Raw genomic sequence first — 68258 nt, 5'->3', positions numbered from 1 at the left:
AGATGCAGGCACAAGAGGCAGACAGATCACAGACGAGGACGAGTAGGAGACGGTGAGTGAGGGGAAGCAGAGTCAGGGGCTCCAGGCGGAGAGAACAGAATGAAGAGAGGCCACCGTTCAGAAATGGGAAGAGCTTCCAGATCACAGAGGCCAGACCAGGAGTGAGAGTAGAAACAGCTGGATAACTCACGGTTCAGGACTTGGCATTTATTCCATGAATAAGGACAACTCATAAAAGGTCTGCAAGTTCATTGATGTGATCACATCTATATTTAGTTCATCGATGTGATCGTGTCTATATTTTAAATGATTGAATGTTTACCATGTTCCCGGCCATTGCCTTTGGATATGTCTGTCTGGTGTCTGTCAGAGAAACTGAAGTTCAGGGACATTCAAAGAGCTGGTGGAGAGACATTTAAACCAGCTTTGCTTAATTCAAAAACTATGCTGTTTGGACTCTTCTGGAATTACCATTCTCAAAAAAATTCCGAAATATTTCTGACTCCCATGTGAAGTAACAGTGGAAAGAAACAACAATGGACACAGAGTTAGGCTCAAGAGGCTCCAGTTACCTGGGGCCATGATGGTCACCTGGGCTGCTGTGGGTGCTCCTACAGAAGAATGAGAGAAGGGGTCACCACAGCTCCCCCACCACCAGAGCACCCCTGGCCTCAAAATTATATTTTTATAGAACTGTCTTTCTTACCAGTTTATTATATCACTGAAGACAGGCATGTACCTTTTTTTTTTTTTAATTTCTTCATTTAGAAATATCTGTGCAGGAACATTTCCTTGAAATGATATTGGATGAGGACATTTTAGTCATGCACGGAGTGGATGTAGGAGCAAGCTGAGATACATTATCAGAGAAAATTCCATTTCAACCTCAGCCAAAGAGAAAGGAAAAGCCTCAGACATCTGGTAGGAAAGATTAGGGCACAAGAAAACCTAAAAAACAAATATATTAAGAACTAAGTTCTGGTGACTCGAGGCACTCTCTTAAAGCACTGCTCCTCATTATTTTCAGTCTAGGAAGGATATTACTTTGCTTTCTCTTAATAAAAGATTTTTTTTGAGAGCTTGTATAATTCCAAATAAGAAACATAAACCTTTTTTTTTTTTTCTGTATAGGTTTCCTGTATGGTTAAGAACTGAAAGTTCTATAATAACAGATACGTGGCAAGAAAATTATTATTTTTAAGAAATCAATCTTTTAACATTATATATGCTAATATATAAAATAAATGCTAGAAACTCCCACGGGCCATCTTCTCAATGACAATAACCCACTGCTTCCTGCCAACATGGAAACAAGGCTCTTCTCTGTCATTATCAGCTCGCTTGATTCTGTTCAAGTTACCCCTCTGCAGCCATTTTACTGATTAAGTCAATTAGTTTCTCAATCTAAACTCTTGGAGAATGCCTTTCAGGCCAATTAAAACACTCAGGTTGAAAAAATACACTTTTAAAAGACAACAAAGAATTGTTTCCTTTTTTTCCGTAAGATGAATTCTGATGACCTACAATTTCAGGGAAATCCGGTCTCACTTCCTTTGAACATTGATTTCCACAGGAAGTAATGATCACCAAGTCATTACTCAAACACTTCCATTTTATTAAGAGTCAGAAAAAACATGTTTTTGGTACATTGGGTTTTATCTTGTGATGTTAGAGAAGGGAAAAATAAATGCTACAAGAAGTTAAATAAAATCTCTGAGCTTTTCTTCAAGTCCAACTTCAGCAACAGGACACAATGTTCTCATGGGTTATTTCCTTGGAATTCTGAGCCCAGCATGATCAGCTCTGCCAAGCTTGCTGGCCGCATCTTCTCTAATTGAAACAAAGCTTTTCTTTGGCAGTCGTTCATTATAATTTGTTTTAGTAAACTAATGACTTAAAACTATATTGCGATGTATAAGACATATTTATTGGTCATTCAGAAATGCAAAATATGTTTCTAGCATGTGCTTGGTCCTCATCCACAGTTTCTGCCTTACAGCTCCCCAAAGCCTTGGAACTCCCAAGTGCTGGGGCAGATAAAGGCATCTCTTGCGATGTGAATATGGTGACTTTTGGAAGCACCTGAGGATGGGGGCTGGTTGCCAGGATCACCACGGGATTACAGGGCCAGGACTTCTTTCAAGTCAACTGCCAACGGTCAATGATTCGGTCAATGATGCCTGTGAAATGAACCCTCCATCATCACCCAAAAGAGGTGAGTGAAGGAGGTGAGCTATGGGGGTGCCTGAAGAGTGGTCTCCTGGAGTGGAATGGCAGCTTTCCCCAGGCATGCCCTCTGCATCTCCCAACTAGCTGCTTCTGAACAGTGCTCTTTGTAATAAGTTGATGAGCTTGTGAGTAAACGGGTTTCCTGAGTCCTGTCAGCAAATGCCAGCAAATTAAGAGAACCTGAGGAGGGTGTCCTGGGAACCATTCACCTGCAGCTGGTTGGTGAGAAGTGCAGTAACAACCTAGGCCAGCTTCTGAAGCAGGGAGGGAGGCAGTCTTGGAGACTGAGTCCTTAACGCGTGGAATCCGGTGCTATCTCTGGGCAGATGGTGTCAGAATTGAGCTGAATTCTCAGACACTCCACTGGTTTTCAGGAATTATTTGTTGGTGTGGGAGAGACTTTACAGACATTCGCCCTGGAATTGGGTCCAGAAACACTTGTCCCCATGTGCAAACTCATTTTCCTTAGGAAAGGGAGGCCGTGGATTCTTCCCCCAAATATGCCAGTGCAAATAGGAAACGGGCTGGGGCTTCTGGAATCTGGGGTCAGTTATTGAGGGGCTGTTGTGAGCAGGGAACGGAACAAGTGGCTTTGCAAAATATCTCCTTTAATCCTCATCCTCTACAGGGAAGGTATTAGCCCCAAATTGCTGAGGTTCAGAAAAAGTAGGAGGCAGAGCTACGATCACACAGCAAAGAGTGGAATTTGGAACTTGAGAAATGGCTCTTTGAGGACCCCCCTCCCCTCTCTTTATCCATTAGATTCTCTGCCTCTATCTTCATAAACCTCCTCCCACCCCCTTAGGAATCTACCTGCCCTGATAACTGGGCTCTGGTGAGGGAGGACTGGTGTTTGTTAATAGAATGAGACAAAGGAAGTGAAAGTGGTTTGTAAATCAGCAGGTGTTCTGTAAACACAAGAGGAGTGCAATTTATTTTCCTCACGAGCCCAAGAACTCTACCGATGAATGGTGAGGTTGGATCTTTTAGGCACACAACACAGACACTCGGCATTTGTCCACAATGGAAAGTGATAAGTCGAGTTAACACGATAAGTCGAGTTAACAGCCACACCATGCACAATTACAACGTTTGTTTTTTTTTTTTTTTATGGCAAGAACTTTAGGGTCTATTGTCTATACAGACATTTTGATGGATCAGTGGTTCAACTGGAGCTTCAGCTCTGCCCTTTCTTGAGAACCTCCCAGAAGACAGTGAGAAGGGCGTTCACAACACATTTTCTTGCCCATGGACGCCCTCTTGTGTCTCCACTAAATACATGACTTCACTATCAAAGAAATGAAGCGACTATTCTGCCCCTCCCAGATCATAAACCGCGTGATGACAGCGGCCACCATTCTTCAGGAATTAGTTGGCGTCTGCTACATATTGGGACTGAAAATGTATCAACTAATTAATACCTACAAATAGCATATAGTTTACGTTGGATAGGTCAGGGGAGCACAGGAAGCAAACCACCAGGAGTAACTCTTAAGATAGGAGACAACAGCGGTGTCCTGGAATCTCCAATCTGCATCTGGTGGGTCACAAACACAGGTGACAAACTGGGCTCAAACTGACCCCTGAAGTCAAGGTGGGGTGTGGAGGAGGGCCGTTGTGTAGGCCTGAACCCATAACCTGGGAACCTGGCGCTGCTCCCAGGTAGAGGGAATCAGAACTGAGCAGAATTGTGGACACCCAGGTGGAGTCCAGGGCACCCAGCTGCAGTCCAAGGCACTGCTTGGTGGTGGTGTGAGCAGTGCCCTCTCCCACACGCTGAAGAATTGGGTCCACGAACCCTATATAGCTGGGTACAGGAGATCCTCCCAGGCCCTATTTTCCTTGAACCACACCACACATAGAATGTGCCCTTCTGGTACTGTTCCTGCTAGAGCAAACAACAGCAAAAGCAAACGGCAGGAATAAAAATAAATGGCAGAAAATGTGCATCTTCATTTCTTGTGTCTTAGATGATGCTCCCCGTTCCATCTGCATTCTGAAAGTATCACGCACACGTACCCAAGAGCACCGCGAGTGTGCAGGTAGATGAACTTGTGTAGTTCTTATAATCGCCCAGGAGATGGCAGCAGAGTCCTGAGTCAGGGCCTCTGACTCTAGCCCTGCCTAGACCTTGTAAAGCCTGCACTCTGAGCTGTCTATGTGGAGATAACGCTCATCAGGCAGGAGAGTCTGGGTGCTCAGTGCACCTGAGGTCCTGAGACCAGATAACAAGGTGTCATGGCAAGGGAGGGGCTGTTGGAGGAATCCGCCCGAGATATAGGTCAATTTTTATCAATAGATTAGAATTTAGACCAACAAAATATTTTCCTTCCCCAGAGTACTTTGACATCAATATTATTTACAATTGCTTACACATGGGTGATAAAAGGCAGCTAGGGTTTGTTATTGTTATAGAGGAGTCTGCAGACAATACCACCCTTATTTCCTGCACCTGGAGGGGCCCCAACCACCACCCCATTTTTTTTTCTTTCCTAAGGTTTTAATTAAAATAATTTAGAGAAATACAGCACACAGAAATGTTACAAAAATACAAAAGGATTATAGGCAAACAATGAATAATGAGAATTCTTTTTAAGAGATACGTGATAGGGAAGAAAATGAAAGTTTTTATACACTATTTATACGTTGATTCTAAACCATAGCAGTAAAAGCTTTCCGAACATTGGCAAGAAAAGCTGAAAAATTGTTGGTCTTTCTTACATTCTCTTGAAATTCTGCTAAGCATTCAAGATGTCACCACCCCATTTTTGATTTGCCCCAGACAAGGCAGTCGCTCCCAGTTTACAAAATGAAACCCCATTCACCCAAGAAGGAATTACAAAAGAGATCACCAAAAGTGGCTTTCTCAGCCAGCCTGTAGAAGAACACTTCTGTGCTCTTCCCTCTCCTATTTGGATCCCTCTCCCTCCCCCTACCCCGCAGAATGTCTCTGATTTATAGTTGCTTAATTTTGTTTTTTAATTTATTATAATTATTTTTTTCTCATCCCTTGTTTGACCCGCCCCCCAACATTCCTTCTATAAGTGAAACCATCTGGTATTTTTCTTTTTCTTTCTGGCTTATTTCACTGAGCATGATCCCTTCCAGCGCCATCCATGTTGCTGCAAATGGCATGAGTTTATCTTTTTTGGTTGCTGAGTAATATTCCATGGTGTATATGGATCACATCTTCTTGATGCAGTCATCTGTTTGGGGGCATTTGGGTTGTTTCCATAGCTTACCTATGGTGCACGGGAGAATTGGTGGGAATTTTACAGGGACTGTACCTCAGAGGAGAAAGCATACTTTATAGAGAAAGGAAGAATGATGTAAAATATATGTAAAATTAAAAAAGAACACTTTTAAAGAAATTCAAACTCACAGATACAAACAGAACAAAGGTGTCCACCCTGCAACTGTGGGGGCAAACAGTGTTTTTGTTCTTCATAGCAGTCAAATTAGTGACCAGTGTCACGAGAGCAAAACCATTGTCATATTTGATAAAATCTAGTTTATAATTTAAAAAAATTAAAATGCAAGTTTCTAGGTGGCATTGTCATCTAGCAAAAGTTAAGGTTAATGTTAAGTATATAGAAGATGAGTTAAAGTTAGTATTTTACAAGATCACTGAGAATATGGAGAGGATGAAACTGGTAACCTACATGGCTAAGAGTTTTGCTGCATCTAATAAAGCAGATTGATGCAAATTGCATTGTTTTGGGGGGAAAATCCTTATTCTTATAGGTGTATAAATGAGAGCCAAGTGTGTCAAGAATGAATGTTTCGAAAGGAGGCATGTTATAAACAAGCCAACGGCATCAGAACATCCACCTTGGGACAGACATCCAGAATTGTTTCAAGATTCTCACAACTGGCCAAGGAACAAATTTTTAAGTAAACCCATCCAAGTGTGCTTAATCTTTTTCACCTCAAGAGATTCACTTCAAATCATATTCTTAAAACTGCTCTCTTAGCAGTGAGCTGAATGTAGTATATGCACAGGTGGATTCCCAGGACACCCCTCTGAAATTTGTTATAATACAATGTTACTACCATGAAAAAATTTTTTTTGAAAATAGTTAAATATTCTTTTTATGTATTTTTGTTAATGGTCATCAAGAAATTGTCAAAGCGTCATTGAGATAAATACCCCACGAACCTGGCACCACCCCAGCCACTAGCTCCCTGAGTGAACTTTGGGCTTTGGTGTCTTCCTTGTAAAATGTGAGGCTGGGAAAACGTTCTTTAGCTTTCAGTCTGCTGTCTTGAGGTGAGAGTCTAAGAAGCAGGGAAAGCCCCGCGAGGACTGTCAGTAACCACAGTCAAAGGTCACAGAGGACTGTGGAGAGCCTTGGGGGACCGCTCAGCCACACCCCCATCCCTTATTTCCTGGAGAAAAAACCATCTCAATCCTCTGTGTTCAAGGTCAGCAGCTGTCTGAGCTGTACTTCCACTTTTCTTTTTAAGATTTATTTATTTATACATACAAGAACTGGGGTACAGGTCAGAGATGGGGGTGGTGAGAGGATTCACCAGAGACAGAGTGGGGAACAGAACAGGCAGACTGGCTGAAATACACTGTTGAGGGGAGCAGCGGGGAAGACAGGAGAGGTCTGCTGTGCCATGTGGGTAGCTCCCTGGCCTGGGATCGAACTCGTGCTGCAGTGGCTGCAGATAGCCCCACACTGCTGCACGCAACCCCCTGCGCCACGGGGGAGGCCCTACTTCCACTTTCCTAACTCACGGTCAGCTGGGGATGGGGAAGGTGGGATTCGGGAAATTCCAGGACGGCACCCTTGAGCAGGCTGAGCGTCACGAGTCCTCGACAGTGAGGGCCTGGGACTCATGAGAGGCGCTGAGGATCTCCCGGTGAACGCAGGCGGGTGGCAGGTGGGGGAGAAGGCATTAAGGTAAACACAGAAAAATGACACAGACCACACATCAGTCTAGAGATAAAGGCAGATTCGTTCTCAGCAGGAGGTCGGCCGAGATGTTAGTAGCAGATTTTCCCTGAAAGTTAATGTACGCCAGATTCTGTGCTGGGTGGTTGTGTATGTGACTTCATCCTCACAAAAACTCTCCAGGCCTTTTCATTCTCATTTGGCTTGGGAGAAAACTGACTGGATATTTAATCGACGTTCCGGCAAACTCCTTCTCAGGCTCGGGTGTGAGAGAAACACAAATCATCAGATTCTTCTTCAACGATATATGTGTGCCAGAGAAGAGCTGGGCTGTGAGGGGCTTGTAAATGAGGACGATGCTGGTCTAAGGGTGAAGTTGTGAACAATGACCTATTGTCACATGTGTGGGGGGAGTGGGGGGGGGTGCAGAGCTACTTTGCTCCCAGCCCTGCCTCTTCCCCTAACCTGACATGGGACTTGGCCTTCTTCAACAATACCCTCTCTCGCTTTATGACCTTCCTGGCTGCCCCACCCCCACCCCCCAAGATTCACCACTCTCAGGGGACTGTCCGGCCTGCCTTTGGGACTTTGAGAAAGTCAGGAGCCATGTTTCCCGCCTGTGCTCCCCACAGCCCTCCTGCCCGCACCCCCGTCCTGAGCAAGCGCTCGTCTCTGAGGCGCCCAAAGGAATGTGAGAAGGGCAAAGACTTCTTCTCAGCCACCCCTGCTTCCCCAAGTGTGAGCTTGTTTGGACCCCCCAAGAGCCCTGCTTCCGACTCCAGTCCACTGACACCCCTCGGGCGGAGCCTGGACTTCCCCAAACATGACTTTGGGGATCCAGGAAGACAGAAAGAATGAACACACTCCAAAGTACTAGCCACTGGGCAGTGGGTCCCCACAGGTGACCGAGTTTGCCCAGATCCTTGGAAATGGGGAAAGAAATCAGCTCTCCCGAAGGCGACATGAACACCATCCCTGTGAACTGCCGTCAGGTGCCTACTTCTTGGAAACTCTTTCCAGCCTTCTTTTTAACTCTCCCAACAACCATGTGGTGGAATTAGGAGCGTCCACCCCATTCAGCAGGTGAGAAAACTCTGGTGAAAAGAAACCAGTCGACCTATTAGAGCAATGGGGGAAACTGCCCTAAGTAGCACAGCTGCTCAGTCTCCTCACGCTCTTTCCCTTCTGCGCCTTCTGTTGCATGCCATTTTCCAGAACTTGAAATTCAGAAAGAGGAAGCAGAAGTGTTTTCATGTATTAACTGTAAGAACAGTGAAACTTACATCCTTTGTAAGTTTCATAGATACTGGTCTGAGGAAGAAGCAGGAAGTCGCGCCAGACGGGAGAGCAGAGCCTCCTGGCAGGAAGAGCCAGTGGGAAGTGCTGGCCAGGTGCTCCCAGAAGGCGAGCTGGCCCCCCCCAGCGCCAGCACAGTGGACAGGCGGTGACAACAGGTAGGCGCCTGGGTTTGGACCATGACTTTGCGGGGTAGGTACTGGCTTGTGACCAGCCATCCAGGGAATCAGTGTCTTCCTGTCTCTCTTGCTCCCCTAAACAAACCTGTGGGTCAGTCCCCTCGCTGAGCTGCATTTTACTCACTTGCCAAATAAGTGAACTGGGTGAAATCATTCACGATCTTAGGCGATGTTTTCTACAACCCTCTGCATCTCCTGGGGTTGTCCCTGAGTCTTGCGCTCTCAACAGATACTAGACAACTAGGCTGAGTCCCGAGGAGACCCCGTTGTTCTGTGATGGTTCTGTGATGGAGGACACTGTCCCCCAAACTGCCATGGGTCTCCAAAGTGGGAGCGTTAGCACTGTCTTGAGAAGTTGTGGGTTACCCAACACTTTCTCCACTTGGTGAACGTGAAGACGTCCTCTCAGACTGTGGGGGCTGGAGGTGATGGCATTGATCTGGAGACACCCTGTGAAGCCATGATGAATCGTGGTGACACAGAATTCCTCCCACAAGGTAGCCATGTGTGTCAGAATTTGACTGTATGGCCTCGAACTCAATAAGTTCACTCCTAAATGTTACTCTGAGGAGATCACTGAATAGGTGAGGCAGCAGAAAGGTGCAAACTGGTCACTTTTGCGTTGTTTATAGGAAATAAACAGCATAGAAAGTAAACAGTGTAGTAAATAACAGCACAGAAAATAACAGCATAGAAAATGAAACAATTTAAATAATCGGGACTATGGGGATAGCTAAGTTCATGTTGAAACTCCGTTCATTTATTAATTTTCTAGTATTCCATCTTATGGATTCATTTTGAAAATCAATGGTCAGTGAAGTATAAAAATAATATTAAAAATGATTAGGTGGAAACAGTTGTTTATAATTCCAGAGGAGTAGGGTCAAATATTTGTATATACATACATGATCTACCTTCTTTCTTTATTGTGATAAAATATACATCACCTAGAATGTAGCATCTTACAAGTGGCCTTTAATGCATTTGCATTCCTGCGCAGCCAACTCCAGAAGGTTTCTTCTTCCCAAACTGCAGCCCCACAGGCCTCTCCCCTAATCCCCGCACCTCATCCTGGCTTTGGTCTCCTGACTGAGCTTCTAGCTGCATCCTAGTTGGAGAATCCCACAGGATTTGTTCTCCTGTGATCTCTTCCACTTCCCACGTCAGCTTCCAGGTTCGTCTATGTCATCGCCAGCATCAGAACTTACCATCTGGCTTTTAAATTTAGGGTTTGAGTTATCTGCACTCATTAGTCAATGAGGTCCATGGAATAATGTTGAACTGAAAAAGATTTTTAACTGGCAGGAGGGCAGTGGCTGTTTATGCAGAGTTATGAACATATGTAACCGTGGGTAAACAAAGAGGAGACAGACAAAAGGAGAGCAGTTTTATTCACCCTTGTAAAGAAAACAATTTAAAAATGATAAAAGAAAAGTAGCGAGAGGGTCGAAGATGGGCTTCTAAACCCTAGCTTCAGGCTTAGAATTAAGTAGATATTGGCGCTAATGGGTGTGAGCTCTAAAAATACAGGAAGAAATTCAGAACTAAGGAGACTTTTTTTTTTTTTTCAATCTTAAATTGAGGTCAATCATTTTTACTTTCTTCTCAAACTCAGCTTTTTAAATGTTTTCATTGTGCTAAGAATTCTTAATATAATATCTACCCGGCTAGCAGGACTTTAAGTGTCCAATCCAGCGTGGTTCTCTGTGATGGCTACAGGTCTCTGGAACTGATCTTGCAGAACTGGAATCTTATGCAGTGAACAGTCCTGTTTCCCCCGCCCCAGATTCTGGTGACCGGTCATCTAGTCTTTGCACCCAAGAGTTCTAGTAATTTCTATACCTTCTGTAGGTGCATCACACAGTTTTTGTCTTTCTGTGACTGCTTATTTCACTGTCACAAATCCTCAAGGTCAGTCTTTATAAAGAAGTTAAGTCCTGTAATATGGACCAATATGGATGGCCTTTAAGAGGCTGGCTAATAAGACCAGAAAGAAGGGGTCCAATTAGCATGCTGGAACTCAAACCCCAAGAAGCAAGATAGAAGCCAAGTTACCAGAATGTGGAGACAACTCTGGGGATAGAGACCATTGAACCCCATTTCCTGAGATCAGAAATGTCCCTGGGGGTGAATATGAAGCTGAGGAGGGGCAGCCGATGAACTTTGGCTGTAAGGGAGGAAGGATACAGGGGCTGAGGGTCACGTGCAGCTAAATAGCCTAAACCCACAGGGGTAAACACCACTGGCATTCGACTGCCTAGGTCTCATCTTGCCTCCATTACATGCTAGATACACCATCCCATGCAGAATTCTAAACCTCGTTTTTCTTCCCTGCACAATTCAAGTAAGCCAACACCAACCTCTGAGTATTGTGTAGATGAAATGAGACTCCACAAAAGCTCTTAACTGAGTCCCAGGCTTATAGTAGATGCTCAATAAATGTTAGCAGTCATTATCATTTTTCCAGAAACTGCTGCTTGATTTGGAGACCTGGAGTCCTTCCAAACCTGATGCATATCCTACTCTCCTGGCTTCCCATTTGGGCGAGAACACTGAGCACAGGGCCCTGGACTGTCACTGGCTTCCTTGCCCAGCTCTCCTGCGAGGACTGTGTCCACAGCGCTCCCCTCCCTGCTCCTCTAGCCTCACCCAGACTTCTACTTGCAAGAAATGGAAATTAGTTCCTTCGACATAGAGACCTTTATTTTCAATAACTCTTGATGCCCAGGGAGCACAGGGAACCTGAATGAAGGCATAGCTCTAGGAGTGAAAATAAGGTGGAAATATTTGCTCCCAAGCATTAGACTTTCAACGTGCCAAGTGCTGCGTGAGACAACTTCATTTAATGCAGTTCACTTGAATTTATTAGTTTTGAGTTTCAAAAGCATAAAATGGATTTAATAACATCTAAGTTGTAGAGCAGTTGTAAGGATTAGGTTAGTCTGGCCTAGTGCCTGGAAGGCAAAAGGAGCAAAATAAATGTTGATATTAGCAATTATTAGGTTAATTGACAAATGGAGTCCGTCTAGGTGGGACTAGCCCTGTCCAGGAACACGGGGAGAGGAACACGATCATTAGCATCTTAATGGAGAGAAAGTAAGAACTTGAGAGAACACAGACCAGCAGCAGGATGTTGTAAAAGCCCACTCCTGTAAGATGTGGTTTTGGGGGTACCCCAGGTGAAGCAGAGGTGCAGAGTAATGGAAGAAAGCTGGAAGTGGGGGTTATTAGAGGGAGGGGGCTACAAAGCAAGTTCTATATGAATTGTTCACCTCTCAATTGTGGGGCTCCTTGACAGAACTCCTTCCCTGCCCCCAGACTTACTCCTGCCCACAGCGGTGGGACGGTGCCAGCACGCCAGCTTCCCCTGCACCCACATTCAGTTATGCTCCTGAGGGGCAGGTCACCCCTGGCATAATGGAGGAAAGTCTCTTTTCAGCTCCTGCCAAGCCTGGTCCGCACCCTATCTTGAAGTCAAACGTGGGTCCTAACTGCAGCTGCTGGCCCTTCCAGCATCACCAGCGCCATGCCATCCCAGCCCGAGCCCCAGGGAGCGTTGGCGGCCTCCTCTTCAGAGGAGGTTATCATCCCCACAAGAGAGAAACCTGGACACATCTACCAAGAAGAAGACGACTTGAAGGAGAGTCTGCAAAAAGAAGCCACAGTTCTGGGGGTAAGTTTATCTCGTTATCAGGGAAACGCCAGGGAAAGCTGTGTGATCTGGGAGAATCATTCGTTTTTTTCCTGTCTGACTCCACGCTCATTAGGACATGAAAGGGAGCTTTTTGGGAAGACCCTGTCCTCCTCAGGCCTTTCTGTAAACTAACTAAAACTTCTAGGTCTTTCCCACCTGGATGCTCCACAATAAATCTCTTGTAATTTGCCTTTAAGATAGCAGCAACTGTGGGTTTTAACTCGTTTGCTATCTTAATAATCTTATCAGAAAAGAAAAGAGGTTAATGTTGCATGACTTCTTAGAGAATTTTGACTCCTTAGAACACTTTCTCTTTCTAATATGACAAATTATAACATATCTTGATAATCTTTATCATTTTCCCTACACATTCAAAATAATCGCTTTCGCCAGTTTAAAATGTATTCTAGAATTTTCCCTCTTATCTCTTGTAGGTTATCCAGATCCTGTGCTGCTTGACTATTTCAAGTTTGGGGGTCATTTTGGCTTCTGCCCCATACTCTTCCCACTTCAGCGCAGCGGTTTCCACCATTTTGATGTCTGCATACCCCTTTGTAGGACCTCTGAGCGTGAGTAGAATTGGGTCACAAAGAGGGAAATTCTTTATGAATGGTAACTGGGTGCTAAGCCGTGGACAGAGTGACTCAGTCCCAGGAAGTGACTGGTTGGGGTAGGAGGAAAGGTAACACTAGTAGGAAATTCTAGTATAGCATTTCTTATCTGACCTTATCTGACCTCTGGAAATGCGGAAGAGTTTTCACACCCTTCTTTAGGGTTTAAATGAGGCCATTGGAGTCCCTCCATTTTAAGGCTCGACCTCTTGACAGGCAGATAGTGAAAAGCTTATTTTTAAAATAAAATAATGGCCATTAGTGGGTTTCCAGAGAATTGAGCTAGCAATGTGAGATTCATAGAAGGCAGGGACACCCTTTCTATGTGCTTAGATGCAATCCTCAGCGCTTGAAAACTCTTTTGCAGCCTTCCATCTAAGAAGGACCCACTGGACCCTTTTCTATGGAGAATCACCAGTGTAGGTTTACACATCCCAGAAAGGGTCACCTTTTCCATGTAGTCATCTGTGCAGAGGAGGCAATGGTGCACATTCTAGGCAGATGGATTATGCCAAGTCACCACATCTGGATGATACATTCCTTGTGTGAACATGGAATGCATGGAGCCCCTGCTCCTGCCCCCAAAGCATGATTTGTTCCTGACTTCTCTATCTAACCAGAATTCTGACACCCCCGTTCTCATGAGAGCTGGGGTTATCTCATGCAGAACGCCTCTGTCTGTGATTACTCAATCCCTAAGCCACAAAACTTAACCGATGCTACACCTTCTCAGTACATCTTCCCTCCACCAGCTGGACACTCACCACTGACTCATGGGGCATTATGATAACAGATTCTTCACATCTGACCTACTACTTCCCAGTTTCCTCAGCTCCCAGTCTTACTCAGGCCACTTACCCCATCTCAAGCCCGTGTTTCTGCACATTGCACAGTCATAGCCTCGTTCCTACATGCTGTTCTTGGCTGCTGCCCCTCCTGGCCCTTCAAGCACTGGTCCCTGCCAGCTTGCTCCCTGTAAGTCTTGTAGTTTAGCAACACTCTCCTCCCTCCCTTTCTGCAGGTTTCCTTAGCTCCTAGTGATTTTTTTTTTAAGATTTATTTATTTATTTATTTATTTATTTATACAAGCACTGGGTACAGTCAGAAGCGCAGGAGGGTGAGAGAATTCACCAGAGCCAGAGCGGGGAGCAGAACAGGCAGACTGACGAAATACACTACTGAGGGAAGCAGCGGGCACGGCAGGAGAGGTCTGCGTGCCATGTGGGACCCTCGCCCGGTGGCCGGGGATTGAACTGGCTTTGCAGAGGCTGCAGGCAGCTTCGCAGCCCAGCACTCAACCACTGCGCCACCAGGGGAAGCCCAGCTCCTAGTGATTTTAACTAACTTCAGTCCAGCCCCTCTGTGCACCTGCTATTCTTCAAAGTCAACGTAGGCACCCTGAAGACAGAGATCAGGTCCATCAGTCCAGACCACATCCCCCCAGTGTCATCTCCCTAGAAGTTCTATATTTCTCGTTGATTGAGTGATGGACAGTACCATGGTAGTCCCAGTTGCATAGACAACTGACTGCTTCTCTCTTTTCTGAGCAGTTTGCCATTGCTGGAGCCTTCTCAATTATCTCTGGAAAAAAGTCAACTAAACCCTTTGTAAGTATGAGAACCAACACATCTCAGCCTGTTAGGGTAAAAAGAACCTCAGAATTAATTCTTCCAACTCAAAATTCTTCTGACACCTTAGGGAAATAGTCTTAGAGCAGGTGAGGGATCCAGTTTTTCCCCACTGGCCCATGGGCAGACCCATAAGAGCCTGAATTCCTTGCTTTCTGGACAAGTGCTCTTTTATCTACGAAGTGCTGTGCATGCCCTACACCAGGCTCGGGGGAGACTTGCTCAGCTGCTTAAACAGTGGAAATTGTGATCTATATCCTGAACCCTTTATAACTTGTTATATTGGACCTTAATGGGAGAGGTGACCATCCTAGCTAAAGCCTAGAGGTATCTTTTCTGGAAAAAAATTGCCTGACAATGAGTCAGTTTCCTTAAATGCAAGGGCAGAGGCCAAGGTGTGTGGTCTTAGCTCTGTGGCTATTTCCTGAACCCCCTCAGGAACAGGGAATTATTAGATTGTAACCACTTTGCTGACAAGGGTGGGGGCCAGGGAGGAGGCAGTGGAGGCTTTTGAGCCTGTCCTTAACAACCGCACCCTCTCTGCTCCCACACGCCCACATAGAAGACTTAGTGAAATGGCACATCCTGACCCGAGAAGATCCAGGCTCTGGTTAGTCTCAGATGAGGACACACAGGATCCATGAGGCTGATGCGTGACTCCAACACGTGCTCCTCATGCTGACAGCCAAAGCCGAGGCCAGAGCCTGTGCAGGCTTCTGAGGGCCTTGGATGGGGTCGGGGTTCTGAGCTGGGAGTCAGGAAGCTTGAACCCCAACCCAGCCCCGGCGCTGACATGTCTGAGTTCTCGAGAAGGTTGCTTCTTGCTCTGGGTTTCAGTTGTCTCATTTATAAAATGTGGGAGATAAACATGTGTATCTCAGAGGTGGCTCCCCAAGTGCCCAGAATGCCCAGAAAGGGAAAACAGCCCTTGGGGTGACCTGACATGATGGGGGGCCCACACATGGGACGCAGGCCAATGTGTGGACTCCACTGCCCAGGTGGCCGCGCAGTCTACTCTTCCTTTGGGACTCGGCCTCTGAGGCTGCAGCTGCAGGGCCAGGGAGAAAGGGCAGGTGGCTGCCCCGGCACCCGGGGCCGCCAGTGGCGCTCACACAGCAGGGAGCACAGACACACCAGTGTCTCTGCAAAGGACTCATGGCCTACGAGAGCCTTTTCCCAGAGCAGTGAGGTGAGTGTGGTGCTCGTGGGCCTGCTCCACTGTGAGTCGGGCTCCAGCCTCTCCAGTTGGCCTCTGCTCCTTCCCTGAAGCTGCTTCTCAATGGAAGGAGAAGCCATAAATGGGTTTTCCCAGAAAGGACCAAAATCCACATTCTAAAAGCAATAGAATGGTTCCAAAGCTGTCGAGGGAGTCAAAGGAGGTATCACAGTGGCCTGGGCAGTACCGCCTCTGTCCGCAGCACCGCAGAGAGTGGAAGAGCCAGACGGCCTCCCCTGGAGAAGGAATTACTCTTACGTTTACTCTTTCACTCATTGTATCAGGTGTAAAAGTGGGGATACAGAGATGAATAGACCACAGTCTGTGTCCCCGGGGGTACCCAGACTAGAGGGGCAGCCAGGCCCAGGGGAAGCCCCTTGCAGGGCCACGAGGGGAGGGGTGGCAGACCCTGTGCTGCTTCGAGGCTGCTTGCCAATGTAGAGCTTCTCCTCCAGGCGCTGAGCAGCGTGGCCTCCAACATGGTGAGCGCCACGGCTGCTGGGGCAGGACTCTGCCTCCTCGCACACAGCCTGGCGGCCCTGTGGACGCTCTCTCGACAGTGTGACTCAGAAAAGGACTCTCCACCCTCATTGCCTCATGCGGGCTACTATCCTTCAGTAGCTGAAATGAAGAACTGCCTCCTGGTGGGTGTCGGCCTCACAGTAAGTGCTTCGGATCGCACATCCTGTCATCTGCAGCCTCAGCAGTCTTGTTCTGTTGCTCTGGCTGTCTGGAAGCAGACAGGGAAGAGGGTGGTTACAAGCGACCTGTCAGGAGACTGCAGCGTATGAAGACGCATGTGGTGTCAACTCGAAAGGGGAAATCAAGCAGGGCAGTGGGTCACCTCGCCCCTCCGGAGTCTCTCTTAACTCATACGCCATCTGAACAGGTTTTACTCTCAAAGTGCCCCCTTTTGTTGAGTAGGAATTTCCCCCTTCAAACAGGCAGGTGTATCCCTTTCCATGTGAATTTTATTTAAATTTGGGATCAGTGTATTCTCTATTAAGTTTGGGCACAGAATTTGCACCTTTGGCCTAAGCACACAATTATTGTACTTTGGCCTAGCAGGGCTGCAGAGAATGAGGGGGTGGGAGATGACCCACCAGTGACTTGACTCTTAGCAGAAACGCCTGCATTTCTGGGCAGCATTTTCCTTGCTACCTTTCTCCCGCACTTGACAGTCACCACCTGTTGATGGTGATGGCCTCAGCTTAGGCCGTCCTCTCTCTACAGGCTCCAAGGGTTAGAGCCCTACACCTGGCCCTTTAAGAAGAAAGATTCCCTTCTTTGTGAGTCCTTGTGGCACAGGCAGGGTACGCAAAGACACTGTCTCTCATTCCTCTGGGCCCATCGGCGCCTTCCTTTGGGTCCGTGTGTCTCATGAATGTGTAAGAGTCAGGACTTGCAGCCTCCCCCGGGTCTGCCCACGTGACGAGGTATTGCCAAGAGATCCAGGAGCTTGAAAAGTAGAAGAGCAGAGAGCCCCGCCTGCTTAGAAATCAGCATCAGGAAACCCACGAGGTGGTAAGACCTGGTGTGGGGTGTTATTCAAGCAAAGCTAAGACTGTGGGACAGTTGTCCACCCCACTGGGAGACTGGGGCTTAAACTTGGTACATCCTCCAGACTCATAACTGTCTGCCACATGAGAGTCTGCAACTTGGGAGACTAAGTGAACCCCAAAGTTCCACTCTTTCTTTAACACAAAGATTACCTAGGTGAAAGTCACAAAAACATAAAAAGGTATCCAGGTCGGAACATGGCAGGAAGTGTGAGTGGAAGGAAGGAAGAAACCAACAAGAAAATCAATGCTGATTCCAGAAGTGACGGCTCCTAAAGTCAGGTATCCTACAAGCGCTGAGACCAGAACAGCAGGGAAGCCTGACTGGGAGAGAGGGTGCAAGAGGCTCAGATGGCTGAGCACCCAGTCCAGGATGGGACTTGAGCTGCTCAGGCCCACAGGGAGCCCAGGGTCAGTGCCCCACAGTGGGTGCCCCACAGCAAAGTTACGATTTGAGATTGCATGCTTACCTTATTTGTGAAAAATAGACAAAAAACCCCACAAAAACCTCTGCCCAACCTCCCCAGAAGCCTGTAGAAACGGACATAAAGCTTTCTAGGATGAAATCAGCTCCCCATGCCTGGTGCAGGTATGCTGTCCAAATCTGTAGTTACATATTAAGTAAGAGAACCTCAAATAAAGGGGTTAATTTAAAAGCGGCTCCCGGATCTTCAGAACTCCTCAGATTCTGTCAGAATCAAACCTAAAACACCATTTGGGAGATGTTCAAAAACCCAACTTTTGAATCCCCTGCATAGCAAAGGACACCCCCTACCACCACCACCCACACACTAAAATTCTCTACGAATAAAAATATTACGAATACTGAGGATAGCAGAAAATGGAATACACGTGAAAATGATCAGAATTAGAGAAAGACTAAATTTCAACCTGAAAGAATGCACTGAGACTAGGGTAGGAAATAGAAAACAAACCCACACCTAGAAACACCATTGTGACAATAGAAACACCAAAGACAAAGAGAAATGAAAACAATTCGAGGTACACAACAGATTCATCTCAGAGTGTGGGATATCACGGTTGAGGTGAAGCTGTCTGCTTATTTACCTTCTGTGAAGAGATGCGAGAGAGGAAGCAGGAAACAGGATCCACCCTTTTCCTCTGTCCCTTCTCCACCTCCCAGAGTCCTTCCAGGCCGGCCAGGGCTGGCCGTGGTGCCAACCCTCCATGTTTGATTTACAGGGGGTGCTGGCGATAATGCTCATCTTCACGGTGCTGGAACTCTTTCTGGCGACATACGCGTCTGTCTTTTGGTGGAAACAGGTCTCCTTGAGCCACCCCGGGTGAGTGCTCCGACAGATCACATGATAGCCATCGCATCCCAAGATTTCAGCTAAGATGCTGCAGGTCTAAAAAGTGGCAGAGGGCCTCCCCGGTGGCGCAGCAGGTTGAGCGCAGTGCTGTGAAGCTGTCCGCAGCCTCTGCAGCATGGGTTCAATTCCCTGCCAGCCAGGGAGATTCCCACATGGCGCGGCAGACCTCTCCTGTCTCGCCCGCTGCTCCCCTCAGCAGTGTACTTAGGTCCTTCTGCCTGTCGGTTCTGCTCCCTGCTCTGTCTCTGGTGAATTCTCTCACCTTCCCGTGCCTCTGGCCGGTACCCCAGTGCTTGTATAAATAAATATATCTTAAAAAAAAAAGTGGCAGAAAGAGAACAGTTATTGCTCATGAGTTGCCTGTGGAAGGTGACTCTGCCATGATGACATTCTGGTGTCTGGGATAAGTTGGTGCCCTCTGGAATGCAAGCCAGCTAGAAAATCTCTCTCTTTTTAAATTATTTTATTTTTCACATCATAGTTCATTTTGGGATGGTGTTTGATTTCCACCCTCAGATGTGAACCCCGTAGTTCCACCACCACCATGGCCCATATGATCCATGTCCCCTGTCCCTTCCCTTCCCTATGGTGACCCCACTCCCTCCTCCTCCCCTGCTGCAGGCCTCAGATCCATGGTCAGCTTGCAATTGTCTTTTTCCTGACTTTTTGTTTGGTGTCTCTATATTCCACATATAAGTGACACCATCTAATAGTTACAATTTTCCTTCTGACTTATTTTGCTCAGCATAATCCCTTCCAGCTCCATTCAGCTAGAGAAGTTCTTACTAGAAAGCTAGATGGTTTTAGCAATCAACTGGCCCAACTGCCTATAAAAGAACCAGATCTTGGATGATTCAGGCTGATGAGCTGAGAATGAGAATGTCCATCCTCTCACTCTTGTCCTGAACACAACCACCCCCACCCCAAGAATCACCATAGCCAAGCTCCCTTGCTAATGTGAGTGTTTCCCACAATATTATGGTTCTGCTTGTGCTTTCTGGGTTCTTCCTTGCTTTTCCTTAGGTTATCATTTTAAAATACTTTCATTTCCTCCAAAAACTATGGTAAAGAATAAAACTTGCAAAGGGACTGAATATTATGTCTCAACTATGATCTTACTAGAAATTGGTGACATGATTAGCTCATTGGGGAATGTGACTTGTCTGAAATAATATTGATGCAAGTCATAGTGCTGAGACTTAACCCCTAGGCCACCAGGGAGGCCCCTGAAATAATATTGATGCAATTATGTGCTATGGTCAAGTTGGAGGAGCTACTACTGCACAGAATTTGGAGGGAATACATTATAAATGTCTATCAAAAAATCCACCAAAATCAGAGTGAAAAGCTACTAACCATTTTTATCTTTTCTAGAGAATACTTTCTTCGCCTAAGTCACAAGATCATACCCAGTATGTCAAAAAGAATTCTTCAAAGTCATGGATATGAATAACTTTTGACCTTCAAGGAAAAAGAAGGAGAAACTCCTGGCAAAGTGATTAATCTTTGCTGAAATCTCAGCTACTTTAGACCTCTGAAAAAAAAACTTCTTAAAAATATCTTTTGTTTTGTACTAGCTCAATGTGAATAGTTGTATTGCTCCTAAAAATAATTTCCCAAAAGCCCAGGTGAGTAAAATTTTATTAGTCTTGCAAAATTTCTGTGAGATGTATGAACTTTTCTAAGTAAATTGAACATAAAGTGACTCTTCTCTCTACAAATAAGAAGAGAAAAATCATGCTCTATGCTGGTGTGATAAGCCATGTAGGTTCTGTTCCTGTTTTCATTTCATACTGATATTGCTTAAACATTAGATGTTACGGATTGCATAAATTTAATTAAAAATACTTTTGCAGTGTATGGTTCCACCTCTGTCAGTCGAATGGGTTAAATTCTACCATGGACTATGATGCAATATTCTGTCTTATGGAGTGACTTTATTCTTAAATATCTAATTTCAAAGATTATAATTTTACAATGTCTTAAACAATATGGCCTACCTAATAAAGAGGTTCCTAACATTGTCCCCTGGGGCTGGGCTATGAGTTCTATCCTACAGGAGAATGTACAACAGAAAAGCATATGTATATTTTCCAAATGACATGTATAAAAACGATCATAGAAGTAATACATGTAATAACCCTCATTGGAGACCATCCAAGATTTTCTTCAAATCTCCCAGCCTCAATGAAATCCTCCCACTCCCCCTACTACCAACTTACATGAAATTGCAACCCTGTTTCTCCTTCAATTATTATTTTTCTTCACAGCACTATTACCATCAGACAGACCATATGTCTTAATTGTTCATTAATTATCTATCTCCCTCCACTAGTCTATAAGCTTCACCAGGACATTTACCCCTCCACGCTAAGACTTTCAGCTCATGTTTGTGTTTTCAAGTGTGTGTGTGCATTTTTGTACATGAAAACATGCATATGAACATTTTAAGCTGGGGGTGGAGAACCTTGGAGATTCCTCTTTATTCCATAAGCCAATCGATGCAATAAAATCATTATTTGATCCAAGATCTATTTCTTGCTTATTATTTCGCTGTTGCTACAAGAAATTTTCTTTGGAATGTCTAGAGAATTATATACAGAACTATCTGGGATAATATTCCAAACTGAGGGAAGATGCAGTAAGGACACCATGTTTCTCGTTTATGACTCTTCTCCTGCACCCCCATGACCCCCGCCCTCCTGTCCTTCACAAACAGCATGGCATCCACTCAGTTTCCAAAAGCAGAAATCTGGAAGTTGTCCTGGACTCCTTCCTCTGCCTCATTCACTGTGGGAACCCAACCAGGCAAGAACCGCTGAAGAAAGATCTAGTAAGGTCACGGCCAGAAAACAAGTGAATGGTTTCAACCAAGTCCAGTCACTGAAGATATTTACCGTACATGCCAGAACTTTGTGTTCCAACTCTTGATTTTTTTAATGCAGATTCACCGAAAAAGTCATCCAAAATTAGTGTCTGATTTCATGCCTCCCAAATTCTCCAATCCTCCCTCCCACTGTAGCCAACTCAGGTGGCAATATTCCCCATGTTGGTGTGATGAAGTGAATGCTGAGGGAATTCTCTGGGATCTGATCGCAGCCTCTAATCTCCATCCAGCAAAACCCCAGGCCCTAAGACACACAACCCCAAGGGAATATATTTTGCCAACAATCTGAATAAGCTCAGTTCCCCAGTCAAACCTCCAGATGAAAATACAGCCTGGCTGCACTGAGCCTTGATGGCCACCATGGGGTCCCCTGAACAGGGGCTTAGCTGTGCCTCAACTCCTGACCAGACAGAACATTAACGTAACAGATGTGCATTGTTTTAAGCCCCTAAGCCACTGCTTAACATCAGTAATACATTCCTAAAACCCACGCATTCTGCTTGAGGACAACTCTTTCCCATCATTTCAGAGGAGAAAAAACAGCACAGGAGGAGCAAATTAGCATCTTGGCTGTAGAGCGGCTACCATCTGTGAGGCCACGATCACCAGGGAGTTAGAACGCCGGCGGGACAAACAGGGGCTGGGTTTGCAGCTGCAGCTGCTGTGAGTCCCAGAGTATTTAACCAGCAGCGTGTCTTTTCAAAATTTCTCTCCGTGATGGGCGATCCATTCTGCTTATAATTCAAATACAAACTTAATTCCACATTTTGCTTTATTTAAAATGTTGCTTTATTACATTTTTGGAGCATAAACTAAAATTTGCCTGAATAAAAATTGGCAGCATGGAGAAAAGCATACCTTCTTGGAAGTCTGGATGTGAAAAACAAGGAGACATTCTACTAGGACAAAATTGACAGAGGACGCAGTCGCGGTTAGGACTTCACATCAGCGCTTCTCATTCTGGTGTGGTTTCGCCCTCAGGGGACATTTGGCGTTGTCTGATGACGATTTGGTTGTTACAGACAGGGACGTGCTCCTAGAATGTAATGAGTACAGACCAGAAATGCTGCAAATCTCACAACACTGAGAACAACTTTCTACAGCAGAGAGCCAGAGGGTCCAAAGTGCCAGGAGTGCCACGGATGAGGAGCCCCTGCTATCCTCAGCGCCACAAGCTAGGAAATGATATATTTGTACATAGTGTTTTGTTTCATGGAGCCCTTTATCCTTCTGATTTAGTAGTTACTGTCCTAACACACATAGGAATATAAAGGATTGACTTGGACAACAAAATTCCAAAAGGCATTTATGTTGTTTTTATCATGTTGGGTAGCTGAAACCAGGGAAACTTTGAGTGCAATTAATCTCACTTGCCTTTCTGAAAGCTAAAACCTGCTCTGTTTAAGTGGCAGCTACATTGGATCCTGCACCTTCTTATCTGATTTTTGTACTACAGAGGAACATACGACAACAGAAGGAATTTTATACTACAAAAGGAACGATTGAATGGGATGATTCATCAGGTTTAAGTGAAAGATTTTGCAAGAGGTGGGAAGCATGTTATTTTTAAAGAGAAACAGCAAAGATTTTGGAGACAGGCAAGTGGAGTTTGGTTCCTGCCTGTGTCCCTTGGTATGTGGCCTTGGGCATCTTAATCTTTCCCTACCCCAGTTTCAGCACTGTAGAATTATTAAAAGGATAAACATCAATACGTGTTTAAGGAAAACACCTTTAAGCCACCTGGAATATATTGGATGGTCTCTAAGTTTTACTTCTTTTGTGTTTCATAAATAGAGACAAGGTTCATTTTTACCTATAGCATCTATGTACTTGGTGTTTACATCTGTTTAAAAATAAATTGACACGAGGGTAAGTCTTCTGGATAACTGGATCCTTTGCCAGGAGGACAAGGAGTTAGATGTGCTCTAGAATTCTAAGACTCTATGACTCAATGCCTGTGGTTCTGGAGTTCTGGTGTGTTAGAGGGTGATTGCTGGGGGCTCTTTGCTTAGGACTCCATGTGAAACTGATGGGACACCATGATTTGGCCTGCAATGCTCACTCACTCATTCTTTTAATAGGGTCTTGCCTCTGAATCATGGAGTCATCCTCCAGGGTCAAAAAATCGACCCATGCCATCACTGTCCAACCAAATGAAACCATATTGACAGCAATTCCTTTTGGACCTCAGAGCTCTCTGCTGGAATTCTTGAAGGGAGAGCCGAATGTCTTGGGGGTAAGTTCCCTCCCATTCTTGAGTCATCATGGAAGTGAGAAAAGAAGTCATTTCTCCATGGGTGTCTGCAGAAATGCTTTTCAAAAAGGAGGCTAGCTCCACTTCTTTCCATCGACTCTTCTCTTCAGCCTCTCCTTATTGCTGAATCATGAGTATTTCTAATCATGAGTATTGACTAATCATGAGTATTTCTAAGTATTTCTAAGTCATTTGTTTGTGGAAATAATTGGATCATCAGAAGGGTCAGCCTGTAGCCCAGGACGTCACTTCCCTGAAGTTTAATAAACAAAAAGTTCTGTGTAGAAATACACAGCTCACCCCATGTCTTAGAAGTGCTTCTGAGATGGTATTTCATGCTGAGAAATAGGATATTTAGCTGTAATTCATAACTCCCCTAACCCTGAGGCACCCCTAGAGCTGTTTCATGAGGAGTTAGTACTGTCTTTGAACCCTGACAAGGGGATGCAGGCATCTGGTGAAGTGGTCACCTCAGGGTGTGGTGGCACCTCCCCTGGAGCTAAAAGCCACTGGAGAAATTAAATTTCTCCTTGGTGCCATCAAAGGCACTGGGAATTCTTTGAAAACCTTGCAAAGTCCCATCGTGGGCGACCAGATGGATACACACACAGCCAGAAACACGCCTAAGGGGCAGCCGGGAAGACAGACTCCATCTTTAGTACAACCAAGGTGTGGCCTGAGGAGAAAAGCACAGATGGCTAGGGGAGCTGTGCCCGCTGACCCTGTAAGCCCGCCCGGTTCCCTCTCCCTCTCCCCGTGGGCAGCTAACAGGTATGTCTGTCAGCTCGCTGGGTCACTCATCTCTAGTCGGCCCTCAGGGAAGAGACGAGACATAGCTTCTCCCCGCTTTCTCTGCCCTGGAGAGCAAGCCTCAGAAACAGAAACTTTTTAAATCAGATTTCATTGATTTGCTAACGGTTTATGAAACTACACAATTGGGGGATCATTTCCCACCTGAACATATGCACTTGCTTCTCTCACCCTCCACTGGCCCCCCAAAGCCAGTACATGTTCATCTCTCCTCTCTTCTCCTTCCCCCCTTCTCTCCCCTCCTCTCTGGTAACCACCTATTTTTCTAGAGTCTAGAGTTATTTTTTGTTGTGTTTCACCCATTTGTGTTCTTTATTTATATTCCACACATGGAGGAAACCACCAGTAACCTTCACTTTCTAGCTCATTTCACTTAGCATCCTCACCTGAAGACTCGTGCATTTTTTTTTCTTTTTTTCCTCTCTTTTTATTCATTTTTTTTACATTGTTATAGTCCCCATGGTTCTCCCACCACCATATCACCCATAAACCATCACCCCAGTCCCTTGTGCTCTTCCCTCCCCGGTTTTGATGCTTCTCCCTCCCCTTCCCCTGCTGTAGGCCTTAGATCTATGGCCAGCTGCTAGTTTTCACCTTTCTTGACCTTTTGTTTGGTTTATTGATATTCAACATATAAGTGAGACCATCTGATATTTATCTTTTTCTTTCTGACTTATTTTGGCTACCATAAAAAATTCATGCCTTTAAAAAAAAAAAAATTCATGCCTTTTGTCTCAAAAGGCACAGTTTGTCTTTTTAATGCCTGAGTAGTATTCCACTGAATATATATCCCACCGTTCATAAGCATTTAGAGAACTGGGCTGAGCCTCAGTTTCCAAAGCAGATATCGAAGGTGGACAATGTGTGTTGGCGGGTGAGCCTGTGCTTCAAAAGGGCCAGTTGCCAAAGTGAATAGTTTGCAGTCTCTGTTCTTAAGAAACTTACAATGTAGGAGTAAAGTCGGCCTCTACCTGTGTGATATGAAATAAATTGGTAACACCAGGGGTTGTAATGGTGGGGCAAGGATGAAGGGAGGGTTTGAATCTGAAGGGCCCAGGTGTGTGCAATGAGGAAGGACACACCTTCTTCCTAAATATCTGAGAGTGCTTAGTAAATGAAAGAAGAAGGTAGTCAGATGGAGGGAGGTGTGATGGCCAAGGGGCCGGGATGGTGCCCAGAAGCTGGGGCCCCTGTGACTTCATGGCCCATTTCTCTCCTCACAGGTTATCCAGATCCTGCTAGCCCTGGTCATGGTGGCCATCGGAACTATATTTCTATATAATTTCATCAGTTTCTCCCAAAAACTTCCTCTCGTTTTCCTCACAGGATATCCATTCTGGGGTGCATTTATTGTAAGTACTGTCAGTTAGGAGCTTTTGAGAAATTATAATTAAGATTGGTTTGAATTGCCTCAAGTCTTGGGATAAAACCCTTTACAAAGGTCCCCTAAGAGGCTGAACAACCAGTCCCATTCATGGCAAGAGAAGTGATCCTTAGGCCTCTGCACCACCTTCATCATGGTATACCCGCTCTTTGGGGTCAGTGTTTACAAGTTTCCAAAGCCCCGTGTGTGCTCTATGTCATTTCTCCTGACATTCCTCGGCATGTTTTCAACATGTAGACATTGAATGAGCAAATAGCTTTCCCCTTTGCAAATGTGAAAATGGAGTTTGAGAAAAACTAATAATTTTATACTAGCTATAGAGTCAGACTCTCAAGGCTTAAGGAGAATTTTAAGATGATTGCTATGGTTCAACCTCCTTATTCTCCCCAGAGACTATGTTGTGCGTCACTCACAAAACTATAAATACAATTCTTAGTACAGAGTTATTTCCATCCAACCCCTGCTTCCTATTTGGGGCCAGAATATTTAAGGGTAGAGTTATCAGCGTTTCCTCTAGTAGCACACTCCCAGGAGAACAAGAATATTCTTGGCTTTAGTTGCTATTACATTCTCAGGCATGAATGAATGATTCGATAAACAAATGAAGGAATTAATGAAACTCCATCTCTGTGAAAAATTCCGCTCCCTTTTGATAAACATAACTATCCCACACCTTTTGTGTAATCTGCATTTTCACACAGCTGGAAGTGTTTTTATTGGCAAATATGAATAATATACTCTCGATGATGATTTTCAAACTCCACATGCCACAGGGCAGCCCATCAAACACCACCTTCTCTCCTCCCTGTTTCACAACAGAATTTTCCCGGGGTGATTTTGTGTAATCTGCATTCACAAAAATTAATGAGGCCCTGGCGTAGTGCTTTGTAATGTTTTATTGCTTTACCCTCGGTTTACAACACTGTGTGAGTTTGTGTAGTAGAGCTTCACAAATGTGTATATATTACAGAATTTGTTCTCATTGAAAAGGTATTTATTGAGCACCTACTGCTTTTCTTCTAATTAAATAGGGTTTGTCACCTACTAAAGAAGCTACAAATGCTGTTAGGTATGTACGCAAAGCGCGCTAAGCGGAGTCCCAGGTGCAGTGCGAGGGCTTGATGGAGGACTCACCCATGTGGGGGTCAGGGAAGTGCTCGCAGGCGTGGGCCGAGTGAGGTGGGAGGAAATCATCCTCTGGCAAAGACAAAATAGGAGCCCAGCAAGGACTTGATGTGAGAAAGAGCAATAGAAAGATGAGCGAGTGGTGGAGGCACAAAATGAGGCCATCAGGCGGCCTGGAAGCAGAGGAGGCTGGCCCTTATGGGCACACGGAGAATGTGAAACTAAAGGACAGCAAGGAAAGAGGGAAGTGACATTTGAAGACTTGTTATGTTTTAAATAGCATGTGTTTTCTGGGTGGGAAATGAATTCAAGAATCATAACAGCCAACCGGGAGGATCAGGTGGGAGGAGGCAGCCGAGATCCAGGGCAGGAAAGATGGTGTCCTGGCCAATGGTGGCAGAGCGGGACATGGAGGGGTGTTGATTAGCTAGGATGTTGATCCTAGGAGGGGGTGGTTTCAAAGACTGTGGTTGCCTTGGTAGCATACATCTAACAGGTGGGATCCTGTACCTCTGCTGGAAACCAGTGTTAACCTCAATCAATAATGGCAACAATAATAAAACCAGTGTTACCTCAATCAATACTAATAACAACCACAACAACAAACTGCGGGTCACTTCTAAGTCCTTGGAATCCAGCACTCAGATATCCCCAAGCTCCAATATCAGCTCCAGAGGGAGAGGTTCCCATGCCTGGAATATTAATATAAATACATACATATAAATAAATAAATGGATCCACTTGGATGACTGAGTTCTCATTTTCCTTAACTGGTACTATGCTTTCTATGTTCCTAAGAAAGAAGCAAGTGAAATCGCTACACTAGATAGCAGCCCCCCCTATGGAGCTGAGAAGGTCCCCCGTCCGCTCCAGGCAGACACAGCTCACCCTCCCCTCTTTGAGGCCCAGTGCCCAGAATTTCTTTTCCTTTTGGAACCCACTTGAGCCAAGCATCTTGGGCTTTTGGACCTTAGGGAGGGAGGGACTTGCCTCCTCCAACTGCCTCTAGCAAGGAGCCGCCTGGCACTGTTAATTTTCTGACATCAGTGCCTACTCTCCTGCCCCCCGTGGAATGAACAGATGTTCTGTTCACAGACACACAGACGGCAGTATAATCACAGACACACAGGGCCTCCCTGGTGGAGCCAGGAGTTAAGACACAACCTGTGAAGCTATCTTCAGCCACTGCAGCACGAGTTCAATTCCTGGCCAGGGAGCTACCCACATGGCGAGGCGGACCTCTCCTGTCTCCCCGGCTGCTCCCCTCAGCAGTGTATTTCAGTCAACCCGCCTGTTCTGTCCCCTGCTCTGTCTCTGGTGAATCCTTTCACCCCCCACACCTCTGGCCTGTACCCCAGTTCTTGTATGCATAAATAAATAAATCTTTAAAAAAAAATAATCACAGAAACACAGAGTGCAGTATAATCTGCCGAGGAAATTACCTCGTAAGGCGGTAAGCGCGTTACCGGTTAACCTTTCGCTCTCTTCTCAACAGTTCATCCTTGCAGGACACCTCTCAGCAAACAATAAGATGGAGAAATGTATGGTAAGTCACTCTGACTTCTACATAAGTTTAAATCTCCTATCTTAGCATATAAAAGTTTAAATAAAAGATCTGGGAAAGTCTTCACACGTCAGCTTTTCAATTCAGCCCACTCCTGTTTGCCAGCATCGCCGTTGGTCGTCCATCCTGCCTCAGTCGGGTTCCCCCGGGTCAAGAAAACTGAGAGATTCACTCCTTACTGGAGGTCATTCTACTTCCTCTACTGCAGTGGTTCTTGATGGAGAGTGGTTTCCACCCCCACCCCACCCACCCAGGGGAATATTTGGGCACTGAGGTCAAGAAAGGAAACTTTTAAACTTACTTCAAATTTGCTATCCGCTGTAAATATATTTATTTGCTATCCGCTGTAAATATAAATATATTAGCTATTGGGTTGGTTGTTGTTTGAATCTCTGTGGGCATGAGTGGAAGCCACATGAGGGCAGGGCCTCAACTAGAGTATCTGTCTTTGTGCTCTGCGGTCTCAGGCAGGGCCTGGCACAGCGCTGCTGCACAGTCGCGATGTCTTCTAAATGAATGAGTAGATGCTGCTCTAAAATCAGGTGACATCGTCCTCATTTTTAAAGATGGAAATTGAAATTTCAAGAGACTAGTTACCTTTTCTGAGGTCCTACTTTCCAAGTCTAATGACAAGACTGAGATCATTGCTAACATACTGGTTCATTCTGTTTCTGAAAGATGGTGTAGGATAAAATGAACATTTTCTTTGCATTCATTGCAGAGCACCCATTCTCGTTCTTGGCTCCCTGGTACCCCCCAAACCTTGCTTTGTCCTGAGACATTGATGAATCCCAGTTTTACTTATCAAGCCTTTCAAGCACATCCATCTGATGGAGAAATTGTTTCCTGAAGTTTATCTGCAAAGGAAAAAAAAAAAGCACTGAAAATTTCTTGCAAGGTATTTTGGCTTGGTTTGGTTTTTATTTCCTTTTTTGATTTCCAACTGTTTTCCAGGGACGATCTGCCACTGCCATGACTGTTATCAGTTCCTTGGCAGCTGTCGCTGGCATCGTTTTAACCATTATCAGCTACAAATATCAGCACATGTACTGCCAGCTGCTTTCCCCTGATGGAATATGTGAGATCGGTAGAAGTCTTTTCAATGTAAGTGGCCTCACTCTGTGCTCTGAAGACATATCTCACCTGACCTGTGTTTACAATGCTTCAGTTCATTCATTTTGACTCCAATAACTGAATTTATGTGGGCATTTAAAAAGACCACTGAGAAACATATTGCAGGTTGACATTTGAGGAGATCGGGAGCCACAGTGTCTGGATTTGCAGCCTACTGTTGTCACTTATATATTGTGACTTTGGTCTGGCATTTTATCTCCTCAGAACTTCAGTTTTTCTCCAATGGAAAATAAAGATAACAAGAATATCCACCTCCTTGGGTTGTTGTAAGGATGGTTTAAATTAAATTGGTCCCTGCACATAGAATCATGGAGAATCTGTTCTGAAACCTCACTTGTGGAATGCCACCATGCCTTGCCTAACCCAAACTTCATAAATAAGCTAACATATCCACACAGAGGACTTTACCTGTCTCCTGGACTGACCTCTGCCAAAGACCAATCCGTTGGCAGTCTACACGGTGGCCAAAGTCACTTAAAATGCAAATCTGAGTACATGACTCAATAACTCTCTTTAAACACGGAATGGAGACCCAAATCCTAAAGGACTTCCAAGGCCCTCCAGCAGCTAGCCCGCCTGCCTTCCCAGCTCTGTCCTCAGGCTTTCACCTTCGCACTCAACACTCCTGCCGCTTCCTGGAGCTCCTTAATGTATCAAATATCCAGGTCCACAGCTGCTTCTTGCTTCAAATGGTCCCCAACCCAGTGTCTGTTCCTTCCCACCTACCCAATTAACTTCTCAGTCTTTAACCTCAGTTTAAACATCGTAATTTTGTTGTTGCTGATGTAACATTGGTAAACAACACTCTGTGATTTAGGGGAATAGGATCACACCTCTTCAAATGTATGTTAAAGAGGCCACCCCCACCATCAGGACACCCCTAGTCCTCCACTGCAGCCCACTGGGCACTCCCAGCCTCTGCTCCCCACCATTTAGTCCCTCCCTGCCCCAGGAATCTCAGTTCTGTAGTCAGATTTCTAGGGTTTATTTTGGTTTTGTAAACTGGTGTCCTCAGTTTTTATCTGCATTTTTTAAAATTATTTTAAGCTTTTATCTGCATTTTATCTGCATTTTATTTATGCATACAAGAACTGGGGTACAGGCCAGAGGTGCCAAGGGTGAGAGGGTTCACCAGAGACAGAGTGGGGAACAGGACAGGCAGACTGACTGAAATACACTGCTGAGGGGAGCAGTGGGCGAGACAGGGGAGGTCTGCTGCGCCCTGTGGGTCACCTCCCTGGCCAGGGATCGAACTCATGCTGCAGCTTCACTGTGCTGTGCTTAATCCCTTGTACCACCAGGAAGACCCAGCTTTTATCTTTAAAACGATACCACTTTCATTCCAAATGCCATATGTTGGCAAATACTCTTGTTTTGTTTCTTTATATTCTACATATAAGCACAATCGTACAGTATTTGTCTTTCTCCTGACTTATTTCACTTACCCCTCCAGTTCCATCCATAAATATCACTTCTTTAAGAAGGGCCTTCCAATTGTATTTCTGCCCTTTCCTGGTGCAGACTTGGTCAGAGAGTACATGGCTTCCAGTATTTTTTTTGGTAGTACTTCTCTCAATTTAGTTAAGTAAATAAATGTGTAACTTGTTTTTTTAATTATTTTTTTTATTTAAAGATTTATTTATTTATTTATACAAGCACTGGGTACAGTCAGAAGCAGGGGAGGGTGAGAGAATTCACCAGAGCCAGAATGGGGAGCAGAACAGGCAGACTGACTGAAACACACTGCTGAGGGGAGCAGCGGGCGGCAGGAGAGGTCTCTGCGCCATGTGGGACCCTCGCCAGCGGGCGGGGATCGAACCAGCAGTGCAGAGGCTGCGGGCAGCTTTGCAACCCAGCACTCAACCACAGCGCCATTGGGGAGACCCATAAATGTGCAATTTGTAACGTCTACCTCCTTTTCTATGCTGTAAGTTCTGCAAAGATAACGCTAGGTCTATCTTGCTCAACAGCTAAAGCCAGTAAATTTACAGTGAGCTCCTTATACCTCTCAATTTTACCAACAAATGTCTCTCTTTCAGAGGCATTTCACGGAAACCAAGATTCAGAGAGATTCAATCACTGGCCCAAGGTTAAGTTGACTTTGGACCCAATTATACCCAGCCCTGTCTGTCTGCAGAGTCTAAGCCTTTGTACCAAGCCATTTCTTATCTAAAGGTCACTTTAAACCAGAGTGTGAAAAATGGCATACTCCCCCCCCACCCACCGCCCACCATAGCTATTGTTTTACTGCCCCCATGCCTGTTGCACTCATTTAAGATAGTTGCCGGACTCCTACAGGAGTTCGTTACCCTGCTTATCAGAACGGCCTAAGAAGAAAATTCATTCTCTTTCAATCACTGCTGGCTATAGGGGCATCTAAAATGGATCTGCCTGTTCTGCTCCCCACTCTGTCTCTGGTGAATCCTCTCACCACCACCCCTTATCTCTGGCCTGTACCCCAGTTTTTGTATGCATAAATAAATAAATCTTTTTTTTTTAAAAATAGTTTTCCCAGACGTGGTCATAGTGTGTAACTGGTCCTTGGCTTATATCTTTAAAATGATACCGCTTTCATTCCAAATGCCATACACTGATTCTCATTATTTGTAGGGAATCTTGGCAGTCTTACTGATCATCAGCATTGTGGAGCTCAGCATCTCTGTGACTATCGCCTCCTTTAAAAGCAAGTGCTGGACAAGGTCAAATGAGGTGAGTTCATTGTCCTTATAAGAATAAATTCCTAATGGGACTCTCCAAGGTGACTTTGGGCCTATGGGTGGGGGAACAGTATTCTTAGAGGCTGAACTAAAACTTCTAAATTTAAGAAGTTCAGGGTGGGGGTAAGCTTAAAATTGCGGGCTTATTCCTCCCTTTGAGACAGCTGTGCTTCCTTTATGCCCTACCTCCTAGTCACAGTCATCTTCAGTCACTTGAATGTGGGGAGCTTTTACCTGGGCCATAAGGGTATGGAAGGTAATTCCCTCATCAAAGAGGAGGCAGTAAAGGAAAAATATTTAATAGATATATATATATTTACATTAATTAATATAGCTTACAATTACTGAATGCTTACAATGTGGGGCATTATGCTAATCACTTAGTACCTACTTACAAAACTATTAAAACATTTATTTTACATATGAAAGAACAAAGACACAAAGGTAGCCTCTCCGGAGTCACAGGACATGACAATTCTGACTCAAGTAATGTGGTTCCAGAGTCTGCCCTCTAAATATCCTCCTGGTTCCAAGCTTTGTTGGGTGTTTTCTTCTCTTTTACATCAGTTTCATAGAATTATAATTTACCAAGAATGAAAGTCACCCATTTTCAGTGTCCTCTTCAATGAACTTTGACAAATCGTATATACGCCTATTTAATTAGCATCACACTCAAAATAGAGTGAGTTCCTATCACTCTGGAAGGTTCCCTGAATCTCTTTGCAGTCAATAGATCAGTTCCACGATTAGTTTTTACTTTCTCCAATTTCATATACATGGAATGGTGAGGACGCTTTGTATCTGGCTTCGTTCACTTAGTGACATGTTTTTAAAATTCATCCATGCTGCTGCAGGAATGAACAATCCATTCCTTTTACGTATCGGTTCACCATTCACCACCATTTGTTTATCCATTTGCTTCTTGATGGACATTTTTTTGATCACCTGGAACAAATTACAAAGAATTGGAACCATTGACTAAAAGTTTTATCAGATACTATTACTTAGCTGTTCAAAAAATTCCCATATATCTCACTTGTTTGTAAGGAAAGACCAGATCTCCTAGCCTAGTATCCTAGTCCATGCAGGCTGTTATAACAAAATACCCTGGACTGGGTGGGTGGCTTTAACAAAAAATATTTCTCAGAGTTTTGGAGAATGAGAAGTTCAAGTCAAGGTATCAGTAGACTCAATGTCTGTTGAAAGCCTTCTTCCTGGTTCATAGACAGCCATCTTCTCTCCTCTCAAGGTTGAGGGGCAAGGGAGATGTCAGGGATCTCTACTACAAAAGCATTAATCCTATTTGTGAAGGCTCCACCCTCATGATCTAATCACTTCCCAAAGGCCCCACCTTAAAATAAAATCACACTGGTGACCAGGTGTCAACAAGACAACAAGGACAAAATAGAATCAGTTCATCTCTAGCACCTGCCGTCTACCAGTACCTCACCACCCACTGCCATCACACTTTGCTGTACCACACCTTGCATTTTTGTGCCCACGGTTTCCACTCTGCTACTGGGAATTTCGTATCATCTTTCCTCATCTTTTAGCCTGAGGAATTCTGACTTAACCATCAAAACATAGATCAAATAAGACCTCTTCTGTGAAGCATTTCCTGTCTCTTTCAGAATTATATCACCTTCTGCAGTCCCACAAGACATTCAGTACCAATTCCTATATTAGCATTTACTAAACAACATTTTGTTAGCTATTTTTTTTAAAGATTTATTTATTCATGCATATAAGAGCTGGGGCAAAGGCCAGAGGTGGGGGAGAGGGGCGCGTGGTGAGCGGATTCACCTGAGACAGAGTAGGGAGCTGAATAGGCAGATTTACTAAAATACACTGCTGAGGGGTCTGCTGCACCATGTGGGTCAGCTCCTTGGCTGGGGATTGAACTCATGCTACAGTGGCTGCTGATAGCTTCATAATGCTGAGGCTTAACCCCTTCTGCCACCAGGAGGCCCCTTGTTAGCTATTTAGGAACTGTTCTAACTAGAATTATAAGCACCTTATGGACAAAACCAACATCTAATTATCTTTGACTTCCAGCATCTAGTTCATCTAACAGGTGACCAATCAATGATTATAAATCTGAACACATGAGCATTGAATGGATGATTTTAAATGTCTTAGAAGTTTTTTAATATTATTTTTTTAATTATTTTTTAATATTATTTTTTAAAATTATTTTATTTATACAAGCACTGGGTACAGTTAGAAGCGCAGGAGGGTGAGAGAATTCACCAGAGCCAGAGCAGGGAGCAGAAGAGGCAGACTGACGAAGAAGTACACTGCTGAGGGGAGCAGCAGGTGGCAGGAGAGGTCTGCGCGCCATGTGGGACCCTCCTCCGGTGGCCGGAGATCGAACTGGTGCTGCAGAGGCTGTGGGCAGCTTTGCAGCCCAGCGCTCAACCTCTGTGCCACCAGGGGAGGCCCGTTTTTTAATATTATTATGGAGAGAATATTTCAGATAATCAAATTCTCCAATTCAGTATTTGAGATAATAGAGGGGATACCTTATCCAAAATGAAATCAGTGATGTGATGACCAAGTCAGTATTTGTTTACTGACTCACCATCTAGATGTTATTTCCCATCTGCTGTCTTAGGACAGAGATAAAGTGGTTTGGGAATGCACAAAGAAAAAAATCAAACATGTTTCTGTTATAGTAATGTTTTTCTCACCCCCTTGGCTTTTCAGATAGTGTTTTTCTTGCCTTCTGATTTTGCTCAAGATAGTGAACTATCTGTAACAGATGAAAATGCTGTATTACAATTTGAGCTTCAAGAAGAGACTTCCTCTAGGAATGATGAGATTATAAACATACAACCTGTTTTCTTTGGAGGATATACTTTCTACAAGTTAAGACTCGCAAGAAGTCCATTAATCTGCCAACAGACAAGAAAGAAAAGCAGCAATAATTATTATATACCTTCCATAAATTTGCTAAATGAACAACAAAAAAATAATCTTTCACCTTCTAAACCTTCTGAGGCAGAAACTGGGATAAAATCTTCACGTTCCACATTACTGAAAACACTCTCAGGAAGTAATAGGAAATCGAAAGAAGTTGATGATGAAGACCTAAAATCTGGTATTGGACAACCTCCAGAAACACAAACCCAGTCATCAAAGCATCAATCCTTGCAACATCAAGTTGTTTCATCCCATAACGTACAACTCCAAGCTTTCCCACGCCGAGAATCATCATCCCAATTTCTGTCAGCTGAAACCCTGTCAGTACAAAAGTTGCTATCAGAAGTCTCAAAATCCCAAATTAAAAAGTCTCTTTCCATGTTCTCTGATGACAAGCCATTCCAAGAACTGTTATTCCAAGACAAACCATCCCAAGTGAGACCATCCCAAGACAAAGCATCCCAAGTCAGACCATCCCAAGACAGAGCATCTCAAGACAGACCATCCCAAGTCAGGGCATCACAATTCAGAGCATCCCAAGACAGAGCAACTCAAGACAGAGCATGCCAAGCCAGAGCATCCCAAGATACAACATCACAAAGCAGAACATCTCAAGACACAACACAAGGCAGAGCATCCCAAGACACAACAACCCAAGGCAGAGCAACTCAAGACAGAGCATGCCAAGTCAGAGCATCCCAAGACACAACATCACAAAGCAGAGCATCTCAAGACACAACCCAAGGCAGAGGATCCCAAGACATAACCACCCAAGGCAGAACAACTCAAGACAGAGCATGCCAAGTCAGAGCATCCCAAGACACAATATCACAAAGCAGAGCATCCCAAGACACAATATCACAAAGCAGAACATCCCAAGACACAACAACCCAAAGCAGAGCATTCCAAGACAGAGCATCCCAAGATCCACTATACCAACTACAGTCCATGCCAGCAAAGGCCATGATGATTGAGACCCAGGATATCCTGTTAGCAGACAGTGTGCAACATGTAGAGCAGCAATCAGATCTGAAACTACAAAAGATCCTACATGATGACCAGGAAGGTACACATATAGACTATCAAGACATTCGATCAGAAGTAATGTTACTTACCCAAGGCTGGAAACATAAAGCAGAACACCACAGCAAAAAATACTCAAAACAGAATGCCTTAACTGATAAAGACAAAGATCAGCACCATCCAAAGAGGAGATCCCTAGAACAGCAATACAGAGGCAGAGTGTCACCAAAGAAATATTCTGCAGATAAGTACGTCCAAGTAGAGCAAGATTTAAAGCAGCCCTCAGATGAGCAAGCTAAGTATTACCTGGTTCAAAGCGACCAATCCCTACAGGAGCAACCTCCAAGTGGGGAGGGTGAGGAGAAGACCAAGATCAGTGAAGAGCAACCTCCTGAACAGGAGCAACAGCCGACTCAAGAGGACAGATACGAAAACTGGCCCAATGCAGAAGAGCAAGCTGAAAAGCAGGAACCTCCAAAGCAGCCAGACCCAGACGGGCAAGCTCCAGACAAGGGGGTGCAAGACTTGCAACAATACCAGAACTGGATAGCTGAAAGCTGGAAAACCACAGATTGGAAAGCACAAGAGTTGCAACAAAAAATGCTGCAGTCCCTAAATGTGGGAACCAAAGACTGGCAAGCCGAAGCTCTATTAGAGAAAGAACTCCTGCAGCAGAAAGCTCTGTTCGAAGAAGCCCAAGGCGCGCGCATAGTAGCTCGACAACACGCAAATCAGCAATTACAGAACATCCCATTTCAATACAGTCTCTATCAAGATAAGGATCAACAAGATGTTCCTTCCAAAAGGATCCAAAAAGAAGATACGCAAACAAGAGACATCAGACTAGGCGACCTACAATTCGAAGACACGAAGTCAGATTTTCGTTGTCCCTCTGGTCAAAGCTCAGTGCAAACCTGTTTGTCCAATACAGATTCGGAACGCAATGAGCGACAAAACATTTCCGTCAGCTGCTCTTCATACAAAGATGATTTGCCTTTGACTTCTACCTCATGCTATCCAAAGGAGCAATCTGAAGACTCTGACTAACACGCAGAATCTATCCAAATACCATGCGGCTTCCAATAGGGAACCAAAATGGGGAAAAACAGTATCATCTCCTCCAACCTCAGCTGGCCGTTACCGTATTCGCCCACGTGAAAATGAAGGGCATGCAGAACACCCAAAGGTTTTGTTCTTAATGAAAATAAAATGGCAACAAACCAAAGATTAACACTCTTAATGGAAATTTCTGGGGGGTGAAGGAATAATTCACATTTAAACTCTGTAATCCATGTTAGTTTTGATTCATGATCACCAGTTTGCTTCACAGCTTTGTGTTTAATGGACCTACTTTCCTATGGTGCTTACAGCACTTGTCCTCCTCTGCGTTTGACAGCTCAGTGAGTCAACTGGGAGACACTCACGCAGGCTAAGAGCCAAGAGAGTCAGCAAGGAATCAAAATCAGCACCACCATTCCTCTCCCTCGCTGTTTCAACCCCCTGAGCTCCCCAACTATACTGAGGGTATATACTCTAAATTTCTTGTTATTTATGAAATAGAATGTGGTGATGAACACAGAATTTAATGTAGAGAATTTAACGGAGAGAATGAAACATATACCTAGAGACAAGCACGTGGGGAGCAGGGAGGGACAGAGACGCGGATGCTATAGTAGAAAGAGGAAGCGTCTCTTACTCTTAGGAGTTAGAAGCTCTAACTCCTTTCTTAATGCCTGTTTCTAACTTTACAAACCTTGGTCATATCATTTCAACCTCAGTGGGCCAAGGAAATTGCGTGATCGAGAGCCATCAGGTGCCCTCGAGAGCCATCAGGTGCCCTAAATACCTTTTTCTGTGTCCTCTGTCTCCTTGATTCTTTGGTACACTTGGAATCATTAACCACCCTTTCTTTCTGCAGCCTTGTTGGCTTCTGAGTTTCTCATATTTCCAGAGTTATTTTTTTAATTCAATACATTACTAACTAAAGTTACCAAGCAGTATGTTACATTCCCCTATGTTAATTTATAACAGTAAGTTTGTGCCTTTTGACCCCTTTCACTCATTTTTCCCACCTCCCACAACCTGCCTCTGACAGCATCAACCTATTCTCTGCATCTGTGAGCTCATTTTTTGTTTTTGTTTTTGTTTTAGATTCTACATATGTCTGAATTTACAAAGCATTTGTTATTTCTGACTTACTTCACCTAACACAATACCTTCGAGGTCCATTCATGTTGTCATAAGTGGCAAGATTTCCTTTTTCAGGACTGTATAATATTCTAATGTGCATATATACCACATCTGTAGCCATTCATCCATCAGTGGACATATAGGTTGCTTCCAAATCTTGGCTACTGTAAATAATGCCATAATAAACATGGGGGCACATATCAAGTTAGTGTTTTCATTTTTATCCAAGAGTATCATAAAAAGTAGCCCATTGAGAATTTTGACAGATAACTATAGCACCATACCAAAACCAGGAAATGACACTGGTATAGTATAGTTAATTAGACTAAAGACCTTACTAAAATTTCGAGCTCAGAATGGCTGCAATACAGATGTGCACCATCTCTAGACCTGGAACTAAATTGTTAGCAAGGAACTAAATTGTTACATTAATGCAGCTCAGAGATCCTCTTTAGAAAGAATTATTTCTGTTGAAGTAATGCCTCCCTTGTGCTTCAGAAGCCTGAAGAGCATGTAGATATCCCATTCCCAAAAAGGTAATCTTGCTAGTGGTGGATCACAGAGTCCAGAGGAAGGTCCTTTTTACCCATTAAACCTTCAATTCACAAGATACACTTTGGGCATTTGGGAACCTTTATCTCTCACTCTGCTGTCCCCACCAACACACACACACAGATAAGCCTTTCCTTTCCCAGATAAGTCTCGTTGGTGCTATTCTAGCCCTCTGCCCGCTCCTAGGATTCAGAAGTGGATCTGCAAGTCAGAGATGAGGTTTTATGTATCACACAGAGATATTTAGGTCCTCAGGGCAAAGCTCTGAAGTATCAAACCGAGTCCACAGCATTAAATCCAAACCAGCTGGTTCATACTTCTGTTCTGACACACTACTTTCCTTTGTGGTAAAGTTCCTTAAAATCTTTGTGCCTCCGTTTCAGTGATAAGAGATGAAGAATAGTATAGCCAGCATGGAATTGTTGTGAAAACGGAATAACTGGTACCTCCAGTGTTTGCAAGAGCATCTGGCCCAGGGCAGGCATAGGAGACATCTGTACACTTCTCTACTTGGCAATTGCTGCTGCTCATGGCATCAGTTTCATCTATTTTATGCCAACCAAGTATCTCTTTATTCTGAATTATACAAATTATCTCCCAACTAGGGACTTTATTGTGTCCACCCAAAATCCACCCATCAAAGTCCTAACCCCAATGAGATGCTGTTTGGAGACAGGGCCTTTGGGGGGCAATGGTGAGGTTACGAGGATGGAGGACTTCATAATGGGGTTAGAAGAGGAGACACTGGGGAGGAGTTTCTCTCTCTCTCTCTCTCTCTCTCTCTCTGCACACACTCTGAGAAAAGGCCAAGTGAAGACATGGTGAGTTAGCAGCCATCTGCAAGCCAAAAAGAGAGTTTGCACCAGGCACCCAATCATCTAGCACTTTGACCTTGGACCTTCCAGCCTCCACAATTGTGAGAAATAAATTTCCACTGTTTAAATCACCCTGTCTGTGAATGGCATTTTGTTATAACAGCCAAGCAGACTACTGCATGCCTTTTATTTCTTGAGGGGTGGGGAAGGGAGCAAAGGGGTAAAAGTCCCATCTGAGCCCATAAAACCAAGTACATTTGCTCTTAGAGAGAAAAATTCCCTGGCTAGTCTCAAAGGAAAGTTCTGATAGCTCCACACAAGGCAGAGAACAGGAACTAGAGATTTGATGTCAGCAGAGAGCCAGTGGGAAACCCCAAGTGTCTGACTGTGCAGATGCTGTAGAAGCTTAATGTTATTACTTTTGAAAATATGCTGTATAGGCCATGGTGTGTTGACACTGCTCTAGGGCAGAGAAGATTCTAGTGGTGGCCTGTATCACCACACAGTGAGGGAAAGAGTTGTCATACCAAGAAGCCCGGACAGGCCGTGAAAACTGCAAAAACCACAGAAGCAGGCAATCAAGAGGCTGAGATCACACGTTTTCCAAATTTCTAGCAAAATAGCAGCTCCGGCGGCTCCCTTCCCTCATGTCTACTTGCTTCTTCCAAGATAATAGCTGGACCGTTGGGGAGGGGGGTGCCCCGGGTTTAGCATGATTCATGGGAGACCATTAAGGATTCTATGTCTGAAAAATTGAACGAGAGAAGGTAAATTTAGAGAAAACTTGGAAGGGGGTGGTCCTTTCCAGCCTTCTCACAGGCAAGTGGCGAGAGGTTGTTACATCAGGATTTTCGACTTAGGAAGACCCAGTCTTATCAAGAGGATGACAAACTGCAGTATATAAATGGACATAGTCCACCTCCCTGCGCCCGTCCTTGCCATATAACAGTACAGACCCTCCCAGGAAAATATGGTCAATTACCTTCCCCTGGAATCGGGGCTGGCTCTGCAAGTTGCTTAGGTCAGAAGGACATTCGGTAGAGGTTTGAGAAACATTTGTGAATGAGAGGCGTGCCAAGAGCCCACCCACTGCCTGACGACTGAAGCCACCCCGAAGTCTGGTGCGGCCACACCCACAGCTGACCGCTGATGGATGAGAAAACCCGGCAGAGAAGCGCTCGGCTGGACCAGATCAGTAGACAGCCCATGTGACCCACAGAATCGTGAGCAAAATCAAACGGCAGTAGTTTTAAGCCACTGTGTTTGGGGGTGGCTTGTTCACAGCTCAAGCTAATAAAATCAGGGGACAAAGACCAAAGTCGACAGACTGAAGGGACCCTGTGTGTACTTCAAGAAGTAGCTTATCAATTCTGTGGGATGAGAGGTTTTGTCCTCTATTTGTCTGAAGACAGAGAACAGGAATGAATGTTCATGACACTCACTGGGGAATTTCAGCGTGTGTGCAGGTCAGTTAGCCCAACCTGCTCATGTGCAGAGAAGGAACCGGGAAGATGTGACTTGCCCAATGTCTCAGTGGGGTCCTGACTGAATCAGGATGTTGATCAGGTCCTCTGGCCCCCCTATCCTACTCCTTTTAGTCACTGACGTTCTTGAGAACTTGACTGGTCCAGAGATTCCGTGACTGTGTGACTCTACGGTTCCATAATTCCAAGACAAACCACAGCAATGCCACTGCTCCGCACGGCCTCAGTACCGGAGAAGAACATGGTCTAGACCAACCAAAGTGCCAACTAAGACTTTTTTTTTCTTCTCATTTCAAAATATCAACTACACCATCATGTATTCAAGCGCTGCAGACACACCTGTGTTTCTGGTATTTCCTCCAGAAGTCACCGTTCCAGAATTTCAGTCAGTGGATGTTACAGAAACAAGCTATGGTTCTCACATCCCTAATCCAAAACTGATTTCTGCAAAACTGAAAATCCTCGGGGTAAGTAAGGATTTTTCCCGATGTATACTCTACTGAAGTTGTGCTTGGCACTGAGTGCTTGTGGTCCCCCAAATTCATCAGGGAAGCCACAATCCCAGTACAATGATGTTCGGAAGCAGGGTCTTTGTTTATTGTGAGCAAAGCAGCAGTGAACATGGCAACACAGCTATCTCTTTGAGATAATGATTTCATTTTCTTGACTGGATCCCACTTTGAAGTGGGATCGCTAGATCATATAGTAGCTCCATTTTTAATTTTTTTGAGGACTCTCCATATTGTTTTCCATAATGGCTGCCCGAATTCCCACTCCCAATGACAGTGCTGGAGGGTTCCCTTTTTCTACACCCTTGCCAGCATTTGCTCTTTCTTATCTTTGTGTTTTGACCACCGTTTTAACAGAGGTCAGATGATAGCTCTAGGTGGGTTTGATTTGCATTTCCTTGGGGCTTGTAAAGTTTAAGCCAAAGATTTCTCGGCCTCACCTGGAGATTCTGTTTGCTAAGTAAGGGCTCCAGCCTGATAATTTGCATTTCTAATTTCCAATGATCCTAATATTGCCAATGTATGAATGACATTTTCAGGACCGTTTAGTTAAACCATTTTACACATCACCAAATACCAGGTAGCAGAATCAAGAAATACATGAGAACATCACAAAGGGGCTTCTATTATGTCTTCCCTTATTATTTATAAAAGAGGGCAATTGCCTAATCCTCATAAACCAAATCTTAAGTTTTCAAAGGGAGTCCACCATTTTGCTTTTTCCTCACCATGAGCTTTTCCTCTATTTACAGAGTATCCAGATCCTGCTTGGACTAATGAACTTTTCTTTTGGAGTTGTTTTGCTTTTCATTCTTGAAAACCCACAGCCACGGTTCCCCTTTATATTTCTTTCTGGATATCCATTCTGGAGCTCCATTTTGGTGAGTATGGATAATCCTGTTCGATGTGAAGCCATGATGGGGTTCAGGCAATGGGATTCGGTACGTGGGATTCTTGGGTCCCCCTGAGAAAGAATTCAGCAGACGGTTCCATGCATCAGCAACACTAAGTTTATTGAGGAAAAGAGAACAAGGAAAGAGACACACCTGCATAGACGCAGGCGGGCAGTCTTACAGAACAGTGTGAAGGGGGAGTAGACTTGGCCTCAAGGTTGCCGTTGAGCAGAGAGTCAATTAATACATGGGAACACACAAACTGCCTCCATAGGCCAGGCACCTACAGGACAGGTTCCCCAGGGACATGTCCAGCCTGAGTTGTGAGGAATATGAGGTCAGTCAGGTGCAGACACACAGTGGAAGAGCGGGGAATGGCTGGGAAGGGGGAATGGTGCAAGGCATAGGGATAGCTTGCTGGAGCCAAGGAAAAACACATAGGGCCCATGGTGTGGGGAACATTTTCTATTCTGAGAGCTGTAAGGGTTCAGTGCAGAGTGAGAGTGGAGCCATTTGTCTGAAGAAATACCAGGCCCTGGCAATCAAAAATTTAAAAATGGATGTGCAAGCATCAGACTGAAGAGTCTACTAGACAACAGTGCTGCCACCTATGACTCACGTCTAAGCAATTTCTTGGGACTTTTTTAGCATTCCAACATGTTAGCTGAGCTCTGCCTCTGTTCCCACCCAAGAGAATACACTGGATTTCAAATGGGTATGCAGGATATTTCTTGTAAGAATGATGGGGATGGACTTAATGGTGGTAAACTGACCAGGCCTCAGAGGGCCATGGCATCAATGCTGTGTCCACCCCGGCTCTAAACAGATGATGGGTGAGAAAATGAAAACCAATAAGGTTTTTAAAATTCTCATGTTTACATAAGTAGTTCAGGTTAAATCAAATTCCTCATCAATTCCCTTGTGACAGTCACATAGAGCGGCTCACCCTCCCCACTGCCCTGAGGGCTGAGCCAGCCAGGGCGGGAAGCGAAAGGAACATGTACAGGCTTGTTCTGTGGGAACTCCAGGGCAGCTCAGCCTGCCCACCACTAAGATATGTGTTCTTCTTAACAGTTCATTAATTCTGGAGCTTTCCTGGTTGCCCTGGAAAGAAAACCCACAGAAACTCTGGTGAGTTCTATTTCCCCTTTATCAAAAATTTCTAAGTCTGAAATAATTCATCTAGCCTTGAAAATGACTTTGGAAAATCATGAAGCCACTAGAATTGCACAGATTGACAAATTCCAATCAATGGAATTTGCTTCTCCTCTTCCATAGAATCAGAAAACATTTGTACCAGAAGTAAGTTTTCTAGTTTAATCAGCTTAATTCTTACGTAGAAGACACTGAGGCAAGTTCCCCAGCCAAAGGTAGGATGAGTCTCAGTATTCCAGTAACTCACTCATTCTTTCTTTCTGTAAGTCATTTTGGTGCCTACTAAGCACCAACGACAGGTAGACAGGCACTAGTTCAACTTATATGATAGGCATACAACCCAATTGAAACTTCGCTGGCAGGGATCTCGGAATAAAGCCTATGTTAATGAATGCAAAATGTTAACTTACAGATATCTGTTCATAAGTAGAATATGTTTACTTCTCTCAAAGAATCAAAAATAGGAAATATGGGGCCTCCCTGGTGGCGGAAGGGGTTAAGCACCTCACTATGAAGCAATCCACAGCCTCTGCAGCACGAGTTCGTTCCCCGGCTGGCCAGGGAGCAACCCCCGTGGCGCAGCAGACCTCTCCTGTTGCACCCGCTGCTCCCCTCAGCAGTGTATTTCAGTCAGTCTGCCTATTCTGCTCCCCACTCTCTCTGGTGAATCTTCTCACCCGCCCCCCACACACCTCTGGCCTGTACCCCAGTTCTTGTATCCACAAATAAATAAATCTTTTAAAAAATAGGAGATATGAATAAACCAATAAATTACTTTCAGCAAAGGGCACCTGTAGATTTGTAGTTTTAGGAAGATATAAAAATTGCTTTGAAATATACTATTTTGTTAAATACAGAGATAACCCAAAATGTAAGTAGGTCATGACTTTAAGCAGAGCAATAAAAGGCCATCCGACATGCCAGTATTGCCCGGCAGGAACCTCACCTCCCAATTAAATGAGACTGAATGTAGGCACAGATTGTGGGGGACAGGAGTGTAATGAAGAGCCCACCGGATCCCCCAATCTGTGAATGAGGGTCCGATGCTCAAAGTGGTGCAGTGACTCTCACAAGGTCACGTAGCTGCTCTGTCGAGAGCCCAGCACTCCGCGCCATCCATGGCCTTCTGGAGACTCAGACTGCACCTGCACTGGGCTGTTGTTCTCTTTCAGATGAAGATGAGCCGGTTCATGAATTTGATTAGTGCGATAGCAGCCATAGCGGGAGTGTTCCTCCTCACCTTCGCTTTCATTCTAGATCAAAACTACTTATGCGGCTTTTCTAAAAACAATCAAGAGTGCCATTCTGTTACCACCTTATTCATTGTAAGTACGCTGCATTGTAAGTATGCTGAGGAGTAATGGGGTAAATCAAAACTGTTTTAGCAGCCAGTCAGCACCTTCCAAGAAATGCTGCAGACACAAGTATTTTCTTTCATTTAGAAACATTTGCAGAAACCAGAGTCTCTGATAGACAGTCTACCAGGCATTATGGAATAGAAAAATTCACACATTATAGGCCCCCACCTTTAGGGATTCACAGGTGAGTAGAGGACATAAAATATATACATTTCATAAAAGATAATATTAAATAGTGTATTATGAAAGATGAGTATAGTATAAAGATGAGAATAGTATAGATAAAGCCATATACTAAAAAGAAAAGAGGTTTAGCAGGACGGTAGTAATTCATAGTCCTGGGTGTACCTTAGAATCCCGAGTGGAGTGTTTTGATAGTTTTGTTTCCAGTGTCAGAAGTCAACCAGACTTCTGATACTACATGGTAGACTGAAAATAGGCATTTATTTCCGTTCTTTCCAAAATACTGCTAATATGTAAAAGATGGGAATCCACACGGAGACCAGAAAAGGTCCACAAGACCCATCAAAAATTGCTGAGGAAGTGGAAAACTACCCACCTTACAAAAACGGGCCTTGAAGAGAAGAAACAATATTCAGAGGGTAATAATGAGAAATACCAAGGCCTAGGAAGTGCTAAGACCACAGAAAACAGGGGAGAAAAGAAGAAAGCAAGAGGTTGGGTCTGGCAGTAGTCAATTGGGCTAAAAGGAATGAATGAAAAGCAAACAGGAAAATACAAAGAAAGTGGCATGAAAGCACATAATAGGCAAAGGGTTCAAGTGGGGATTGGGGGAGGGAACATGAAGAGAAAAACCTAAAACACAGCTGAAGGAGGGGGTGTGGGGAACACACCACAGTCAAAGGAATGTACCAAAACCTCCCACAGATGGATCATCTGGAGGCCTGACAGAGGCCAGAAAGCAAGGACATGACATCTTGAAGATGCTGAAATACTGGAACTGGGAGTTCTGTGTCAGTGAAATGCTCTTCAGAAGTAAAGTTGCAATAAAGATGACAGAGCACAGAAGGGGGAAAAAATGGCATTGGCAGACCTATACTAAAATTATATTAAATGATTCCTTTTTAAAATTATTTTAACTGAGATATTAAGATACCCCCAGCAAGCAGAAGGGAAACAAATGTATCAAATCAACATGTTGCGTAATTTAAATTTATACCACTGTTGTGTGTCGCTTATAGCTCTTTTTTTAACTAAACTTTTTTATTTTCTTGCACGTAAACAGAAAGCAGAAAGCAAGGCACAGACTGGGAGACGATCTCTCCCGTTCGTATATCTGACCAAGGACCAACATCCAGTAGATATTAAGCACCCCTGAAAATTAATGAAAAGGCAAAAATTGCAAAATTTGAACAAGGACTTCACAAAGGAAGCTATGCCAGTGGCTATCAAGCATTTATAAAAGCCATCAGTAGTATTAGTTGCCAGAGAAACACAGGTGCCACTGCACACACACCAGGATGGCACCTGACGTGGTGTGGGTGGTGGTTCTCCCCTGGGCTTGGCGACCTCTCTGTATTCAGAAAAGCCACCACTGTCCCACCTCGCCAAGCTTCCTTCATCTTTTCTCTTCTTCTGTTACAGGGCATTTTGATTATGTTGATGGCATTCACCGTTATGGAATTATTCATTTCTGCAACCATTTCGATTTTGAGTAGCCCCCTTGTCTGCTGTGATTGTGATGGAGGGCACTGAGCAGCGCTGTGAGAATAAAGACTTGTTATAATCTCAGTGGGGGTGAACCATGCTGGTGAGGAAAAGCCAGAGGGAAAAGAGAATTAATTAAGGCTTTCAATGATGTAGGGAGCAGCCCTCCATCTCTTTTACCAATTCTTTGAAACCAACCCTCACCCCCGCCCCCCCCCCGCCCCAGGTAACTCTGGGTGCCAGTGCCTGGCTGACCCGTGGGGACGCGCCACTTTGTCACTTCGTAGCCCCAAGTGGACTTGTGATAATTACCTGGGTTAAGAGTGAGTCCAAGCAGTGCCGTCAGCTCCCGCAGCCTGCAGAGAGCAGAGCAGCAGGACACGGCCTGGCTCCCAGGGACAGAGATCAGCGGTTGAGGGGGGCAAAAACAAGTCATGACGACAGGAAAAGCAGTTCTCGCAAGAGAGGCAAGAAATATCGAAGTGCCAGAAGGTGGGAAGAAATAGTAGCAAAAGTTTAGTTAGTAAATGTTTACACAGACTGGAAGAGACGAGCGTTGGAAGCAAGCAGTCGTTGGGTAACAAGATAACTCGGAGAGAGAGACTTGAAATCTGTGTTAGACCAGGGAGCCTGAAATATTCCCGAGGGGGGAGAAAGATGGAACAAACCCAGATTATAATCGGGGGTTCAATGAAGACAAGCCTGAAAACTCAGTCGATCCAAACCAGCAAAGATCAAGGTGAAGTTTATTTATTCCCATCAGTTCAGGTTTATGCAGGAAGAATCACACATCGAGTGGCCTAGGTGATTCCACTGGCCACAAAAGGCAGAGTCACCAACTCCCCGAGACAGACGGAAAAGGCAGGGTGCAGGGGCAGGAAGGGACACAGAGCAGGTTTTCTATGATCCGAGCAGACAGGACCGGTAAAGGAGAGTCCTGGAGCCCCCAGAGGCTTTCTTAGGCTTTTATTGAGCTCTTCCATGTAGTGCAGCAACCAGGTACACCGCAGGCAGGGGTGCCCGGGGGCGGGGGGCAGGAGGCAGGTAGGCCTCCAAGCCCCCCCACAAGTCTTCACTCTGGGCCTCTCTGGCTTTCTTTTCTCCCCTCTCTCCTGCCTCTCTCCTGCTTCTGCTTCTCTGGGTGACTGTCTCAACACTCCTCCTGTGGCCCACAGAAGTAAACCACACAGCTTACAACAATGTAACAACCGCAGGTGCCCCATCAGGCAGGGCAATCCGAATGGTGGGAGGGCAGGAGAGCCTGAAAACCACTTACCCTGCACAGGGCCCACACAGAAGGAAGATCAGCTTGGCAGCTCTGAGCTAGGCCTCCCTGATGCCACCCCTGGACCAGGTTCTGGCCCCTCCCATGCTCACAGCCCTCTGACCTCCTGTCACCCTGGACCACAGCCTCAGACCCCCATCACCCACAGAGCAGACCCCAGCTCTGTAGCCTCCCTGCCACCAGCACTGAAGCACGTCAGTCTCCCACAAACCAGACCCCACCACCAGAACCTGAAAGGGGGGGTGGTCTTGTGCCCCAGCCCTCTCCTCTCTAGCTAGGAGAGGTGTGTTCTTGATAACGTGAGTTGTGCAACTGATAGCTCGTTCCACTAATGAACAGCTCCAGTGGAAGGAAGTGGAAGCTGGCACTTTTTTTATATTGCACTAAAACCAGCCTCCCCAGACCTACATCTACCCATCGGTTCTATGTCCCTGATTCCAAACCATCTTAGAGAAAAGAGGAGAGAAAGAGAAAAGAAGTAAATTAATCTCTGATTTAGCCCCATTTCCACCCTTTAGAAGGGGCAGACAGATAATTACCTTTCAGTCTCTAATGCAATAAAGCACCACACGAGGAAAAGAAAAAGCAACGAAAACGCCAACATCTGAACCTAAGGGACTTATGGTGGGGGGCAGGGCTACATCTTTAAGCAAAACATTGATTCCTCTCCCAAATGTTTACACTCTCCTGGCCACCAGCTCCCCTTCCTCCATTTCCTGCCTTGGTCAGGCCCTGGGCTGGTGGCCGCACAGGCTGAAAAAAGAGGGGGCATCAGGGACCCGACAGAAGGGCAGAAAAGGTGGCTTTGTAGGTAAAGGCAGTTTCAATTTTCATCCCTAAGTTAGGAGCTTGCCTCCAGCTTCCAGGTACGTGATCTACAGCACCAGGTGTATTTCGGGGTCATTTCTAAATCCGCCACAAGACCTACATGGTCCGCCAGGCACCCTGAATGTGAGCAAGTGGGGGTAGTACTTGGGGCCATCCACATGACCCACTGGGGATACAGGCTTAATGCTTCTTGACTCTCTCTGCATGAACGCCTCCTTCCACCTACTTCTCAAAGCGAAGTCAAAAGGTAAAAGTCCTAACAGCCCATCTTTAGAGAATTTCTAGAGCCCTTCGTGCCCTTGGGGACCCGCGGTCCACACCTGCTCACAAGGTGGGGGCTGCCGAGTTCTTCTAATTAAGGGAGCGTAAAGTACGCCAGGCGGTCCCCTGGGGTCTTTTTTAAGAAGTGAAACCTCCTGGTCAGGCAGAACCTTCTGTAGACCCTTGGGCTCACGGAGAAGTGGGTATTAGACCAGAGTAATTGGGGCAAAAGCCACAGTAGCGGCGGGCGCAGGCTTCCTGTCACCTGGCATCGATCAGGGTCCCACCCCGGCCCACCTCCCACGTCCTGTGTGCGGGAGACCTCGCAAGGGAACCAGCAGGTGCCCCAGTCGCCGCTTGAGCCCCGGCCTTGGAGACTCAGGTAAGGGATTGTTTGTTCTGTTTCGGTGACCAAGAGGGAGCAATGGATGAGGCAGGGGGCAGGTTTTAGAGGCTGGGGGATCTGGGCTTTGGTTCTAAGGCGACCTGGGCCAGGCGTCCTGAGAGCGTTGAGACTGGAGGAGGAGGAAGAGCATGATCAAGTTGGCTGCCTGCCCTCCGTCTCTCTTTCTCTCAGAACGACCCTGGCCACTCACATCTGTGTGAGTCATTCTAGAAAACTGGGCGGAAGCACTGCTGCCCACCTGCGGGGCTCAGGCAGGTGGCTGCCACTTACACGCAGTGTGGCCCCAGCCCCATCCAGACCACGGTGTTCTCGGGCTGCGCCTCTGTGAAATGGGAGTGTTTGATACCCGCCGTGTTTAAAGGTGGAATGGGCCAGGTTCCTCCAGCTGCCCGAGACCAGATAAAAAAATAATCAGTCATGGCTGATGATAATGAAAACAACGCCAAGCCTCTGGCTTTAAATGCACGTGTCTCCAAAGATATCCCGTTAGACATAAATACCCCTAGATGTTGAGCCTCTTGGGCAAGTATTTTCTGGAGGGGCTGGGGATGTCAAGCAGCACAAAATTCTGCCTCAGATCCGTAGCAGAGTGTGGGTACCGCGGACGAGAGGGGAGCAAGATGAATGTTAAGCGAGCATAATTGCTCTCTGCAGCCAGTGCCTCTGGAGCCCCATCCCCCAGGGTCCCATACAATGACTTCATGGCACTAAGAGATCATGGTTGGGGGGTGAGATGCTGCCTTTGGCTCTGGCATCCTGAGTCTTTGCAAACTCACAAGGACGCAGCTCGACTGATGTCCAGTGTAATGTTGACTGAGCTCCTGGCGGGCCAGCAGCGGCTCCCAGGTCAGGCCCCTGAGGAAGGCACCCCCCATAGAGGGGCTACTGCGGCACTAGAGGGAAAGCAGCTGCCGGTGGGGAGGCCCAGAGCCACGGCTGGGCAGAGGAGCGTTGGGTGACGTGAGTGTGGCTGGAAGGGAAGGGCAGAGGATCCATCCAAGCTGAGAGGATTCAGAGAAGAAACCTTGTCCCCCACTTCCTCGCCGCCCACGCGTTTGTCACTGCTTTGCAGCGGCTGGGGGGGGGTGGGTGGACTCGAAGTTAGGAGGTGATGGGTTGCTGGACGGCGAGGCCTGGCGACCACGACCGAAGCTGTGGCTGGGGGAGTCTGGCCTCGCCGCCTCTTCAGGGCGGATCCGCTGAGAGCTCGAAGGCAGCAAAGCAAGACTTAGTGTGCTGGCCGGGAGGAGAAATGAGGATCAAACTCATAGGCTGGCACTGGGGAAGGGAAAATGCCCCATGCCAGAGGTAATGACCCGGCAGAGAAGGCATGACCTGGCCCCTGCTCGAGCAAGGCTGGTGAGGAGCTGCCCTGGAATATGGCTCCCGCTTTTTAAGTCTGGATAAGGGGGAAACAGAAATAAAGGCCTCTGAGGGCCGGAGCCTGAGGACAGGCCAGCACCCCGGGCCGGGTCCCTGCAGAGAGCCCTTCCGGCTGGGCGCTCCGGCAGAAACTCGTTGCAAAGCAGTGACAACCGAGTGGGCGGTGAGGAAGTGGGGACGAGGGCAGAACACACCCTTTCAAGAAGCGGGGGGAGCGGGGCGGGGGAGGAGAGGGCACGAGCAGGGACACAGGAAATCACTAGAATAAAAAAAGGGGCTCTGGGATCGGGGAACCTGGCAAGACAGTTGAAGCATAAAAAACGGGGTCCAGCAAAATAACTATTCTTGGAGCGTTTAGGACTTTATCCATGACAAGTTATCTTGTGCTGTCAAAACTCTGCTTTGAACAGAGATTGCAAAAGTATCAGGCAGTGTTGCTGGGACACGCTAGCACTTTCTGCTATTTGACGCCATGTGGACAGAGGAGACCCCGCTTCTTTGCTGGGCCAGCATCTTGGTAGAAGGAGATGGGCTCTGGGGTCCAAGCAGAGGGAAAGAAAGGAAGAGCTTTCCTCCTTCAAGATAAGCTCACAAGAGGCCACAAAGGATAAAAATGCAGAACGAGGGCCTCCCTGGTTGCGCAGGTGGTTAGCGCCGCTCTGTGAAGCTGTCCACAGCCTCTGCAGTGTGGGTTCGATCCCGGCCGGCCGGCAAGAATCCCACATGGCAAAGTAGACCTCTCCTGTCTCACCCGCTGCTCCCCTCAGCAGTGTATTTCAGTCAGTCTGCCTGTTCTGCTCCCCACTCTGTCTCTGGTGAATCTTCTCACCCTCCCGTGCTTCTGGCCTGTATCCCGGTTCTTGCATAAATAAATAAATCTTTAAAAAAAAATGCAGAACTATTATGAAGTCCAAAGGAGGAAGAGGAGGTAACAAGAACTAGGTCTTCTTGAAGTTCTCTATAAAGGATGGAATTATTGGACCTAAAGGTAATTTATTCAAAGCAAAACCCATAAAGATTGTGAGCTCTCCAGCAGATGGACACAGAAACAGGGTACCCTTCTAAAAAAAAAAAGATTAGCACAGTTGTGATAACACAGACAGTAGCTGGTCAACAGAATCTTGATTTTAATACCGTTTCCTGAAAATAAAATCCTACTCTGCTATTTTGGTGAATTTGGTAACTCCTGCTAATGTACTGACAGGTTCTTTGAGTATAACTGTGTGCTGGACACAAAGATACTGAGAACAGTATTTTTTTAATATGGCAAAGCTTAGAAATATGTGTCTAGTTTTATGTCTGTCAAGTGAAATTTTTCATTACTCATTCAATCTACAATGTCCGGGCATTAAAAAAAAAAAATACATGTACAATTTAAAAAAAATTATCTCCATCAAACATAAAGTAGCTACTTTACAGTAATATTTGTTCAAGTTTTTGTAGAACTATAGTTGCCATAGTGAGGCATCATTTTAACTGAGAAATAAAACATCCCTGGGCCTCCCTCGTGGCTCAAGGGGTTAAGCACCGCACACTATGAAGCAATCCGCAGCCTCTGCAGCACGAGTTCGATCCCCAGCCAGCCAGGGAGCAACCCACATGGCAAGGCAGACCTCTCCTGTCTCGCCCGCTGCTCCCCTCAGCAGTGTACTTCGGTCAGTCTGCCTGTTCTGTTCCCCACTCTGTCTCTGGTGAATCCTCTCACCCCCACCCACAGCATCTCTGGCCTATACCCCAGCTGTTGTATGCATAAATAAAAGGAAGGAAGAAGGAAGGAAGAAAACATCCCTACCTCCACCCCCATGCCGTGGTTATATTTAGCATTAACCACTGTAGATGTAGCCCAAGTAGAACTTGCTTACCTTAAAGGTTTATCTCACCAATAACAAAGACTAAAAACACAACCCTAAACAGTTGATGAATAAGGCAAACTAAAACAGCCCAGCCAGCTCCTGCTGTCTGTTGACTGATGGTCTTTGACCTTTAAGTTGTCCTCACTGAGGTGAGTCTGCTGGCAAGGAGGGTGGTGATTCCAAATTCACTCCTTAATGAGGGACATTAGCTTCTCTGAACCCCCCATTTCCACAGCCACAGAACCCCCCATTCCACATCCATGTCAAAGGAAGGCGCTGGGAGATTGGAACTAAATGCCCAATGTCCCTGCCACACAGCAGGTGCTCAGCACACAGCCATCAGAGCAAGGCCCCTGGCGGCCAGCAGAGCGAGCCCTAGGCTCAAGCCCTGGGACAGCGGCCTCTGGTTTGGCTCTGTCGTGCAGGGCGGGGTCTGGGACAAGCAAGTCCCATCCCTGGGCTGCAGTTTCTTCGTTTGTCATACGAACAGGATGAATCTGAGGTTCTGACTGGCTTAAAAACACTGCTGCTTGGGGAACCCCTTAGTGGACTCTGTTAATGCATTTCTTCTTGGATGATCTTCTGGGGTGTTTGTGGTGCCAAGCAGATCCCCAGGACACACAATGTCTGACCATGCAGAGCTGGGGCCACGGCCAGTGTGAAGCACTGTCAAAGGAGATTCTCTTCCCTTCAGCCCGTGGCCCAGACTGATGTTCTGTGACTTAGAGTCAGCCAAACAGCACAGCAAGCAAAGGAGAAGGGAGACAAGTGACAGGCTGAAGGCCTCGTCCCCGCAAGGGGCAGAGCAGTCTCTCCACAGAGTCCTCACGGAGCATCCAAGGCCTCATTTTAAATCTCTGTCACATCACTTTGGACAAGCTACCATTTCTGTGCCCTTGTTACGCTCCACCCCTGATCAGATCTGTGAGACTCAAATGCAAAGCCAGATGTGAAATCTTCATAACTACAGAGTGAGTACAGGGACCTCCCTGGTGGTGCAAGGGGTTAAGTCTCAGCATTATGAAGCTATCAGCAGCCACTGCAGCACGAGTTCAATCCCCAGCCAGGATGCTGACCCACATGGCACAGCAGACCTCTCCTGTCTCCCTGCTGCTCCTCTCAACAGTGTATTTCAGTGGATCCACCTGTTCTACTTCCCATTCTGTCTCTGGTGAATCCTCTCAGCCCCTGGCCTGTGGCCTGTACCCCAGTTCTTGTATGCATAAATAAATAAATCTCTCTTTTTTTTAAAAAAAAAAAAAAAGAGTGAGCACAAGTTTGAGGCCTGGGGCTCTGAGCCCTGGTCCCATAGCAGCCTGGGAGCCTTGGCTCTGTGTGACTTCAGTGAACTGAATAATCCCAGGTCCTTGCCTGACTTACAGTCAAAGAAGACAGGGCCAAAGAGAGATTTCCAGGGCCCCGGGAAGCCCCGGCAAAAGGTGAGGAAGACACCCACATAAACACACACCAAAAGAAAGCACAAGTCAAAGGAAGATGAGGGTCTTGAGGTGTTTGAGCTGGAAATGATCATCGCTGTCATCTTCAGCAATGAATGCATAGGGAATCCTAAGGCCAGAGAGCACTGCCTACTTTCTTCCTCTAATTCAGCATTTCCACTGATAGTTATTTCTCACACTCTGTCTGCGAGAGGGGTATTGATCTCATTTTCTAGATGAAATAATAGAAACGAATGCTCCTAAAAGTAATAACACTAAGAACCAGAACAGCAACAAATGGGCAGTCTTTGTCAGACTTTGGGGCTTTGCACGCTTTTATGTCCTCAGTAACAATTATTAAATGGTTAAATGCAGGCATATGTTTAGAAACTGAACAAAAGAAAACAGGATCTCTGCTTTGATGGAAGGATAGTCTGTTTGGCAGAGACAGACAATAAATAAGTAAATCATCAGAGTAAAAATTCTCCCCGGTGGTAGGTGCTTGAGACATGATTCAAATCATGGGGTGCTGGGGAGAAAGAAGAGATACGGCAGAAGGTGGGCTCAGGGAAAGCTTCTCTGTGGAGCTGCCCTCTGAGTCCCACCTGCAGAAAGACAAAGCCCACCAATCCCTTCAGGTGTCTCAGCAGCCCCAGGAGACCAGTTTCCTTAGGAACCCTATTTTACACTTGAAAAGACCTTGAAGAACTTGCCTGGAGCATCACAGCAAGTGGAAGGTCACATAGCTGGAGGCAGAGGGAAAACAGGGTTCAGCCCCTCTGGATTCCAAGGCCAATTCCTCACCATAATCTGCTGCTGCTCCTGGTGGTCCAAGGGCTTAAGTCTCAGCACTGTGAAGCTATCAGCAGCCACTGCAGCATGTGTTCGATCCCTGGCCAGGGAGCTACCCGCTTGGCGCAGCAGACCTCTCCTGTCTCCCCGCTGCTTCTCTCAGCAGTGTATTTCAGTAGATCTGCCTGTTCTGCTCCCCACTCTGTCTCTGGTGAATCTTCTCCCCACCCCGACATCTCTGGCCTGCACCCCAGCTCCTGTATGCATAAATAAATAAAATAAATCTTTTTAAAAACCAGCCAAGCAAGGGGTGAGGACAAGTGAGTATAGAATACTTTCTCCAACATTAAAGCAAAGCAGCCAGAAATGAGGGGAGAACAGGCAGGGACTTGGGGGTCCAGGGTCCCTGCTGGCATCCTCTACAGGCGTGTTTGGATGTGTTTTATCTTTGTGGAGGTCACCATGCTGGCCTGTCTGTCTGTACGTCTCCCGTGGGGGGAGGAGGAGGAAAGGATTCAGGTGCCGGCACCCGGTGACAGACTGCTGACAACCCGTCCTCGTTTGCTCCTTTTTATTATGTTTTACTTTTAGGGGGTTCGAGAGTGGGATGACAACACCCAGGAATTCCATGAGTGCAGCTTTCCCGGCAGAGCCTGCGAGAGGCCCTGTTGCCATGCACCCGGCCCAGAAGCTGGTTCCCAGGAAGATGCCTCCCATGGTGGGCCCCACACAGAGCTTCTTCATGAGGGAAGCTAAGGCCTTGGGGGTAAGTCTGCTGCCCTCACTCCTCTCCTAGGCACTCTCTGGCCCTCAGAGGAGACACTTAGGCCAGGTACAGAAGCCAGTCCACCTCGAAGGTACTGGGCCCCACCTGCAGTGGTCCATACCTCTGACACAGCGGCCCAAACTGGGGATTAGCAGACCGGTGGTCTCAGCGGCCTTATGCCGCCTTTTGATTCTGAAGCTCACCTGTGCAGGGCTCGCCCATCCCAGCTTTGTCCCCAGCATCCCAGGCACAGGTGCCTTGGGATGCCTGGATGTTGGGGGTGGATCTGAACAAGACAGGGGTCTGGGCGCCTTCGCCACCCAGCCCACATCAGGATCCAGGGCTTCCGGTCTTCCCTTTGCCTTCTGACTTTGTTCAGTTCACCCACCAGCGCCCCTACCCTCCACAGGCCGTGCAGATCATGAACGGGCTCTTCCACCTTGCCCTGGGCGGCCTCCTGATGACCCACGCGGAGTTATACAGCCCCATCTGCATGGTTGTCTGGTACCCTCTCTGGGGGGGCATTATGGTGAGTTAAAAAATAACCATTTGGGGAATGATATAGCCAAGATTTGTGTAAAGCGACACAGGAATATGCCAGAGTATTTCTGCATTGAGGAAAGTATTTGGGTAGGAAATAGGTTATCTGCTTAAAGTGATTTAGAAGAAAGAGTTTGACTAAGTATGAATCCCATGGTTCAGAGCCAGTGGCCACGTCTATGTGGCTTCAGAGGAAAATGTCCCACAAAAAGCTACTGGGGAAGGAAGACCTGTCAAAGCAGGACCTCCCCAATGTCGATTTTTTTGGGGGGGGGCTGGAATCTGGACTGTATGAACATGGGTTTTCAGAAAGCAAGAGGGAGCAGGAACATCCCACTATCCCCCACCTGGCCCTTCCCTACACTTCTGCTTAGTTATTATGCATCTGGTGAACTCAGTCCTGTCCCAAAAATGCCTCCTTGGGCTCCTCAAGAGCAGTCCTCGCGGCGATTTCGTGTGCACATTTCCACACTGGAGCCCTACGGGGCCGTGGATTTGCCTTGCCAGACCACTTTCAGAGTTGCTGCTCTAGCGGCCGGGATGGGAGTCTTCAGAACAGAGAGCTGGATTATAACAAGTTTCCTCTATTTTGTTTTGTCAATTGAACAGTAAAAAAGGGAATGACCACCATCACTTCCTGTACCGCCAACATTTTCACCAAGTGCCGGGAAGTTCAGGCCCTGTATTTCCTTCCACTCCAGTTCACCCTTCGGTGGCATCAAATCCTTTAAATCATTTTAAGTGCCAAAGAGCAATTCCACAAGTTTACAGAAAGAAAGTTGAGAAATAAAACCTTTATATTCATCACGTGTATATTAACTGATGCAGAAATGTGAGTTCTGCCTCTTTGATCTTCTGCCAACACGGTTCCCAGTTGGCTGAAGCAAAGGCATGGGTTGAATGCAGTGGAGTCTGAGTAATGGAGAAACGGGACTTGAGTGAATCTGACCAAGGTGATTGGATAGTTTAGTGAAAGTGGCTGCAGGTGTGGGTCGTGGTTTTACAAGCCGCTCTCCGTTTGATGTGATCTCCCTCTCGATTTTCCCTCCCTCCCCTGCCCCTACCTCCTCGCCATCTCTTTTTGACAGTATATCATTTCTGGATCACTCCTGGCAGCAGCAGAGCAAAGCTCCAGGATAAGTCTGGTAAGTAATTGCAGGGGCAGGAAGGGACAGAGCAGGTTCTCTATGATCCGAGCAGACGGGATAAAGGAGGAGAGTCCTGGAGCCCTCGGTGGCTTTTCAGGCTTTTATTGGGATTTACCAGGTACATGGCTGGCAAGGGGTGCCAGGGGGCTGGGAGGCTGCCAGCCTCCCACAAGTTTACAAAAAGAAAGCCGAGAAATAAAACCTTTATATTCATCACGTGCATATTAACTGATGCAGAAATGTGAGTTCTGCCTCTGATCTTCTGCCAACACGGGTCCCAGTTGGCTGAAGCAAAGGCATGGGTTGAATGCGGCGGAGTCTGAGTAATGGAGAAACAGCAAGTCTTCACTCTGTCTGGGCTTTCCCGCATTCTCTGGGGATCTCTGCTTCTCTTTCTGCTCCTTCTGTTCTCGTGGTACTGCTTCTGCTTCTTCAGTGGTTCTGCTGGCCTCCCCATGATTCCGCCCTTATAAGCCCAGTCTCTCAGGGCCTCCCCTACTGGCGCAGTGGTTGAGCGCTGGGCTGCGAGGCTGCCTGCAGCCTCTGCAGTGCTGGTTCGATCCCCGGCCACCAGCGAGGTCCCACATGGCGTGCAGACCTCTCCTGTCTCGGCCGCTGCTCCCCTCAGCAGTGTATTTCGTCAGTCTGCCTGTTCTGCTCCCCGCTCTGGTGAATTCTCACCCTTCCGCGCTTCTGATTGTACCTGGTGCTTGCATAAATAAATTAAAAAAAAAAAAACCGTCTCTCAGCCCAGGTGAATCCCATCTACATATGCCCACACCCTACTCTAGGTGTCCGCCATCAGGCATGCATTCAGGACTGCAAGGATCCATCATCAATCCTAATGGTGGAAGGGCAGAAAAGCCTGATACTTTTCATTTACCTTACAGTGATCCTACGCCCTTTTCCACATGGTGGAGAAATGGCTATTTTCTCAGTTGAGAACAAGGACTTTTAAAGACCCCTGGCGTTGTAGTAGCAGAGAGTATCTCTCAACCCTTACAAGGAAAAGATCTTCTACAATGCCATTGTGATTTATTTTATTCCTTAAAAAGTAAAGCCGGAAATGAGAACTACCTCGAACATGTCCATAGAAGCAGGATGGAAGGGGCATGAAGGGGGAGCCTGCTTATGGTCTCCAGATTTTAGATGCTGGGTGACACCAGCCATCTTCAAAAGCGATGTCCTTTCTCCCAGAGCCCCATCCCGCCATTGAGGAAAACTGTCTCATGAATGATTAACTCAAGTTCTGGTTGACCTTGAGCTGTCACCTTGAGCCAGTTCATCTCTATGCACCTCTGAATTGCCCCCTACACAATGGAGAGAATGGTCCTTGCAGCCTATGACACTGTCGTGAGGATGAAATGGAGTAATATACATGCAGGTGCCTCAGAGGCCCTACAGAGCCACAGAATGGCCCAGTTCCTACCACCTCTAGGGACAATTTTATACCCGCGAACAGCTCCCAAATCCAGTGGGTCAAGAGTTCACCAGTAGATTTCCTCCCCCAGCATCTTCCAGCATCTTTGTTCTTACTAAGTTATTCCCAATGGAGTCACTCCCAAAGTCAGCGAGGGACTGAGTGGGTTGAGAAGGTTCCTCTCATGCACGGTGGTCTGAAAAACGCACTTATTTATTTATTTTATCTCTATATGTTTTACATCATTGTTCATTTTTAAACAATGTTTACCTCCATCAGGTGTAGTCCCCTAGAATTTCCTTCACCAATGCACCTGTGCACCATCACCTTAGTCCCGTGGGCTCCTCCCCCGTACCCTTTGATCGCTCTCCCTCCGCCTCCCCTGCAGGATGTCTCTGGTTTATAGTTGTCTGTTTTGATTGTGTTGTGTTTTGTACTGTTATTATTTTTTCCCCTGCTGTCTTATTTGGTTTTCCTATATTCCTCCTATAAGTGAAATCATCTGATATTTGAAAAACTCACTTTTGGAAGGAAAAATTGTTGATGAAGATCAGGTTGTTTTATTTTCTAAATGTAGCCAGCCCTACTGACTCACCCTGTGTCGGTTACATAGCCAGGGATGAAATAGGTGTGTCTTAAAGTAATCATTAATCCACACCATTGCCGTGTTTTAATCCTTCACCCTGGCTAAGTAGAACATTCACAATTGCCTTGGCACCCACAGGCTTCAGTCCCACTTGTATTTGGAAAGGTGGTTGAGGGGGGCTGATTACAATCAGTCCTCTGGAGAGTAGATGTTATTTTGTTTTCTGGAGGGCAGAGACCTGGTGAGCTGTTTGCTCTTCCCTCCCACTTCACGGATGGAAGAAACTCCTCCTTGTTCCCCTCCACCTTCTTATATAAACAGTTGTCATCTGAATACCCTTTAATTTCACTTACTCAACAGGTATTTATTGACATCTCCTAGGTTGCAGCAGGAACAGGAAGTAGAAGGATCCAAGATGAAGGGTCTCTCGGAGAATTTTTTTCTGATCAATTAATTGGATGATGATCGCATAAAATAAGATGGGGGAAACTGAGAAAGGGACAGAACTGAGAGATAAAAGTCTTTATTTTTATAGCGACAACAAGATTAAAAACCCCCAAGGGAAGAATTTTAGTAAGACTTAGGTGTGGTGCCTTTGCAAGTCAGCGGAAAGGCATCAGGAATTTCTTCCCAGCTTATGTTCTCCAAATGGAAATCAAACCCAATTTATTAATCTTTGTGTGTCTTTTTCAGGTGAAAGGGAAAATGGTGATGAACTCACTCAGCCTCTTTGCTGCCATTTCTGGAATCATTTTTTTGATCATGGATGTATTTAATATCACAATTTCCCATTTTTTTAAAATGGAGAGTCTGAATCTTATTAAAGTTCCCACTCCATATCTTAACATCTATAATTGTGAACAAGCTAACCCTGCAGAGAAAAACTCTCTGTCAACACAATACTGTTACAGCATAAGATGTGTGTTCTTGGTAAGTGTGAGAGGTGATTTCTTTGCAAGGGGGAAGTCTGACCTTTATATAATGAACATCAACTCTGGATCCAGGCTTTCTGCTATTTGTTGCCTATATGGCTTTAGGACAAAAATTTTAACCTCACTCAGCCTCAGTTTCTTCAACTGTAAAATGGGGATGGTGACAGCATTGACCTTGTAGGGCTGTTCTGAGGATTTAATGAGCTGTTACATGCAAAGCACTTAGGAGAGCATCTGGGACATAGAAAGAGCTATGTAAATGTTTCCTTTAACATGAATCCTTGATAATAGTATCATTGATGGCACTGGTACTTATTACTATTGACTGAGATAAATGGGGAAGAACTACTTAGCTTGTGATGAAGATCTTCTGACTCAAGGAGTCTTTGGACTCCTTGTGTAGGGTTGGAAGGGGAAGAAAAATGTATGTCCCAAGTGTGGAGATACAAGCTAATCTGGAACTCAGTAATAATTCTTTCCTACATAGAACTGATTCTTTGACCAATTATGATCACCTTACTCTCCATCAGCCATAGGCATTAATTCTCTGTGCCGTGCCAGCGCTGTGCTAAGGAACAGGGCTATAAACCCAGCAGTAGCTCTCACAGTCAGTCATTACTCCACTAAAGAACATCTCTTTTAATCATCTGATGTAACGAGCAGTCATTTCTTGAGCACCAGTCAGGTTCTTCCAGCCCTGGTTACATCCTCACCCTCCTTCTGTTTTTCTGCAGGGCATCTTCGCAGTCATGCTGGTCTTTGTCTTCCTCCAGAAACTCGTGACTGCTGGCACCGTTGAGACTGAGTGGAAGAGGATGTGCTCCAGGCCCAAAGCTGTAAGTGGGAGTCCCTCTGCCCACGACCTCCCACTAGGAAAGTCACGTCTGCTGAGGTTTACAAAGAACTTGATCTGATGAGTCTTGGAGACTGGAAGCTCCATGAAATGGTCTTGGTGTGTTTCTGGGAAGCAGAAACTACCAATAATGAAGGGAAATGTCTTGAAATTTGAAACCAGCCTAAAGGTTAAACCAGGGATACAGTTCTGCCCAGGGTATGTCTCCTTAAGAGCTGAGTTCTGTCTCAAGTTCAGGATTCTATGCTTAGTGTGGATCCGTGTGCTTACTGTGAAGTAGGATTTGGATTCTGTGCTTAGATTTCAAGATGGCTGAAGGTTGAAGACTGATTCAAGTCGCTAGTCCTTCCACTTCATTCCTCAGTGCTCCTGCCTTCCCCAACCCCACCTTTCCATCTAATTCCTCTTCTGAAACCATAGGTTCAAAGAAACCCCACAACTGGGAGATATGAATCTCCTAGTGATAGAAGTATTATCCACTGCTTCAGCACCAAGAATGTTGGATTTAGAATAGAATTTTTAAATCACCATTAATGCCTTTATTTTGCAGATGAGGAAAATAGGACTAGAGACAGCAAATTACTTTCTCAAGGTTAGCTCCAATAAAGGCAAATCAGAAATAGAATTTCAATTCCTCTATTAATGGAATGTTCTTTCCTAGATACTGTGTGATCATTCCAGGCAAAATAATGAGTGTCCCTGGTCTTGAGCATGAGATTTGAAAGTGATTGAAAAAGGATTTGCGCATCTGGGAGGCACATAAGAAATAACATAAATAGCTTAAAAACAGGAAGAATTTGATAAATATTTACAGAGATTGTTGAGCAACGTGTCAATGGTGAAGGTCCAGAAAAACGTGTTTGATTTTGTGTTCTAGAATGTGATTCTCCTGTCAGCGGAAGACAAAAAAGAACAGGTAGTTGAATTGAAAGAAGAAATGGTTGAGCTGACTGAAGTGTCTTCCCAACCCAAGAATGAAGAAGAGATTGAGATTATTCCAATCCAAGAAGAAGAAGAAGAAGAAACAGAAGTAAACTTCCCAGAACCTCCCCAAGATCAGGAGTCCTTACCAATAGAAAATGAAAGCACCCCTTGAAACTCTAATTTCTTCCCCGTTTTAAGCATTAGTGTTCACCGCTTCTAAGAGGTAGACTCACCCCGTTTCTTGAGGCCCTCTGCACATATCCTCCCCAACCCGCTCTCTGAGCTTTGCATGGAGGAAGCACAGCTGCCCCTGCTTCTTACAGTCAGAGAATATACCCACTGCAGCAACTTGTGTCTCCATGTTTCTTGTTTAGGACAGCAAATCACATAAAAGGAATGGTAGAAGGGCTTCGGACCATGATTTCTTTCTGGCCCTTTCCTTGCATAAGGTGTAGCAGCAGCAGTAATTAATTTTCCCCTCACCAACATGTACTCCGTGCACCTGTTGGAAGAGATAATTATCTGTCCTGTTCCCTAAACCGTCTTTCATTCCTACCACATCTGAACCTTTGGTGGAGTTCCTTTTGCACATTGGTTTTAAGAAAAGCGAAAGATAGTAACAATGAGATGCAATTATCAACCAATTTCAAACATCTTTCTCTGAGGCTGACGCAGTGGCACATTCTCAGAGCCTCCACACCCCCTCAAATGATGTCATACACCTGAAACTATATGATTTTTTAGACCAATCTAATGCCAATAAAATTTGTATTGGAAAAAAAAAACAAACCTGTCACCTCTCAAAATGGAGTGTTCAACCTTTCTCTTAATTCTGTCTTTGGCCTCCATGGTGGCTTCAAATTATACCCAGGAAGCTACTTAATTTGCAACACAGCATAGACTAAAGAGCGTGCCCTGTCTTGGAAGCTGAAATAGGACAAGTATCTCACAGGACCAGGAGGCAGGAAAGCAAAAGCAGCTGAGAAATTCTAAAAATGCAAATTGAACAGAAGCTACTGGATTCAGCTATTAGGGCAAACAATTTTAGAAATGTGTTATGGAAAGAAGGCAGTGCAATTCGCTGAAAAGTGAAAGTGCTGGGGCCACATTGAAGCTGAGAGCTGACTGCTTTTGGGGTGTTTGGTCATAAAAGGGAGGAGGGAGGTGATTCAGTAGTTTGGGAAGTGGGGTGAGGAATTACCTGGGAATGGTGTGAGATCTAAAACCTGTAGGCACAGACAGGTACAAGACATTCACTTAACAAATTTAAATATTCACTCTTCTAAGTGTGAGGATAGAAGCAGTGACAGCACAGACAAAATCCCTGCCTTTGTGGAGTTTACACCATTCAGATGCATTCATCTGCTTTCAACAGGATGTTGCAAAGTTTGGACACATCTGCTCACTTAAGGGCTGGGGCTTATTTCTATCACTTTTAACTTACTGACAATATAATAAGTGATAACAATTGGGTGAGGCTTTGACAAAGTTCTTGCTCATCAAGCCATTATGGTGCAATGCCATGGGGACAAATGTATGGGCTGCAGCATCAATGACAAGACTAACATTACTCCAGGGACCAGGTAAGATCAAGGAAAAGAGAAGTTGCTAGCCTTGAAGCATCAAAAGTTCACTTTGCATAAAGAGCTTGCATCATTTTCCATCAGTTTCTGCTCTTAAAGAGTTGCCCAGAGATCTCTGCTTTTATCTTTATAGGAAATGAAACTTGTTCAAGTTATGCTTTTGCATTTTGCAGGAAACAGCTGCAGTGAATCTAAGTTTATTACAGGAACAATCCAAGTCACAAGATGGCAGAAAACTTTATGAAAGCTTTTAAATGAAATGGACACATAAATTTAAGTGAACTTGAATTGTCAAAATAATCGGCTGTGTGTAGGATGTATTATTTATAGACCTTTTGTTGGCCGGTGTAAGACAGCCAGGGATGCTTTTGGATACTTCCTCTTTCCTGGGCCTTTCTGAAAGTTTTTATAATTAGAAAATCTCTGAGGGGGCCTCCCTGGTGGCACAGGGGTTAAAGACACAAGAGTTCAAACCACGCCCCCCCCCCCACCTCGGCCAGGGAGCTGACCCACATGGCACAGCAGACCTCTCCTGACTCATTCGCTGCTCCCCTCAGCAGTGTATTTTAGTGCATCTGCCTGTTCTGTTCCCCACTCTGTCTCTGGTGAATCCTCTCACCCCCCCCACACACCTCTGACTTGCACCCCAGTTCTTGTATGCATAAATAAATAAATCTTTAAAAAAAAACAGAAAGAAAAACTCTGAGAAAGTCTAATTTGAAAAAAGGGTATCATTGAATGAGAAAAAAAAGAAACAGACTCAATCTGAATTAAGTTTTGTGTAGGAATTTTAACATTCAAAGAAGTAAGGACGCCTGGCCTTTGTCCACTGCTGGGTTTCGGTGACAGCAGAGCACTAGGACCACCTGGGGAGTTTTGAAGGCTCCTGGTTCCTGAGTGCCAGGTCAGTGAGTCTAACCATTGATCTGGGCTCATCTTGAGCAGATTTTTTTTTTTTTTAAACTCTCGCATGATTTCTAACATGGCTCACTTTGAGGACCAAATTCCAAGTTCCTTCTATGGAATTCAAGTAATTAAGATAAAAAATTAAAGCAATTGGTTATCAGTTTCAATAGCTTCTGAAATTTACTTTTGAATTATAAACACAATTTCAAGGATTTGGAAGTGTGAGAGCATAAAGAAAATCATTGTGTACCCCTCTGGGTTTGTCACTTTCATCCATAATGACAGGAAGAAGAACAGCTGCAAGGCACAGAAGCCAGGGTGGGAGACGTACTTTCTGATGCCTCCGCTCATCAGCGCAGAGAATAATGGAGCTGCCCTCAGTAAGTACTTAATGCATTTCAAAATGTGTTCTGTTCCTTTGCACATTCCTGGTGCTAACTAGAGTCCCCAAACCAATGACTCCTTAACCATTGCAAGGTCTCCAGGTGACATTCATCCAACAGGCCCAATATACTTGACCCAAGGAGACATACTGTGCAGCCGTGTTATACAAGTCCCAACCATTTGACACTTTGAGCCGCTTGGGGTCAGGGCAGAAGCAGAGGGACGTGTTCTCTCACCTCTTCAAGGTTCCAAGGTAACTCCCTGATGTTTCAGAAAAAGAATAGAAGTATCATTGAGCCAAACATGCAAGAAATTGAAAACAGAAGAGCAAAGATTACCCATGAAGGACACCTGGTGGTGAAATCTGTCACCCTCGTGTCACGGTTGCCTGTCTGCACCCTCCCTGGACTTAGCGCCCCCCCACCCCAGGCTGGACTCTAGTGCCCTGCTTGGTCAGCATGGCCCTGGCTGTCCAGCACGCTCGCGCACCCTGCAGACTCAGCCCCGGTGCCCTGCGGACGGCACGCGTCAGAACAGGATTTGAATTCAGTTTCACGTGGGACACAGACCCTCCACCACCTCCTAAATGTGTAATTACAATCAGATCACTCACCTTGGGAAGACTTGGGATGCCCATGTATAAAATGGCAGTTAAGTCTATTCCAGGATTTTTGTAAGAATTATAAAGGAGGTTGATGCAAAGCCATTCAGTACCTAAATGCATACAGTATTGCTTCTGAACCAGTCCTAAACTGTTGTCAAATGCACAGCTACGTGGCGTCATCACCAGTGATTGAGGTCTCGATTCTGTCTTATTTGTATGGATTTAACAGGAGCCCTAAGCATTCTGGCCCCCGCCTCCGCCGGGTCCTCACTCTGATCCAGTTTATAGGACTGGGCCTCGGTTGCTTCACTGGACCCTCCAGTCTGAGTGGCCCATGCCCCAGCATCCCTCTTCCCAGAAAACTGCCTCTGGTCCCATCCCTCTCACTGCAGGGCGGGGCGTGTCTGGTGAACGTGGAGCCGCCATGGCTGACGCAGGCTGTGACTCCTCAGACTGTGTAACACATGTTGAGACTTTTTTTTTAACTATCCTTTGAAAGACAAGCCCAGAAAGCACGAGCAAAACATTTAATGACGCTCAGCAGCCTGAGTAGTATACAAGCCCACCTGGCTATTGTCAAACTTGTATGGCAAATAGCATGTGGTGTGTGCCTTGTATCGTCAAGTGTAACCCAATAGGATATTTACACTAATAAGTATCAGGAAGTACAAAGGGGCCAGAGAAAACAAGCACTTAATTGCCATGGGTATCAGAAAAGATAAACTCATGCCATTTGCAGCAACATGGATGGAGCTGGAAGGGATCATGCTCAGTGAAATAAGCCAGAAGGAAAAAGAGAATTACTGGATGGTCTCACTCATAGCAGGAATTTAGAAAACCTAAATAAGGGACCAGGAAAAAGACTAATTATAATAAAGTAAAAATCAAAATCAACAAGCAGCTGTAAACCAGGGACACACTACAGGGGGGAGAAGGGAGTAGGATCAAAACAAGGGGGTGGTGGGAATTGTACGGGGACTATAACCACGATGAAAAGGCACACATTGTGCAAAATGAAAAATGATGTAAGAAATATATAAAATAAAGAGAAGAAGAGGAAAGAAAAGTCTTCCCAACACATTCAAAATTTACGACTGTGCTTTCTGATCCATTTGAGGGTGGAGGAGAGTCGGGATAAAAGGACTTTGGAACTAAGGACAGGTAACAGGTAGGTTATGTAAACAGGGAAATAAAAAGTACTAATAACAGCCAGGTGACTATTTCGGACCAGCACAGAGCTCGGAGAAGGAGAAAGCAGAGAGGCGTCAAAGGAACAGAGTAAGTCCAGAGAAACAGCCCTTCCTTTCTCTTCACCCAAAACAGTGGGCGGGGCTGGGTCTGATCCTGCGTGGGCTCCAGCCTTGCTCCCCAGGCTGGAGAGGTGCACCAGCTCTTGACTCTGCCTCAGGTGAGCAGGATTGGGAGGGAAGCAACCCCAGGAGAGGGATCAGAAATGAAAGGAAGAAGTGATAGGAGAAAGTGAAAGAAAATGGGAGCTGTTCTACAACAAGGAAAAAAAGGACTTCTAGGAGTAAGTTCAAAAGCTGTGGTAAGAGTCTCCCCCGTGGCACAGCAGTTGAGCGCTGGGTTTGAAGCTGCCCGCAGCCTCTGCAGCGCCAGTTTGATCCCCGGCCACCGGGCGAGGGTCCCACATGGCGCACAGGCCTCTCCTGCCGCGCCCGCTGCTCCCCTCAGCAGTGTATTTCGTCAGTCTGCCTGTTCTGCTCCCCGCTCTGGCTCTGGTGAATTTTCTCACCCTCCCACGCTTCTGATTGTACCCAGTGCTTGTGTGGATAAATAAATAAATCTTTAAAAAAATTTAAAAAAAAAAGCTGTGGTACGACAGGGAACAGAGCAGGTTTGAATAAATGCCATCCAGTGAGTGTTAATCAATAAGAGAAGCTCAGTCCCGCTGCAGGCATTTTGTGGTGATGTGGCTACCATGACATGTTATGGTGGAAACACTGTAATACTTGGTCTTGTGAGCCACTTTAACTAAGTAGCTTTCCATGGCAGAGACAAAAAGTAGTGGACAGGGTCACTCATTTTTACTAGTCCAGCATTTTTATGGGTGGAAGGTCCATACTGTCTTTATATCCGAGGGTGCTCTTGGTGACTACTGGGGAGATGATTTAATAGTGTGTTTCACTGCAGGTTACAATGTCTTCTCAAGGACTAGTCCTCTTCACTCTGTTGTGGTGAAAGTAAAAATATTGTCTCTTCTAAAAATCAGAGCAACTGCTTTTATGATTAAGCAGCAGGAACACATGAAAGAGT

General features: G+C 45.6%; 4 protein-coding genes across 8 annotated transcripts; all 4 read left to right on the top strand.

Moving 5' to 3' along the window:
- Positions 1 to 8483: 8483 nt before the first annotated feature.
- On the top strand, positions 8484 to 21165 carry MS4A7 (membrane spanning 4-domains A7). 2 transcript variants are annotated; one of them, XM_037518286.2, is made up of 7 exons: positions 8484 to 8584; positions 12045 to 12278; positions 12734 to 12868; positions 14461 to 14517; positions 16210 to 16416; positions 18517 to 18617; positions 20022 to 21165. In XM_037518286.2, the coding sequence occupies exons 2-7, from the start codon at positions 12132 to 12134 to the stop codon at positions 20098 to 20100; spliced, it is 726 nt and encodes a 241-aa protein (XP_037374183.1). In that variant the 5' UTR covers positions 8484 to 8584; positions 12045 to 12131; the 3' UTR covers positions 20101 to 21165. The 2 variants fall into 2 exon arrangements, with proteins under 2 accessions (XP_037374183.1, XP_037374185.1); XM_037518288.2 differs by lacking the exon at positions 14461 to 14517.
- A 2338-nt stretch (positions 21166 to 23503) lies between these two features.
- MS4A14 (membrane spanning 4-domains A14) lies at positions 23504 to 37717 on the top strand. 4 transcript variants are annotated; one of them, XM_037517842.2, is made up of 6 exons: positions 23504 to 23770; positions 25822 to 25950; positions 28603 to 28653; positions 29626 to 29775; positions 32416 to 32514; positions 35229 to 37717. In XM_037517842.2, the coding sequence occupies exons 1-6, from the start codon at positions 23633 to 23635 to the stop codon at positions 37512 to 37514; spliced, it is 2853 nt and encodes a 950-aa protein (XP_037373739.1). In that variant the 5' UTR covers positions 23504 to 23632; the 3' UTR covers positions 37515 to 37717. The 4 variants fall into 4 exon arrangements, with proteins under 4 accessions (XP_037373739.1, XP_037373740.1, XP_054553476.1 ...); XM_037517843.2 differs by lacking the exon at positions 25822 to 25950; XM_054697501.1 differs by lacking the exon at positions 29626 to 29775.
- A 3957-nt stretch (positions 37718 to 41674) lies between these two features.
- On the top strand, positions 41675 to 47194 carry MS4A5 (membrane spanning 4-domains A5). Its single transcript, XM_037518285.2, has 5 exons — positions 41675 to 41975; positions 42770 to 42898; positions 43985 to 44041; positions 45238 to 45390; positions 47029 to 47194. The coding sequence occupies exons 1-5, from the start codon at positions 41823 to 41825 to the stop codon at positions 47137 to 47139; spliced, it is 603 nt and encodes a 200-aa protein (XP_037374182.1). The 5' UTR covers positions 41675 to 41822; the 3' UTR covers positions 47140 to 47194.
- Positions 47195 to 55942: 8748 nt separating this feature from the next.
- MS4A1 (membrane spanning 4-domains A1) lies at positions 55943 to 62776 on the top strand. Its single transcript, XM_037518284.2, has 6 exons — positions 55943 to 56101; positions 56511 to 56630; positions 57730 to 57786; positions 60489 to 60725; positions 61462 to 61563; positions 62458 to 62776. Exons 1-6 carry the CDS (start codon positions 55943 to 55945, stop codon positions 62674 to 62676), a joined length of 894 nt encoding a protein of 297 aa, XP_037374181.1. The 3' UTR covers positions 62677 to 62776.
- The last annotated feature ends 5482 nt before the right edge of the window (positions 62777 to 68258 follow it).

The sequence above is a fragment of the Talpa occidentalis genome, unplaced genomic scaffold (genome assembly GCF_014898055.3).
Source record: "Talpa occidentalis isolate TD23 unplaced genomic scaffold, MPIMG_talOcc4v2.1 talOcc4.17, whole genome shotgun sequence".
Classification (NCBI taxonomy): domain Eukaryota; kingdom Metazoa; phylum Chordata; class Mammalia; order Eulipotyphla; family Talpidae; genus Talpa; species Talpa occidentalis.
Note: the sequence above shows the minus strand (reverse complement) of the source record. Positions and strands in the feature narration are given on the sequence as shown.

Coding starts and splice junctions, on each gene's coding strand:
- MS4A7 (XM_037518286.2), top strand. CDS start 12,132: ATGCCATCCCAGCCCGAGCCCCAGGGAGCGTTGGCGGCCTCCTCTTCA. Junction 12,279..12,733: donor AAGAAGCCACAGTTCTGGGG/GTAAGTTTATCT, acceptor TATCTCTTGTAG/GTTATCCAGATCCTGTGCTG. Junction 18,618..20,021: donor GTCTCCTTGAGCCACCCCGG/GTGAGTGCTCCG, acceptor TATCTTTTCTAG/AGAATACTTTCTTCGCCTAA.
- MS4A14 (XM_037517842.2), top strand. CDS start 23,633: ATGGAGTCATCCTCCAGGGTCAAAAAATCGACCCATGCCATCACTGTC. Junction 25,951..28,602: donor CATTCTGGGGTGCATTTATT/GTAAGTACTGTC, acceptor TCTTCTCAACAG/TTCATCCTTGCAGGACACCT. Junction 28,654..29,625: donor ATAAGATGGAGAAATGTATG/GTAAGTCACTCT, acceptor ACTGTTTTCCAG/GGACGATCTGCCACTGCCAT.
- MS4A1 (XM_037518284.2), top strand. CDS start 55,943: ATGACAACACCCAGGAATTCCATGAGTGCAGCTTTCCCGGCAGAGCCT. Junction 56,631..57,729: donor CTCTCTGGGGGGGCATTATG/GTGAGTTAAAAA, acceptor TCTTTTTGACAG/TATATCATTTCTGGATCACT. Junction 60,726..61,461: donor GCATAAGATGTGTGTTCTTG/GTAAGTGTGAGA, acceptor GTTTTTCTGCAG/GGCATCTTCGCAGTCATGCT.
- MS4A5 (XM_037518285.2), top strand. CDS start 41,823: ATGTATTCAAGCGCTGCAGACACACCTGTGTTTCTGGTATTTCCTCCA. Junction 44,042..45,237: donor GAAAACCCACAGAAACTCTG/GTGAGTTCTATT, acceptor GTTCTCTTTCAG/ATGAAGATGAGCCGGTTCAT. Junction 45,391..47,028: donor CTGTTACCACCTTATTCATT/GTAAGTACGCTG, acceptor CTTCTGTTACAG/GGCATTTTGATTATGTTGAT.